General features: G+C 34.0%; 4 long non-coding RNA genes across 4 annotated transcripts; 3 read left to right on the top strand and 1 right to left on the bottom strand.

Annotated features, from left to right (window-relative positions):
- Window positions 1-25,580: 25,580 nt before the first annotated feature.
- On the bottom strand, window positions 25,581-26,198 carry LOC140178199 (uncharacterized). The gene is made up of 2 exons (XR_011870460.1): window positions 25,931-26,198; window positions 25,581-25,840 (listed from the first exon to the last, which is right to left on the bottom strand). It is a non-coding gene; the product is annotated as an uncharacterized lncRNA (long non-coding RNA).
- A 514-nt stretch (window positions 26,199-26,712) lies between these two features.
- LOC140178005 (uncharacterized) lies at window positions 26,713-32,432 on the top strand. The gene is made up of 2 exons (XR_011869955.1): window positions 26,713-28,158; window positions 31,791-32,432. It is a non-coding gene; the product is annotated as an uncharacterized lncRNA (long non-coding RNA).
- A 1,401-nt stretch (window positions 32,433-33,833) lies between these two features.
- On the top strand, window positions 33,834-36,763 carry LOC140178004 (uncharacterized). The gene is made up of 4 exons (XR_011869954.1): window positions 33,834-34,604; window positions 34,688-34,752; window positions 34,886-35,007; window positions 36,525-36,763. It is a non-coding gene; the product is annotated as an uncharacterized lncRNA (long non-coding RNA).
- A 4,410-nt stretch (window positions 36,764-41,173) lies between these two features.
- On the top strand, window positions 41,174-43,676 carry LOC140173187 (uncharacterized). The gene is made up of 4 exons (XR_011869953.1): window positions 41,174-41,381; window positions 41,465-41,529; window positions 41,663-41,784; window positions 43,302-43,676. It is a non-coding gene; the product is annotated as an uncharacterized lncRNA (long non-coding RNA).
- The last annotated feature ends 24,598 nt before the right edge of the window (window positions 43,677-68,274 follow it).

Raw genomic sequence — 68,274 nt, 5'->3', positions numbered from 1 at the left:
TCTCTCTATATATATATATATATAATGCTATGTGAATATAAATATTTTTGTGATTAAGTGATTAAAAGTAAAAACTATTTCGTTTTCTTAATTAAAGTTTCGGTTCGTATTCGCAAAGGCTCAATATTAAATAAAGATAGTATAGAATAAAAAGGTTTAGAGGTAAGTAACGCCTGAGCTTTTTGTACGATCATGAGGTGCTAAAAATTAGGGTGTTATAATAAAAATTGGACCGGACCTCTTTATACTGTATGCTCCCTTTGCCACTAAATTATATTATTCTTTGTTATTTTTTATGCTACTTATTAATTATATAGTAAAATCGTATAATAATTTTTTAAATATTATTTTAATTTTATATTCACTTATATTTAAATTAATTATATTTTTTATTATTTATAATCATTAATATAAATGTTATTAAACTTGTATAAAAAATTTTTTAAATATTTTTATTAATTAGAATATAATTATTTTTTATGATCATATGATATTTATTAGTATTATTTTTAATAAATACATACAATATATAATAATATAATAAATATAAAAATACTTTAATATAAAAATAAAATTAAAAAATATTTATTATAAAAAGATATTAGAATTTTATATACTTATTTAATAATAATGAGATTATAACTTGTTGATTATAATTTGTTGAAATTTGATTATTTTTAAAATATTAATAAAAAGATATGTATTTTAAATTTTAATTTTAAGTTTTTAATTATTTTTTATTTTTTATTTATATGGGTCCGGTTCTGTCATTTCAACTAATAACTTATCGGTTGAAGCAATAAATTAATAAACTAATAGTTTGACCGATTCGATCACCGATTCGGTTCTGACACTATGAGTTACCGATAATAAAAAAGGAAAAAATAAAATGCTGTAATTTATAACTTGCAGGAAAAGAAAGCAATGTAATAGTAAAATATAAAGGTTATGTGAGGAATAAAAAGAATTAAGGGACCTATCATCATGCATGAGAACCTATCATAGAAGAAAGGAGGAGAATGGTTAGAAGGTAGCCAAAAAATGCAGAAGAAGAATAAAGGAAGGAGAGAAAGAAAGGCCATAATATAATTTGTCAGAGAGGAGAAGGAGCAATACCAGTAATTCGTTGTCAAGCATAGTCTTGCAGCCTCCTATTTAACATTTTCTCTCTGTTGCTTTTCCTTGCACCTGAATTGCTTGGATCAACTGCCACGTGTCTCTTGTCTTCAACTGTTTTTTTCTCATTAGTTAATTCCTCATTATTTTCATTCTTGCCCTCAACAATCTCATTGGCAACAATTTTCTTCCTTACTACTATCTATAGAATTTTATTAGCTCTGACATTCTTAGTTCATTCTACAGAAATAAAAGTTTTTGTAAACTTTATCTGATACATATATTTAGCATAAAAAATGACATAAATTTGAAGAGTGAAACTGAGTTGAAACAGATATAAGAAAGCAACTTATGTCGCTGCCAAATTTTTACTTTAGAGTATTGAGGTCTAAGATTAATTTTATTGCCACTATAAAATCTTTTTGCCATTCCTCCGGTTGGTTTTGTTGTTTACTTGTTTAGATCATTCAACTTCTCTCACCCCCTACCAATCTCACATTATTACCTCCTCAACCTAGTAGATTTTTTGGGCATACCAATATGTTCATTCAATGCTTCGACGAATCAAAACCAATGGAAGATTAGGGACACTTACTGCTGTTCTAATATCTTATATGGTTAGTCTTACAAACATTTGCTTTTGAAATTTTGTTTGAAGTTTGACAATGCAGTATGCAAGCATATGTCATCGAGTGAACATAAATAAAACCTTTGACATTTCCATGACTAAAATCATATAAATTCATTATAATTAAAGTATTAGTATATGCTTAAATATGCTAACCATTATGCTATTTCTTCTTGTTTTCTTTCTTCTTCTTCCTTCCTCCCTCCCCCTTTCCCTCTTTTTCTTTTTCTTTTTTTTTTTTTTCGAAATCATTCAGAAATTATTTAGTACAAATTATACAAAGATTTCTGAATGAACCATTTCTTTGGTTACAAGATCAGTCACTTGATTTTTATGCAATGTATTGTTACTGGTACTCAAATCTTCTGCCATAATATAAAGATTTATCCATGCTATATGCTTATTTATTTATTTTCCTTAGTAATTATATTTTTAATAGCCACGAAGTATGATATCTATCTGGTGAATGATCCAAAGTTGAAAGTTGCTTAACTTTCTCTGTTCTATCTCCAATTCTAGATGCTTACTTTTTCTGTTTAGGGATGACAAAATTTCTCGAAATATAAAGATCTCTACAGGAAACTGTCTCGAAATATTTTCTATGGGGATGGGATGGGGGACGAAATTCCCTCGAGGCAAGCGTGGGAACCCGAGCGGAGATTCCGTCCCGTCCCTACTAATCCCCAAAATTCATAATTTACTTAATTGTCCTTAATAATTTATTTCTTATATATGTTTTTTAGTCATTTCATATATATATATATATATATATATATATATATATATATATATATATATATATATATATATATATATATATATATATAAACTCAAAATTTCTAATCTTCATTTGCACGACCCTTCTTCTACTCTGGCTCATCGTGGTGTCCCCTCACTGCGTCATTTCGAAAGAAGTCACCATCTTGTTGTTTAGACTTTTTATATAAAATCTTGCTGTTTTTGTATAGAATGAATACTTGCAGCCCTATTCTTATGAAAATTAATAATTAGTTAAAACTATCAGATAGATAGAGAATGGGTCCCGTGAAGAATGAAACCCTATAAAAAAATGAGAATAGAGAACAATATTCTTTCATGTAAAAATGGGAAGCAGGAGGCATTCCTCAATTCCGCTTCCACCCTATCCCATTGACATCCCTACCTCTGCTCATCATCTTGTTGTAAGTTAGGGACACATTGACCCCATTCATTTCATATTTTATGAAATTGACAATTCCATTCAGTGTTGTTGTAGATGTTAAATTAATGAAATAATCAACCTCTTGAAAGAAAAATATTTGTTATCAATGAGTAATGTGAATATTGCAATTGTCAGAAATCAAAGTAAGGAATCATCATCATCATTCATCTAATCGTAAAGATACAATAACACAGTAATTTCAGTGAAACTTAGATAACGTAAATTCATGATTACTCACAAAATTCAAGATCGTTTATAGTTAGCATAGCACTTCCCCATACATGCCAACATCTCCCAGATGTCACCTCTGTGCTTTCTCTGACATGAGTCCAGACACTTTTCTAGTTTTGTTTCATCATCATATGAAATATAATTAGATTTATCCGGGAATTCAGCAATGCCATAATAAAAAATCGCTCCTATCATTAACATTGTTGATAATGCATTTCTCACAATATTTCTACCCATGTTTCTAGCTTGATCCTTATACAGAGACTGGTTAGTTACCAATATATATAAACAAAAAAAGGAAAAATTCTCATAATAGCTTAAGTGTTAATTTAGAATAGTTTATTATTTCTTTTTTTTTTTTCGGTCATATACTCACACACATCTCCACTCTCTCACACACACTAATTTCAACTACAACCGAGCTTTTGTTGGATATCGATGTGGTAATTTAAGAGGCCAATACATCAGCCACTCTTACCCATGTCTCGGCCACGAATAGTTTATTATTTCGGTTAAGTTTAAATGTCTTTTGAATTTGATGAATATTTGTTATATAACGATTCTATTTAATTATATTTGTTGTCATATATAGTATTGAATATTAAATATAAGCCACTATTTACAAACAACTGAAAAGCTGCATACTTGATAGACAGAAGAACGTATGCAACATAAAATATAGTTAAGGCGAATTAATTAATTAATTAATTCAATTAAAGGCGATATCCAACTATATATCTTTTATGTCGTGTAACCTTAGATGCTTTTTTGTTTTTTTTCTTTATCGTATCAAATATTCATATATGATAATCAACTCTCATCTGCAGTATATAACATATAAAAATAATAAAAAAATTTTATAAAAATATTAAATATATAAAAATTAATAATATGAAAATATTAAATATTAAATAATCTTTATTTATTCATTATTAATATTAATATATTGATAAGTAATAATATAATTATTAATTTTTTTATAAATTAAAAATATATAATAATGATAATAATAAATGAAACTAATCGAGATATAAATAGATTATTATTTTTTAATCAATAATAAAAGTGAACCATATTTTTTTATGAAATATGTACGATAAATAGTATTTTAGAAAAAAATTATGCATCAAATTTTCATCATATCTTCATTATATATTTTATAGTTTATTTAATAATTATTTAATAAAAGAAAGACAAAAATTAATTTTAAATAATAATAATAATTGAGTTAGTTACTTAGATAGATAAAAATACAAAATACGTTAATGTTTTAATGTTTTAATTGATTTTTATTTTGATTTATGTTTGAGAACTAATTATTAAAATAGATATTCAATATAAAATTTTTCAATTTACTAGTAAATAATGCTACAATAATATTTTTTATTAAATTAATTTAATATATATTTTTATCTTATATTTTTAGATACAAATTAGAGTTTAATTTTAATGTATTAATAGTGTAAAATATTTTTATATAATTGTCCAATTACGTCTATTTATTTTGGATGATCATTTAGATGAATACAATCAATATAAAATGTAGTTATTTTTATGATATGATATTAACTAATTAGATACATGTGTAAAACTACTTTACACTAATAGTGTATCAAAATTTAATTCTAAAAATTTAAAAAAATATATATAAGATAAATATTTTGACACAATTAATATGTATTTTCTCAATGTGGAGGCAAATATAATTTTTCAATGGCATATATATTTATACATATATTTTTTATATTTTTTAAAAATTCTAGTGGGACATGCCTCCACAGCTTAACACATGCATTCATTCTTGTTAATATTTGTACACTAAAATTAATTATTAGTATAAAATATATATTAAAATATAAATATATTAAAAATAAATTAAATCATATATGTATAACTATAAATATATTAATAATTAATTTTAATATACAAATAATATTTATGAAAGAAAATATTAACTCAACAAGATTCACAACAATTTAAAACTATTAAGATATTTACCGTTACTAGTGAGCCTTATACTTAAGATTATGGCAATTCCGAATGTATGCCATCATCTTCAAAAAGTCGAGTTAAATCTTAAAATGGTCCTTGAGATTGGCGTAACTCTCAAAATAGTCTCTGAGATTGGCGTTATGCATTAAAATCGTCCATGAGATTTTAATTGCACCAATTACGTCCCTGAGATTGAAAAAAATGCACCATATTAATCCCTGACCCATTTTCCATTAACGACAAGATGACATGGCATGATAATGTGGACTGTAAGTGACATGTGTCACTTCATGATTTGTCCACGTGTAATGGTATGATGATGTGGTGACTAGTGACACGTGGCATGCTGACGTGGATGGTTGTGCCACGTGTCCATTTGTGCCATGTGTCGCAACAGTATTCGTCCACGTGTCATCCATTATGTCATCGTTCTATATGCACCAAATTAGTCCCTCACTTTGCATTAAGTGACTCATTTTAGTCCCTGAAATTAAATGTCGTGCACCAAACTAGTCCCTTCACCAGTTTTTTCTCATTTTTTTCTATAAATTCAAAATTCTTAATATTTTTGAATGCATTAATTTTAATTCTATTTTTTCACATGTTCTTCAAATAAAAGTGTTTTTATAAAATATTTTTTCTCTTACGAATACCCTAACCACCGACTTGGAGTTGACGTGAAGGCTTTTCAAGCACCTTCACTACCATCTCCGACCTCTTTCGGTACTTTTATAAAATATTTTTTTTCTTGCGGATACCCCTAATAACCGCCATCTTGGAGTTGACGTGAAGACATTTCAAGCTTCCCTCATTACCATCTCCGACCTCTTTCGTCTAGACTGCAGAGGTCAAAGATGGTAGTGAAGGTGCTTGAAGTGCTTTCAATCTAGCTCATTTACACATAACGAAAATTTATTTTTCATAAGAAAAAAATGTTTATTTTAATTATTAATTTCTTGTTAAAAACACATTTTTTTATGAAAAAAATGTGTCTAATCAATCATATAATTATTTTTTTTATAATAACATACTTATATATTACAAAATTTACCAATGTTAAATTATTAAAAAAATTATATAATTAAAACTAAAATCTTAAAAATTTTTATGAAAGCACTTGTATTTAAACGATATATGAAAAATAGAATTGAAATTAGTGTATCCAAGATATTAAAATTTTAAATTTAAAAAAAATGAGAAAAAATTTGTGAAGAGACTAGTTTGGTGCACGACATTCAATTTCAGGAACTAAAATGAGTTACTTAATGCAAAGTGAGGGACTAATTTGGTGCATATAGAACGATGATATAATAGATGACACGTGGACGAATACTGTTGCGACACGTGGCACAAACGGACACGTGGCCAAATAACATTGTGACACATGACACAACCATCCACGTCAGCATGCCACGTGTCACTGGTCACCACATCATCATACCATTATACGTGGCCAAATCATGAAGTGACACGTGTCACTTACAGTCCACGTCATCATGCCATGTCATCACGTCGTTAATAAAAAATAGGTCAAGGACTAATATGGTGCATTTTTTTCAATCTCAAGAATGTAATTGGTGCAATTGAAATATCAGGAACGATTTTAGTGCATAACGTCAATTTCAAAGATCATTTTGGGATTTAACTCTCAAAAAGTCATGGGCAAGCATTCTTTCGCATGAGCTGATACACTTTTTCAGCTTTCTCTGATTATTAATAGAAGATGCAATAATACTTTCAGGATTAGTGTTTGAGGATTCAGCCATGGTTGAATAAATAGCCACTTCAATCAATAATACTACTACACTTGTAAGTATAACGCCATTCTTAGTTAGGAGTGTCAAAAATTTCTAGAAGACAGGAATTCTCGTGGAGATCGCCCCGAATAGGGTATCAATAGTAGAAAATTTTTTTCGTTGGAATGGGGATAGAGAGCGAAATTTTCTCGAGATAGGCGCGAGGACCCGAGCGGGGATCCCCGTCCCATCTCCGATAATTTCCTAAATTTTTGAACTTACTTAATAATTTTTATTTTATTTTTAATATAGAAATTTTTTTAGTAATTTCATTCATTGAAAAACCCTAATCCTATTATTCAAGATTTTTATTTTATAGACTATGATTTGCTTTGTTATATTTCTGGACTTATAATATTGGATAAGATATATTTGTGTATTTGTAATAATATTTTGTAGTTTATTTTTTTATTTTCTTGATATTTTTTTATTATAATTTTCATATGAATGTTAAATATAGGGAGATGGAGAATGGGGCTCCGCAGAAAACGCAAAAAATGCAAAAAACGGAGATGAGGACAATTATTCCCCATGATGAGAAACGGAGTAGGGACGGAAATTAATTCTGGGAGTAAAGATGGGGAGCAGGAAGACATCCCTCTCCCGCCCCCCATTGACATCCCTGTTCTTAGCCATATCTATTTCTCTCTCTTTCTCACACACACGAGGTAATAATAGATTAAGTTTTATACAGATTTATAATCTTACTTAATATAATTTTATATGATTATAAATTAGAATATTTCTTACATAACTTGTGGCCTTTTTTCTTACACTAAGCGACACATTACAAATAAGAAAACAAAACACTTCTTATAACAAGATGATGTTTTAGGATACTTTACTATTTTGGTTAAGTTTTATTTCCTCTTGCATTCTATGGGTTTCGGAGAATATTCATATATAATAATGCTATTTAATTCGGTAAGAACTTATTTGATACATTGGTCTTAAATGGTGTTTGATAAATTTAGGATACAATAAGGAAGTGAAAAATTGCATACCTAAAATCATTGCAAACAAAATATGGAGGCAGAGTGCCATGTCTAATGGATACACATGTTTTGTTTATATCTTTGCTTGTTTATTTGTAATCGGGACATGTATATATCTATTTCGATTATAATGGCAAAAAGATAAGCAATAAGTGTACAAATATCAAAAACTTGCAAAATGCATGTAAATATAGAAAGAAATACTAGAAGATTAATATATTTTTTTTATCAATATTAGCTTAATATTTTGGGTTAATACTTTATTTTTATATTATTAAAATTTAGAATTTAAAATTTAATCTTTGGTATTTAAAATAATCAAGAATTAGTAAAAAAGAATAAATTTTATTAGTTATATAATATTATTTAAATATAAATATAAAATTTGAAATTCTTTTTTTAAAAATCCCCAATGAATTGAACAATATTCAAGGAAAAAACATGTCTTAATGCATCCGTCTCTCACTTTTAAATCATGTGCATAAATTCTGCAAATTTTATCACAATCCTCCATTTCAGATGAAAAATAACAAGTTTATAGAACAAATCATTATTTTCAATGGATATGAAATTTTTAATGGAAAAAGAACTGTTTTAATGATAGTTGAAATTAGTAAATTAGTTTTATGGAGCGCTATAATTTGTCAATTTAGCATTTGAGAAAGAGAAAAAGATAGTGTTGAAATTTGATAAATCAGACATTTTACTAACTCTTTTATGTAGGTTGTGCAGGCTAAAATATTCTCGGAGGACAATTTTATCGCTTTACTTGTTCCATTTGGAGGCGGTTGGTTCCACCAAAAGTGGAATTGTTCACCTGGTTTGTATTAGTTGACAGAGTCAATATTAAGAACAGATTAAGCAAATTTAGCATTGTTGGTCAAAATGATACTAATTGTGTGTTGTGTAAAAAAGATTCAAAGAATGTTTACCATTTATTCCTGGGTTGTGAGTTTACTTGACAGGTGTGGTGTGCTTGGTTGTTCGCTTATAAAAAAACTACGATTTGTTTCAGGAACAATTAAGCAATACTTCGAGAGTTAGACAGAGGCTCCTGCTAGGAAGGACGAATGCAATAAGTGGTTGATTGATTTTTGTGCTATCATCTGGAATACTTAGCTGGAAAGGAATGACAGAATATTCAGAAATCAAAAAGCAAGTGTTGCGAAGGTTATCAACAAGTCGATTAGGAGCTATAAAGAGTGGGTTGATTTTGATCCTTATAGTTATTGATGACAATATTAGAAATGACTACATTTTAATTTTTTATTTTGTTATTTAGTAACTTTGTATTTTTTAATTGTTCTATCTTATTGTATTATTGAGTTTTTTTTTTTTTAAAATAGAACAAATCATTACTCCAATCATCAATAATCCAATTACATGCGATCCACCATTTTTAGCCGCAAGGCTCTTCGTTTTTTTTTTCCGTCTTGCAAACATAAGACTGACAAGGCTAGCTTTACACGCAATATGATTATAAAATTTATTCCTTGCTTAGTTTGTGTATGCCCTCTTTTTATACCGAAAATTGTAAATTACCAATATAAAAAACGAAAACTTCTATGTTGATTCATGCTCTTTAGCTAATTTTGTAGTTATTCTTAATAAAAAATTAGATTAAGATTGTTAAATTAATTATATTATATGGTATAAATTTAAAAGTATTATATTATTTAAAGATTGAACTATCTATTTGTTTGTCGACACTTTTTAAAAAACGGTGTTCTTTGAGGTAATTTAATTTTGAACCTTTTTTTACCCTATAAAAAATTTATAGAATAGCAATTAATTTAGCGACCAACTTCAGTCGCTAATCGTTAGTGACTGATTTTCAACCAATACTATCAAATTAGTACCAAACGATATTGGTCACTAAATCGGTCGCTAATAAAATTGGTCATTAAATAGCGACCCATTTTTTGGTCACTAAATAGCGACTAATTTTCGGTCGCTAAATCAGTCAATAATGAAATCAGCTACTAAATCAGTTATTGGTGTTTAGTCTGAAAATCTAAAATCGGTCGCTAAATCAGTCGCTGTTACTAATTTTCTAATTATATATTTTTACTAATTTCACATATACCACTATTAAAACTTGATTTTCATAAATAATTTACCTATAATTTACCTAGTCAACTATTAATTTTTTATAAAAATACTAATTTATCCTTGTCTTTTCTTATAAAATTATAAATTTACCCACACTCTCTCCTATCATTACCTACCACCATTCCTCCATCCTTCACCCATGTCACTGCACATCCTCCCCCTACTTCCACTTCCGCTTCTAGCACCACCGTAACCAATCTCCAATTCTCCATTGCCTCAATCAAAATGAATAAAATATTAACCTAATAACCACCACCAAATTAACCAGAAAAATTCCAAATAGCAATGAACAAAACAAAGTCCCAAAAATTGATTTCATAATAATTAAATAATGGGTGATCAAATCTAATCCAATAATCAAATAGGAGAAAATTAAAACACAATAAACCCAATAGCAAAGAGTAGTGTGAGGTGTTGTGAAATTAGATATCTATAATTGCAAGCTAAGGAAAAACCAAGAATAGATATTGACCCGGAATTTCAATAGAGAATGATGAAGAATTCAAAGATGGGAAGATGAAGACAAAAAACAAGAAACAGAGGAAGAAATTCCTGATAAAAAAGAAAAATAAGATTGTTTTCTGGGTGGAATAGAAAATGAAAAAAGGTGTGGGTTTTGGAGAATTTGGTTTCAATCAAATTCACTTTACAACTTCCTCGAAACGAAAGTGGTAGATGATGAAGAAACACGGGGTGATAAAGAAGCACGACAAAGTAAAGCGAATCACGGCATAGAGAATGATGATTACAGAGAGGCGATAATGAGTCATGAGGTGAGGCTGGCAATGAAGTGGAGGTCCTCTTGTAGTACCGACCATGGCAACGACAGATGAAATGGATGTTCTTTTTCCAGTGGTTGTGGTTGGTCGTAGGAGAGAGAGAGAGAGAGAGAGAGAGAGAGAGAGAGAGAGAGAGAGAGAGAGAGAGAGGGGTCATGGCGATAGCGATGGGAGAAACAGAAGAAATGGGATTAGTAGCAGAACCTTTTCGCTTTGGAAAGATTAGTATTAGTGTTGAGTTGTTGATAGAAACTACTGCAATGGTGATATGGTGGAATAGTGATAGACTGACAGTGAAAAGAGAGAATTGAGGACAGATTAATAACTTTACAATAAGTTAACAGTTAACTGTTGGCTTAATGTTAGGGTTAATTTGCCAAACATAATATATATTATATATTTGTGAAGAGATTAGAGAAAACAGGGTTTTCTTGAGAGTAAAAGAAAACAAAAGAACTTGTATTTGAGAGAGATAATGTATACAAAAATATAGAGTGCTGGCTATGAGAATAAAATCTATTAGAACAGAAAATAGATTTTATCCCCAAAAACAGGAAGCTCAACAACAACTCTATGTAACAAATTAACTATTTTTGCTAACCAACTCTTTATTTTCCCTAACATCCTCCCTCAAACTGATTGCTGGTCGCTGAACAACTCTCAGTTTGCATCGAAGCTTGACAAAAGATGATGCAGACAGTGGTTTAGTTAGCACATCAACAATCTGCTCATTGCCTGGGACATGAACTACATGAAGCAGCTTCTGACACATCAGGTCTCTTACAAACTGGATATCAATCTGGAAGTGCTTGGTTTTTCCATGAAGAACTGGACTGGACGTGAGAAGTACTGTACTCAAATTTTCACAAAAAATTGTTAGAGAGGTTGTTAGCTCAACTCTAAGTTCAGAGGGCAAGTTCTTGAACCAGATGACCCCGGCTCCATAGTTTGCTAAATTCTGAAATTCTGCTTCAGTGAAAGACCTGCTAATCGTGCTCTCCTTCCTGCAAGACCATGAGAGAATATTAGTATCAAGAAACACACAGAACCCTGAGACAAACCTTCTACCTTCAAGATCCGATGCCTAATCTGCATCAGAAACACCATACAGCCTAAAATCCTGACACTTGTGAAGCATAAGACTCTGATCCTTGGTCCCTTGTAAATATCTAAGAATCTGTTTAACTGCTTTCCAGTGATCCAATTTAGGAGCATGCATGCATTGGTTGACTTTACAAACAGCAAATGACAAATTGGGTCTGGTAATTGTGGCATAATGGAGAGAGCCTACAACAGATTGATACAACTTGACATCTTCAAAATCTTTGGACCCAGTGCTTGTTAAATGCAAGGAGGATGACATAGGAGTTGGCAGAGGGTTAGCACAATGCATCCCTACTTTAGATAGAGAATCAGTCATATATTTGGTCTGATACAAATACATCCTACCTTTGCAGTCCTCAAAACTTCAATTTCCAAAAAATATTTCAAATTCCCACGTCTTTTAAAGAGAAAATGTTATGAAGTCGTTTGATCATTAAATCAATTTCAATTGCATCATTCTCTGTTATAATAATGTCATCAATATAGCAAAGAATATAGATTACAGAAGTAGTAATAGTTCTAATGAATAAATACATATTAGATTTAGAATTAGAGAAACAAAAAACTTGAAGAGTATTAGAGCTTAGTTTAAGAAACCACTCCCTTGGAGCTTGTTTTAGACCACAAAGAGATTTGTTAAGTTTGCAAACCTTTGATTCAGTATCTATTTCAAAACCAATTGGTTGAATCATATAGATTTTTTGATGCAAGTTTCCATTGAGAAAAGCATTGTTGAAATCAAATTGTCTCACCACCCAATATCTAGACAGAGCAATGCTAAGGATTAATCTCACTGTAGCTAGCCGAATTACAAGACTAAAAATTTAATCAAAATCAAAACCTTCACTTTGATATAAACGTTGAGCTACCAAACGAGCTTTATGTTTTTGAATCTATTAGTTTTTTGTATTTAGAGATAATTAAAGAAAATAATTAGAAAAAATGATTGAGAATGAAAATACAAAAAATATAGCATAAAGTTATAAATAAATTTTATTAATCATGATATATTGGAATGTCTAAACAGTAAGTAGATACTGTTATGCTAAAGTTGAACATGGTTAAAGATATTTTGAATAATTTATTTGAGATAATATATTATATTAGAAAGATAAAAGAGAGCAATAAAGAAATAATTTATGTCTATTCAAATTGTATAGAATGATACAATATAGGGTATTTATATGTGCTAAGAACATCGAAATAATAAAGACGTAATATCCTATAGTAAATATTCAAATATGCTAAATAATTTTAATATATTTTAATATCCCCTCCCAAACTCAAGTGAAAACTTAAGTTTGAAACTTATTTAAAATAGCGAAATAAAAAACTGCATAAACTGATGGAACAGGTACGTACAAAACTGCCGCAAGAAAGTGCAGACGGAACTTTCGAAAAGATAGTGAACTATCCAAAAGTTGCCGAAAAAGGGACTAACTGCAAAGAGCTGGTAAAATGATGGAGCATGACGAAAAATATTTGGTTTCTCCATGAGAATAGGTTAGTAGCGAATTGAATTGGTGTTTGATTCATTAGAGTCGGAAAGATACAAGACGGAGAGGATAGGATAATCAGTGAGGTGAAAAAGTATCAAAGGAGTGACAAAAGGCAAGGAAAATGGCATAAATAAAAAGTGTAAAAAATACGGTGATTACACTAGAAGAAAAATAACTTATTCTCCTCAAGGAGAATACCATAGCTCTGAGACCATGTTAGAAATGTAAGAGAGAGCAGTAGAGAAAAGGCTTGTGCCTATTCAAATTGTATGGAATGATACAATATAGAAGAATATTTATAGGTGGTAAGAGAATTGAAATAATAAAGATGTAATATCCTATAATAAATATGCAGATATGTTAAATAATTCTAATAAAACTAATTGATTTTAATATATTCTAACATATTAGATGGAGTAATAATAGCAACAATGTTACTAATAAACATGTTTAAGTAGACTAAATAGTATATATTTTGAGTATTTGTAACTCAAAATTGTTATTATTATAGTTTTAATATAGATGTTAATTATATATAATAGTTATTTTTTAATTTAATTGAGTAATAATAGATATTAAATTTAATTAATTAGCATGCTTAAAGTTTTATATTATTTTATATAGAATTCCATTATTTTTATATTACAAAATTGTTATCTATGCAAAATTATTAATTTGACACAATTATCAAGACATATGGTATATATATGATTCTATGCAATGAAAGTTTCAGAAATCGAAAGAGGAGCTTTAAGGTTAGTAATTAATTATAAGCCTTTAAATAAAGCCTTAAAATGGATAAGATATCCCTGACCAAATAAAAATGACTTAATTAAAAGACTAAGTAAAGCTACTATATTCTCTAAATTTGATTTAAAATCCGGATACTACCAAATCTCAGTAAAAGAAGAAGACCGATATAAAACAACTTTTATACTACCCCTTTGGACATTATGAATGGAATGTAATGTTTCAAGGATTAAAAAATGCACCAAGTGAATTTCAAGAAATTATGAATAATATTTTTTATGCATATGTAGATTTTACCATAGTCTACTTAGACGATGTTCTTGTATACTCTAAAGTCTAAAGGAATAAACCAGCATATTCAGCACCTAGAAAAATTTATTAATATTATAAAAGAAAATGGTCTTGTCCTATCTGAAAAAAAATGAACATATTTATAACAAAAGTAAGGTTCCTAAGATATGAAATTTTTCAAGGAACAATTACTCGGATTAAGAGTTCTGTTGAATTTGCAGAAAAATTTCCAAATGAAATTATCGACAAAAAATAATTACAAATATTTTTAGAATGTCTTAATTATGTAGCCGAATTTCTACCAGGAATAAAAACTTTATATGAACCTTTGTATAAAAGGCTAAGAAAACAACTTCCTCCTTAGACAGAAGACATGTCTAAAATAGTTCAAAAAATTAAATATTTAGTAAAAAAAATTCCTTGTTTGAGTATACCAGACCCTAAGACAAGTCTAATCGTAGAAACTGATGCTTCAGAATTAGGGTATGGATAAATACTTAAACAAGTCCTTCCAAACTCCTCAAAAGAACAAATAGTTAAATATCATTCGGGTATATGGAATTCAGCCCAGAAAAATTATGCTACCATTAAAAAAGAAATATTAGCCATTGTCTTATGTATTTCGCGTTTTTAGGAAGACTTGTTCAATAGAACCTTCTTAATCAGAACTGATTGCAAAGCAGCTCCTAGTGTACTAAAGAATAATGTTAAAAATCTAGTTTCTAAACAAATATTTGCTAGATGGAAAGCTATATTATCATGCTTTGATTTTTCTATTGAGCATATTAAAGGAGATTCAAATGCATTATCTGATTTTTTAACAAGAGAATTTTTGCAAGGTAAAAATGAGCAAAAAACAAGCAAGCAGTGAAGATTATGGTCAACCTCTTGACCAACCAGCAACTCCAATACAAGCTAAACAATTATCTATCAAACCCTTGACGATGTCACAGGTTGTTAAAAGTGAAAAATCATCAGCATCAACTAAAAGCTTATATGAGGTTCCTACAGTTAACAGATATACATTATTGCAGCCATAAGATTTATTTAAAACTAAACTATTATCTGAAGAACATCCTTATCATAAAAAATCAATACCTCTAAAAATAATGGCTTTAGAGAAAGAGTGGTTTAAGATGGATAGAAGAATCTTTTATAAAACAGTTTTTCCAAATACTTTTCACTACCCTCCAATAAACATCCAAAAAATCCGAACCTTTTACGAATTTATCTTAGTAGACATAGGATCAATTGAATTAACTCATAATAAAGACCCGACCACAAAAGATACAATATTCTCAAAATTAAGATTATGAAAATAATAACATTATGATAATGGGAAAACCCTCCTTTTCATTGTAAAAATTTTACTAGAAAATTTGAACCACATCACTACTCCTATTATGATTATATAGATGTCAGGTGGAACACCCTGTATCTTTCTCCAAATTCCTACTCTTGGTTCATATGGTTCCGAAAAGGAATTTCTCTACAGTTTTCCAAATGGTTCTAGATATGGTTTCAAGAGTTTGGACCAACGGAAGTAATTTTTCCAAAAGAAGCCAGTATGGCTTATGAATATTTTAAAAATAAAACATCATTTCTGGATGGATATAAGCTGATTTCCTTCATTCTCACTATGGGAATATGCTGGATAATGACCTGGGAATATGATTCCGCATGATATGAAGATACTCCAAGTGTATAATATTTAATTAGAAACATAAAAGTGAAATAGTGGAATAAATTTGACCTAAACCTAATTAGTAAAAGATCAATTGATAATTGGATGACTATATCCCAAAAAAGAGCAGAACCCCCAAGCCATAGTTCAGGGTTCGAAAAAATATCATTTGAAAAAGAAACTCGCTTTCTAGCCCCATAAAAAACAAATGATGGCGGCCCTTGCAGCGGCCATCTTAGAAGAAGAGATCCATAATTCTTTAAAAGCAATAAAAACAGAACTAACAGACGAAGATGAAGAAGTCCAGTCCAGCCCAAGACTGTACATACGAGATACCCAAGATCCACTTGAAGAGTAAAAAAAAAAAAGAGTCCTAAAATTAGATACTTGTACAAAGTTGAAAGAGAAGGTGTCAAGACGATCTCAAAAAACAACAAAAGCATCTCATGCAGAAAGGAACAAAAGTCATCAACAGGATTCTAACAGAATCACAGCAGAAAAAATAAAACCAGCTACCAATTTTCAAAAAATTAGAACAGAAGACATTAACTTGGAGATAGAACCTCTGAATCAGCCCACAGAAAGAGCAAACGGATTAGCAAAATCAGGGGTTAAAATGTAAAAGAATAAAGGGTTTAGCCCACTATAAAAGGGGGGGGGGGAGGGAGTTGTTGATCATCAGGAATTCTACACACATCCTCTCATACTCTGAAATACAAACACTTTTAAGCTTTCGTTGCAATCTTTGTATTTAAAAGTTTCATCCTTTGTATTTTGGTTCAAGCCTCTAAATTATAATACAAGTTCATATTACTCCATCATCAAGTGAATATTAATATTTAGTTCATTATTGGTTTATTAGATTTTATTATCCTATTGACAGTACTTTTTAGTACTCTATTTCTTATTAAATTTAATATTTTTATTATTAATATGGTACTCTCAATAGTTGGTATCAGAGCCAGGTGAAAGCCTGGTTCTGGTATCTTCTCATGAGACCACCATATAAACATAATATCATGAGAAGATCAATTAAACTCCGTCCTTATTGTTATCCATATGAAACGAACTATATTATCCAAGACGAGGAAATCCTTTATAATCAATTACTTGCGATTAAATTTTTAAGTTATTATACTAGACTTTATTACGATCTCTAAAGTTTGTTATATCTTACTTCTTTAATATATTCGTATCTTTATGCCTTTATTATTATTCTGAACTTTGTTAAACAACTAAAGACCTTGTAGAACTCCATTCCCTAATCTATTAAAGATAAGTGTAGCGATGAGAGCCGTCTATATGTTGGTCAACCCAGTGAGCATACCTGGTGATAAGTCCTCCTTGAAGGCAATAAAATTATTGGTAAGCTAGGGTGGTCCTGTAGCATAAGTCTTTAAATAGATAATGGCTGAAATTCTAAGATCTTTAGCTTAATTAAACAAAGGAAAGAACAATTCAATAATAATAAGGAATAATGATACTGAAGTCTCAAGTTCATCCTCAGAATTACAAGTAGTAAAATTAGAAGAAAAGTTTCATAATTGGTCTGTACTTCTTATAAGCAAAAACGAAATTTATAAAAGACAAGCATTTTGGGAACAAAAAGATAATGAAATACACATGTTAGAGTACAGTTACCCAGGAACAAGTAATAATCACATCATAAACATACTAGAGGAAGAAAAACTAAAAGAGTATCAACAAAAAGGTTATAATTTTATTCATATAGGACTTATCCAAGTAGTAGCTAAACCTAATTTTAGACTAGGAATTAACATACCTATCTTCATTGTATTACGGGAAACAAGGTTTAAAAAATTTAGAGACTCACTAATAGCTATATTAGAAAGTAATTGTCATGATAGCCCAGTATTTTTTAATTGTTATCCAAATTTTTCCGTGAACCTTAAAAATGAATACACCTCTGAAGTTCTCAAATTATATATTAAAACACCTAAAGACATCATTGATGAAAAATATGATCCTTTTGAAGTAATTTATAGAATATATTATAATATTACAAGGGTAAACTGTAACTTTAAGGCTAAAAGAGAATCATCAAAAGACGAAACTATTATTATTTATGCTAATTTACGAAGATCTTTTGTTCAAACACCTAAAAAACTTCAACATGAAGAACTAATGGGGAATATCCCTGAAGAATGGATTTTAGAAGATATAGTAGAAGAAAAAAAATAGAAAATACAGAAATTAGGGACATTATTAGAGAAGGTCCAAATATTAGACTAAGAATGAATAGGTCTCATTCAATTAGAATACCGAATTACCAGAATAAAGAAGAAATTTCACCAAGACATTCTATAGATAATTCTGTCATAAACGATGGAGTTATAGGAATAAATAACAACAAACCACATATAGCAACTCCTTTATATGGAATAGAAAATAATTATTCGCCAACTGCCTCTCAAATCCTAGGAGTTATAATGAAAGAAGAACCTTTTGAGATTGATAAAAATTGGATTAGTAAAGATTTTTATGCAGAATATAATACAGGATTAAGAAAATGGTATTTTGCTAGATATTCTGAAAAGAAAACTATAGAAATAAGGAAAGAATTTTATGATTACCTAATAAAAAATAAAATCAATTTATACTTCTTCTACTGGTTAAAAAATTACTTTCATGATTTCAAAAAAAAATGTTATCCTTTAACTAAGACAACCACTACTTGAAAAACGAGTACAGGACAAATCGTAGAACTATATATATATATATATATTGCCTTTTTTGTTGTGAGAAAATGGATTAAGGACCCAACATAACAAGAAAAAGAAAAATAGCTAAAACCTCTAAACAGAGGAACTGAGGCTACATCTGTTACAAGCAAATGAGTAATATCATTAGGGGCATGATCAAATATATGTAAATTAATGGAAATATGCTGTCTTTTTTTTTTTTTTTTTTGCTAAGTGGTCAGTCACAAAGTTCGCTTCACGTGGATCATGAGTCCATAACACATGAGAAATACAGTTCGCTTGTAGCTTTATGTATTCAATGATAGAGGAGTATGGGTGTCCAATTGGACAGTCTTGGATAATGAATTTCAAAACTGCTGTGGAATCAGATTGCACAATTATACAAAAGAAAATTCAGAGCAGTAGCAACCTAAAGACTATGACTAATTTTTCAAAGTTCTACATGTATGATAGAGCAACTTCCAAGGTTGTAGGAGAAACCTTTGACAAAACCTCCGAGGTAGTTTTTAACAATCCCACCGCAAGCAACATTATTGATGGGCGCCATGTAAGATCCGTCTACATTCAATTTGACATCTTTATTGGGGGTCTCCTGTAAAATCTGGTAAATTAATAAATAATAAATTAATAAATTAATTATGAGTAAAAAAATTATAAAATTAAATTTTATAATTTGAAGAAGTAAAAATAATTAAAATACGAATTAAAACACTAATTTTAAAGATTTTGGTCTGAAATTGGACCAATAGACTAAACCGGTTGAACTAAGTCCATGTTGGGCCAAGCCCAACCCTTAAACCATCACCCCTTTAGGCATTCATCCTTCTTCGCTTCCCTATTTTGTTCCATGGTGAGATTGAAGAAAAGAGAGCAAAAACTTAAAACCTTTTTCTCTTCCAAATTTCAATTGTTCATGATTTTCAATCCAGATCTCCGATCGTCGCACCATCTGCGGCCATGCGTTTACCTCGCTGAGCTCTTCAATTCTATCTGAACAAAGTGGTGAGGCACTTAAGTTTTTTGCACAGTTCCCTCTTCCATTCTGATTTCGTGATTTTGGTTGTGGGTATTGAGGATTTTCATAATTTTGATGGTTTAGGTGTACTCTAACATTGGGTAATTATTGGGTTTCATCCCAATTATCCGTGGATAAGATAAGAAAACTCTAACCCTTGTGGTTTATGGATAATTGTAAATCCTAGTATTGATTTTCGTATATTATGTGGAACTAGATTGAATTTCGTATTGAGTTGGTATTGAATTGGCGATTTGAGTATTTGTAACTAAGCTTCGGTGGCCGAAAATTGCTGAATTTGGGTTGGAGTTTTGGAAGTTGGTGAAAAAGAGGTTTGGTGGTGTCTTGAAGCTTGGGAGAAATTAGCCAAGGTATAGTTTCAGTTTCTTGTAGTTAATATATAATATTGTGTGAACCTTAGGCTAGTTGCCTTAAGATAGGTTTGAATCATATGAATTAGTTAGTTTGAGAGATTAGACAAGGTATGTACATGTAATGTGAATTGTTGATGTTTGATGTTGAAATTGGTGGAAATTATGAGTGGAATTTGTTGAATAGATTGAAGAATTTATGTGTTGATATGTTTTTGGGGAGATTGAGAAGTATGTGATAATGGTTAGGAGTAACTGGTATTGATTTGGTTGTGGTTTGATTGGTTATGAATTGAGAATTTTGAAAAACTAGAGGATTTGTAAGTTTTGGTAAAAACCAATTTTTTATCAACTTCGGCAGGAGATAACTTGGCTTTCGGACTCCCAAATCCTGTGAAACTTATCTTGAATAAAAATTGGGTTCGTGAAGTTTATAACGACTGAAGAACAGATTGAAAATTATTTTTAACGGAAAAGTTATATGCGTTTAAAGTTTGGTGTAAAAAAACTGATTTTCTGAACTTAACAGCTTTTTGAAAAATTAGGCACATGCGTACGCAGAAGGTTCCACGCGACACGAGTACTAGGCTCTGCCCAGTACTCCCGCATACACGGACGGATGCATGCATACACGGCACTGTTAGTTTTTCAAATCGCATGTATACGGGTGGCATGCATACACATGACCACTCTGTTTTGCCAAATCGCGCGTACGCGGGTAGCATGCGAACGCAGGACCACCCTGCTTTGCCAAAGTTATATTTTTGTGTTTTTAACCAATTCTCTAATTTTCTAAACCTCTGTAAACACTGTTTAAGATTTTCTAGCTAGTGATTAGGCTTTGGGACGAGCGAGAGAGTATTGGGTGAAATAAAATGGGTATTTTTGGTTATGAATTTAGAGCCGGTGACTTACGATTGTAGAGTATTGTGGATGGATTAGCTAGAATGTTTTGTGGAGTGTACTGAGTGTATTAAAGAAGCATATTTTGATTATGAAACTATATTTTGATTATGAAACTGAATTGGGCATGATTGTTTCATCTTGAGCACTCTCTCGAAAGTGCGACCCTATTGAGATGGTGGAAGGTGAGGATCCCCTTCTTTGTTCGTCCTGGTATTGTAAAATCGCCTCCAATGAGATGGTGGGAGGTTAGGATCTCCTCCCTTATTCCTCATGGATATATGAGAACATACCTTCTGGGTAAACGCAAGATGTGGTTTCGCCCCACTTGTTCTAGGTTGGTTGTTAAGGCTTCCCGGGTAGATGCAATGGAGTGGTTCACCTCACTTGCTCTGGGTTAAGATTATTTGAGCTTCCTAAGTATATGCAAGGGTGTAGTTCGCCCACTTGCTCCAAGTTGGTAATTATAATTTATCTGCATCTCCCTGGATAGACGCAGTGGCTCGCCCCCACTTGCTCCATATTAAGATTTGAGATTCCCTTGTCCCTGCATCGCAAGTGTGGCCGGACACTTATACCTTTCCGAAAGATCTCCCCCAATGAGATGATATATATATATATAGACCCTTGGGAATGCGCGCACATAGGGACTGTCCAGGGTTCGCTACCTGACATGTCGGGTTTGGCTGGATAACCGACAGATGAGACTAATCGGCCGTAGGACAGACATGCATCATGTGTATTTGTATGATTTGTTTGAGTATACATATTGTGTTTGAGTTTGCCTAATTATTTATCTATATTAATATGCTATGTGACTTAAATATTGTATCTGTTTTCTTAATTATGTATTACTTGTATGTCTTGTATATGTTTGCTTTGAGAGATCTCTCATGTTGGTAGAGGTGACGTTGAGGGTTGTTCCAAACTGGCAATTGGAAGGTTTGTAGAGAACTGGAATTGAAGAGATAGATTAAAATCCCCAAGTAGAATTACCATATTTCTGGTTAGTAAGAACTCTAGGCTTTGATTTAGGTTGTAGAAGTTTAGGATTGCCTTTGGCTTCCTGGAGCCTTATATCTTATCTATTGGGTACTATTACCGTACTGATAATTCCTGGTTCTCATTCCATACGTATGTTATTTTTCAAATGCAGGACTATATATATGTCTTTTCGATTTTTGTGTATAAGCCTTCTATCTTAACGTCTTTCGAGTGTGACGCGTTTTTGGTCTTGCTTTGTTTATCTTTTTCTTTCAAGGCTTCTAGATATACTATCTTTACTTTATACATATGTATATATGTATGTATGTATGTATTTTTGTTTTTAGAGGTCGTAGCGCCTCACCACCTTTAGTTTACGACCTAGGCGTAAAGTTCTGTGTGGTAGAATGTTACATCTCCAGCAAATGTTTCTATCAAGGTTCAATAAAGATATTTTAAGGCTCACTTTAGACTTTTGAATATCTAAGAAATTCATCACAACGAACTCGAATTTGAACAAGGGCCGAGGAAACTAATGTGGCACTTCCTTCAAAGATCAACCCATTCCGGAAGAACCACAGGAAGGACCTTACCACCCCAAAAATGCACTGTCAATTGCTAGAGTTGGAGAGATTGGAGTTAATCTATTCCTGCAAGTTACATCTGAAGAAACTTTGTCTTCACATTTGGGGTAGCAAAGCTTCCCAAATTTTGGAAGAAAAGTTGCAATCTCTTAGTACATGCAACACAGATTTGGTCTGATTGTTGCATTGGGGGCATACAGCATGATTTGACAGATGTCGTCGTTGCCTTTCTTTAATTTATTGGTTAGAAGTGCATCATCTGCCGCTAACCAAAAGAAAAATCTTATGTTTTTGGGTCCGTACCAATACGAGATTTAGTTGAAGGTTCCAATAAAGTTAGGAGGGGTGTCACACAAGACTAAATAAGTTTGTTTTAGATTGAAAGATCCATCAGCGATTCCTGCCACATAATTCGACATCTTCTAAGGGAATGAAGGGGAAATGATAGCAATTTCTTTAACCACATTTTCTAGTAATCATTGGTTGAGTTTATAGTATGCCTTTATAAATTTCAATATTTAAAGTTGGAAATCTAATTTTTGTTACGAACTACATTATCATTAAAATTAGACATACAACACATTTGGAAGTTTTTTGCATTCTTCAATCTTTATGTAATATATATAAAGTGTATGTGGAGTATGGTGATCCTTTTACTCTGTTTGTTGAGTGATAGATCTTATTATATCTTTTTTCGTTTCAATACTATTTAATTTAGGTGAATTTTATCCAATCTTTTTCATTTTAAAGGATAAGTTACTGTTTGTTATATGCCATAATATTATTGATTGAAATATGTTGATTTATCATAATTAAATTTAGGTAAATGCTATCCTATTCTCTCTAAAATAACATGTAAGTTACATTTTTTAATGTGTTATATTTTAATAGGTGTTTATTTATTTTAAATTTTTAGTAGAATTTGTTGAATGACTAATTTATCTAATAAAATAAAAAATAAGAAATTGATTTCGAATCATTAAAATTTGTTGAAAATTTAACAAAATATTTAAAAAATAATATTATATATTACTCTTTTATTTTTCTAACAAAAATTAAATAAAAATTCAGACCTTCATAAAAAATAATTGCAAACTAGCTACATTAATTTTTAAAAAACAAGATATAAAGTGTTTCAATTTCTTTCCCTTTTTTTCATCTAATTCGAAACCAAATTGTATAGAATAAATTTCTAAATTTAAAAATTTACTTGATACAATAAACTTTTCAAATTGAAAATTTTCACGGTGACACTAATTTGTCACATCAATATTTTAGTTTAGAATTTAGTTAATATAAGAAAATTTTTAAATTAATATTTTAATAAATATATAACAAATGTATTAAAATATATAATAAATATATTAGAATGTGACACATCAGAAAAAGCAACTTACATGTTACTTTAGAAAGGATAAGATAGCATTCACCTTAAATTTAACCATTCATCTAACTTAAATTTTGATAACTTAACTAATGAATTATAGTATAATTCTTTTTACAAATTATGAAAATCATTAAAATAGTTATATTTTGTAATTTTTTTCTCAAATCACATATTTATTAATCATTTTCAACTAAGAAAATCTCAAAAAATAAAATGAATAGATAAAAAAATTAAAAAATATAAAAAATTCTCATAATACTATCGGTTGATAATTTTATCTTACTTCTTTCGTATTTTTTTTTTTTTAAAATTACATTCTGCGTATAGAACTTTCTTCGTACAGAGACTAGACAATCTGGAAAAAAAAATAATTAAATTTGGGATTATTGATAGCAGGAGAAAAAAATGAAAGAGATAAAAAATTATGCACTCTACACGCAATTTGAAATTCAAATTCAATTGAATGAAATTAAGGGGGTTTATTTTATAAAATGTGTTATTATTTTAAATTTTTCTATGATTTTACGTGTTTATATATATCTCAGTTTATTTATTCAGTAAATTTATTCAACATACACAGCTCTAATTGAACTATAATTGAAAATAAATTTTAGGGTAAAGTATATTTTTTATCCTTAAAGTTTGGCAAAAGTCTTAAAAATATCCCTAAATTTTATTTTGTTTCAATTTTGTCCTAAAAGTTTTCGATTTGCATCAAATATACCCTCGAAAAATTTAAGATCAATCTAATAATAATGCATAAAAATTATACTTGATATGCTTGTGTTGAGGATTGCTCTTATGAAATTGTTGTTGAATCGATTTTAAATTTTTTGAAAAATTAGTCGTCAGGGATATATTTGATACAAATCGAAAACTTTTAAGACAAAATTAAAACAAAATAAAACTTAGGGCTATTTTTAAAATTTTTAATAAAATTTTAAAGATAAAAAATATATTTTACCCTAAACTTTATTAGAAGAAGGATTTTGTAGTAGCTACTAAATATACTATATATGAAGAAGTTTTTTGAAAAATGTGAAGGAATGAAGCAAGAGAGAATTATCAAGATACAGTGTTTCAGAAAATTTTAATGTCTCTTGAATTTTCTATAAATTTTTTTTTTTGAAAATGATTAATAAAAATGTGGATTGAGAAAAAATAAATTACAAAATGAGATTTTTTATAATAATTTTTATAAATTACAAAAAAAATTATATCATAGTTAATTAGTTAGGTTATCAAAAGTTAAAATTAAATAAAAGTTTAAATTTAATCATAATAAATTAATCTATTTTAATTAATAATATTGTGATATTTAACAAGTGATAATAATTTGTTTTTTAAAATAGAGAAGGTTAGGTAAAATTCACTTTTTATTTAATGTCAATTAGGATGAACATGTAATTAACAACTTCAAGTAACAATTATAGAGTTTCAAAAGTTGGATGATTATTTCATATCACAACACATATTTTACTACATTTGGTTGTAACTCAAGTAGTTATTATATATTGTCTTATAAAAAGTAAGATGAAGTTGTTGAAACTTAAAGATAACTGAAGCACAAAAAAAAAAAAACATAAATAAATGCATTAAATAAAACACCTAAAATCAGCCACATGGATCACTTCTTGATCTCAATAAAGATCTCAAATCTTCTTCAATTCATTGGAAGATTTATATGAACATTGTCTGGTAAAAAGAAAAAAAAAAAAGAGGTTTAAGTCTTAAAATACTACAAATTATATAAACTAAAATATTCGCAATAAATTAGATACATACGTTACTTGTTACTTAAGGAGGTAGTCGCCGATATTGTTCATAGCATTGTGCAATGCAAAATGCCTTACTTATTGACTCATGTGGAAACTGTCTTCGACATCGAGCGATGCATATATCCAACTCAAATGCAATATAATAAGACCTAGTCCAACGTTGTTTAGAAAGAGTATCATGTAAATCAGTAATGGCAGAACATATAACTACTCCTATAATAAACATTATTGTAATTGCATGTGACGCACAATTTTTAGCCATAGATAGATTCTTCTTTTTGGTTGTCGTTGAATCATAAAATTTATCTTTTATAGAGGTTTTAAAGTCTTCAATAATATTTTTATATGCAATATAATTCTAGAATTGTGTCCCTTCGTTGCACTAAGAGATACAAATTACCGTTAAACAAAGAAAAGGTTTTTATATAAATTATTCACTTTAAATTTTGCTCAAGTTAAAAATAATTTTTCAATACATTAACTTGAGTTAAAGTTAAATGAATAATTTATACGAATTTAAAAATAAATTTAATTCGATGCAATGCAAATTGTAATTGTTCAAATCGAATTGGATAAGATTATAAAATAAAATCAAAGCGATACAATCTGAATCGTATGGAATTATATTGATTTTACCTTTTAAATTGGCTAAAACTAAATTATAAATACTCATTCTTAGTTATTTAATAATTTTATCTCGTTATCATTGTAAAAAAAGATATGTATCTACATATATTATTTACTGTATAAATGAGCTAAATAAGTTACTAGAATGCTCTAAGAAAATTAAATTTGTGCTTTTTTCTCCTTGCCTTCAAGTCTTAGTCAAATGTCTTTTTGTATAGGTGATTGTTTTCAAAATTTGAAGTTGTCTTTGGTGACAATTTCTGCACCATAAGAACGAGAACGTGATAGCATTTCTCCTTCAGCAAATGAGTGCAGCAGCAGGGGTAATGGAGGTGCGAAATAGCAGAAAAACATTGTTGCATATGATAGAAGATTGTGGGTTGTTCTTGTTGTTCTTTTTTCTTCTGTGTTAGTAGCACATTGTCATTTGCTGTACTAATCAAATCAGCACCATTGATTTTCAACTTTGGCACAAAATTTTATCCTTTTCCCTCCATCAGTATAATGAATAGAAACAAGTTTTGCTTCTTAGCTTTTACCCAAATTGTGTGCAGCAGCTCCACATATCAACATGTTCTTTTTTTTTTTTTTTGTCTGACCCTGCAACTAACGAAGAAGATGAGACGGATGAAGAGCCATGGTGACCTCCAAATCCAATGCATGGTATCTGAAGCCACTGTCCGTAGCTCTTGCGGTTGCTGTCGTATCTCTCTTGAGATCATGGACGTTCAGTGATGATTCGTCTGAGCTTCCCCTTTGTTGTAGTTCGGCACAATTTTCCTGGGCTCATCGCCTTGTGTCGAGGAGCTGCCTCTGAAATCCGAGACAGAGTGAATAATCTCGAGAGAGGAAATCTCTATTGCTTCAATTTCAATTGCGAGTTGGCCTGTGGCTTAACTTTGGTTCTCCAGATGGATCTGCTGCTCCTGCCTTGTTTTATTTCTCTTAATTTGTTGCCTCGTGGAGCTTCCTCGACTGATTGAGGTTGGGTGGTCGAGGCCAAAATTGATGGTGCAACCCAAGTAAGTTTGTGTGCCATTTCCTCGAAGCCCTAATGTAAGCTGCTTTCCTCGATTTGTCTGCTAATAATCCGTGGTTGAAGCCTGCGCCAAAGAATTGATCCTATCCTGCTAGCTAGACGAGCCTCCTTTCCAAGTATGTCCTGTATCGGTTTTGGCGGATTCCCGGGCCAATTGCTATCCAACTTTCGATCAACTTCTATTGCTGCCGCCATGTGTGCCAGGTGGTTTTCCTCCCTGGGAGTCCAGGTGATCCACAATTCTCTCCTTCTTTCAACCAATCTAGAATATCTTTTAAAATGGATTCTACTTCGCCTCCTATGTTGTTTGATTTTAGAGCTTGTACCATGAGAAGACCATTCGATTCAATTAACACTTTTTTTAGGCTAAGGATCCTAGCTAGGATGACTGCATTTCTATTGCTATTGCCTCTGCTGTTAGGATTGAGCATGCCATGATTTTGTTCGTAGCACCCATCAGGAGTCTCCCCCTGTTGTCCCTGATTATGGTTGTTGTTGCTCCTCCTAAATTACGGCTGAAAGTTGCATCAACATTGGCTTTGATCTACTCCCCTGGTGGTGGCTTCCAGGTAACTGCTCTCCTTTTTCTTGCCATGTTATTATTTGTTGCTGTTTGTTCCTCTTTGGTTGCTACTCTAAATTCTTTCTCCATTGCGATGGCTCTTCTGATTGTGGTTTTAGGATATACTGCTAAATTCTGAAAATAAGCTCCATTTTTTGCTTTTCAATTCCCAACATAAATAAGCAAGTTTACTTATCATTACATCTTGATTCTTGTCATTGCTTTCTCTAATTTTCTCACATCCATAAGAAATCAATTCCTAAAAGTAGAGATAGTTTTTGTTGATTGACTGAGTTGGTATTGGGCCCCAAACCAGGCGGCCCTGGTCCAGGGACATAGCAAGAGAGTATGTTTTGTAGTTTCAACACTCTCATTGCAAATAACGCAGATGGAATTCCTTGTTAGTTTCCTTTTGAATAGGTTGGCCCCCACTGGTAAAATATTCAGAGCTGCCATCTACATAAACATTTTTATTTTCTATAGTACCTAAAGCTTCCAAATTTCTGCCCACACTTCCTTGTCTTTTCCACTTGTTGATGGTGCATTCAGATTTTATTCCTTTTCTTCCTTTCTAGCAATATGATAATCCGTCCTAACCGAGTAGCATCTATCAGACTTATATGGCCATTTTAGAGTGTCCTTTCTAGCTATATATTAAGCTTATCAAGGTTCTAAGAATCATGTTGGCTACATCACTTAGAAAATTCCTTTTGATCTTTACTTCGTCACAACCTTCTCCCCATTTTATCAGCTCTTCCTCTAAGTTTACCTCCTAATTTCTCTCTCTGAAAATCTTTTCCATGCTATATACCTAGGAATCCTCCCAAATATTGATAGTTCTGCCATTACCAACCATCCACCTTCTCTTTCTTCTCTTCCCTATATGATGCTTTTACATATCCAAGATGCACTTTCCTTTTCTCTCGCCTCCCAAAAGCTTTCACTTGGGAAATAAATGGCTTTGATTATTTTAACCTAAGTTGCTTCTAGTTCTTCTAAAATCCCCCAGGCCTGCTTTGCCATAAGTGCCATATTTTAGTGTTGAAAATCTTTAAAGCCTAAGCCCCCTCTTTTTCTTTCACAAATCTTTCTCCAACTTTTCCAATGGATGCTAGAGTCTTTATTATTAGAACTCCACCAAAATTTTGTAACTTTGGCACTTAGTTTTTTGCAAAATCATTTAGGAAATAAAACCACATTCATGGCATAGGCCAGAATGGCTTGAACCACTGATGATGGTTTCTTTCCCAGCTTGATTGAGTAAATTTTCTTTCCATCCTTTCAGTTTGCTTATTACCCTCTCTTTTATCCAAGCTAAGACTTTTCCCTTCGACCTCCCCCAATGCGCCAGAAAACCCAAATATTTTCCTGAGTTGTCCCATGTTCTCATGCCCATAATTTTCTCTATGTCCACTCTAACTTGTAAGGCCACTTGCTTACCAAACGTGTTACCTGATTTTTGGAGGTTTATTTTCTATTCTGATGCCTCGGTATATTGGTTGAGGATAGAAATAATCTGGTATGCCTCATTGATCTTTGCTTCAACCAAAATAATACAATCCTCTGCAAAAAGTAGGTGTGTGAGTGTGGGTGTCAATGGCGATGTCTTGAATCCTTTGATCCTTCCTTGCTCTTGTGCTTCACTCATCAAAATAGTGAGAACTTCTACCGCTATGATGAATAAGTAAGGAGATAACGGGTCACCCTATCTGAGCCCTCTACTAGGAATTATTTTTCTTGATAGAGCCCCATTCACTTTAAACCGGTAGGATGTCGAGGTGATGCACTCCATAACGAGCTTGACCCAGTTCGGATGAAATCCAAAGGCTTTCAGTACCGCTTCAATAAAATTCCACTCCATTCGGTTTTAAGCTTTATTCATGTTGAGCGTAATCGCCATATTCTCTGACCCACCGCTTCTTTTTTCCAACCTATGATACACCTCTTGTACGATTAGTATGTTATCTCAGTTTTTAGCCATTTCCTTCCATAGAAGCCTTATTTGAGTGAATTTCGGACTACCATATATAAATTTATATTTCCATTTGTTGCATTTCCTTTCATCAATATCAGTAGCAATAATATTATGGGACCAAGAGTAAACATCAAGATCAACACTTTCATTCCAAAAAAAAAAAAAAATAGAGGCCTCCAGACAAGCTTTGGGGTTCCATATTAAAGTAGTTAGTAAACTTGAGTTTCTTCTTAATGCTCCTAATACATTTCTCCTTAGCTTTAATTTCCATTAAAAACACAATGGTCGGCTATATCTGTTTGCACATATTTCTTAGTTCAAAGACTGTCGCGGGCGCCGCCAACCCACGACAGTTCCAGCTTAAAATGGTTATGGATGAGGGTGGGGGCATGGTAAAGCCTGTTTCCTCAGCCATCATTTGGTTGCCTGCGTTCCCTGCAATGCTTCTGTATGTTGTATCATTCTATTCTCTGCTCCCATGGCTCCATCCATTAGTGTTCTTCCTTTCTGGTAGTAGCTCATTTCTTCTTCTTCTATTGCAACTCTCTAGTTACCATTTTCTATCAGCATTTGGTCTTCTTCCTCTCTCTTCCTTTTGAACTTTAGTCTAGCCTTGGTGTTCTTTGCTAGTTCCAGTTCCCAAGCCTCTGTCATGTTCTTCTTCTCGTAGTCTTCTTCTTTTTCATCTCCCTCCTCCTCAGGTAATTCAACGAAGTACATCTCGCCTGTTATAGAGTTATAGATATGGGTTTCTATTTTACTGCAGCCTTTTAGATTCTTTTCCTGCATTTCTCTAAATTTCCAGCTACCCTTATTTTTTCCAACATCTTATGTCATCCTTCTGCTTTCCTATTCAGGCACTTCTTTTCCTTTTTTCCATCTTGCTAATAAAATTTGATGTATAGTAGGGGACTTAGATTGACATTCATCACTTGCTTCCTTTTCTATCATGCTCAATCTCTTGTTACAGAGGCCCACCGTGTTGATGTTTTGATCCATCTTGGGACTTTCTGGTTTGTGGTTTGGAATATCCCCTTAGGTGTCCAAATTTCCTTTTCATGGCCAGGCCCATATAGTTTCCTTCTCTCTTTCCTGCATATTCAGACTCTTTTTGTTTTGGGCCAGTTTCATGTTGGCCCATGTGCTTGGCCCTTCGTTTTTCAAATAGGTTATATAGAATTTTCCAAGTTCCTCTATGATGTCTTTTCCTCTGTCAATAGCTTTTCCTCCTTCTCTATTATGATTTTCCACGATTTCTTCTCCCTTTTCTTTCACCGTATATTCAGGGATTCCGCCGCCATTCTCCTCTCTTCCTAGCACTTTCAGTCTTTCAGCCTCTTTTTCTCCCGCAAATCCATCCATTTCTGACTCTTGTTGTTTACTTTTGGATTCACCGACTTTCTTGCTTTCTGTATGCCTATTTTCACTCTTCATATTGTGATCGTGTTCTCCACGTGCTTCTTCTTCCACCTCTTTCCCTTTTGAATTTTCTTCTCTATTCATCCTTGTCCCTTGATGAGCGGATAATTTATACCCTTTTGGCATTGTTTTTACATAGTTTTTAGTATGTTTTAATTACTTTTTATTATATTTTTATTAGTTTTTATTCAAAAATCACATTTCTGGACTTTACTATGAGTTTGAGTATTTTTCTGTGATTTCAGGTATTTTCTGGCTGAAATTGAGGGACCTGAGCAAAAATCTGATTCAGAAGCTGAAAAAGAACTGTAGATGCTGTTGGATTCTGACCTCTCTGCACTCGAAGTGGATTTTCTGGAGCTACAAAAGCCCAATTGGCGCGCTCTCAATTGCATTGGAAAGTAGACATTCTTCACCTTCCATCAATATATAATAGTCCATACTTTGTCCGAGAATTGATGGCCCAAACTGGCGTTCAAAGTCAACCTAAAATATCTTGGCGTAAAATGCCCAAACTGGCACCAGAATTGGAGTTAAACACCCAAACTGGCACCAAAGCTGGCGTTTAACTCCAGGAACACCTATGCACGAAAAAGCTTCAATGCTCAGCCCAAGCACACACCAAGTGGCCCCGGAAGTAGATTTCTGCACTTAGTTACTCATTTTCTGTAACCTTAGGCTACTAGTTTATTAAAAAAACTACTTTTAAAGATTTATTCTAGAGCTTTTTGCCATATTTTACGTTTGGAGAGGCTGGCCTCATGGCCATGCCTAGACCTTTCACTTATGTATTTTCTACAGTGGAGTTTCTACACCCCATAGATTAAGGTGTGGAGCTCTGCTGTTCCTCATGAATTAATGCAAAGTACTATTGTTCTTCTATTCAATTCAAGCTTATTCTTATTCTAAGATATTCACTCGCACTTCAACCTGATGAATGTGATGATCCGTGACACTCATCATCATTCTTACTTATGAACGCGAGCCTGACAACCACTTCCGTTCTATCTGCAATAGCTTGAGTGTGTATCTCTTGGCCTCCTGGTTCACGATGCAGGATTGCTCTCCTAACAACAGAGCATTCCATTCTGTGAGATCAGAGTCTTCGTGGTATAGGCTAGAACCATTGACAGCATTCCTGAGATCCGGAAAGTCTAAACCTTGTCTGTGGTATTCCGAGTAAGATCTGGGAAGGGATGACTGTGACGAGCTTCAAACTTGCGAATGTTGGGCGCAGTGACAGTGTGCAAAAGGACAATGGTCCTATTCCGACGCTAGCGGGAACCGACAGATGATTAGCCGTGCGGTGACAGCGCATATGGATTTGTTTTCATCCGAGAGGATCATACAGCTTGCCATGGAAGGAGGTAACGCATGGTTGGAAGAAGGCAGTAGGAAAGCAGAAGTTCAGAAGCAACAAAGCATCTCCAGATGCTTATCTGAAATCTCCACCAATGAATTACATAAGTATCTCTATCTTATTTTATATTTTATTTATAGTTTAATAATCAAAACCTCATAACCATTTGAATTTTCCTGACTGAGATTTACAAGGATGACCATAGCTTGCTTCAAGCCGACAATCTCCGTGGGATCGACCCTTACTCACGTAAGGTATTACTTGGACAACCCAGTGCACTTGCTGGTCAGTTACACAGAATTGTGAAGAAGTCTTGAAATCACGTTCTCCCACACCAAGTTTTTGGCACTATAACCAGGGAACTAATAATCACGATTTTGCGTACCAAGTTTTTGGAGCTGTTGCCGGGGATTGTTCGAGTTTGGACAACTGACGGTTTGTAAGACCCATGATTTTCAAAAAATATTATCATAAGTTAATTTTAATTTATTTATTCATTAAAGACTTTATTTTCAGAAAATATTTTATTAAAAATAATTAAATTAAATTTTGAAAATTAAATTAAAAATTTTACTTAATATTATAATTATTGAATAATTTTCTATATTTAAATTAGGCAGCTTAACAGTTGTAAAAGAATAAAGATTTTATATAATTTAGTTAAATAATAGAGATTCTATAATTTAATACTTTAATTTTATAAATAAAGAAAATTAATTATATTAAATCTAATTTTAAATTAATAATCAAATAACATTTTCAAATAATTCTAAAGGATTAAATTAGATTTTTAATTAATATTCTATACCCCTAATTTTATTAAAATTACCTAAACTACCCTAATCTTAACTTTAATTAAATCAAACCCGAACCCCCTAACTTAACCCTACTGTCATTCACTTTCCTATTTCTTAATCTAACCTACGGGAGAAAGGGGAAATAAGAAAAGAAAGGGAAAATAAGGAAGGCAGGGGGGAACTTGAGAAGTGGGGAACTGAGAAAGGAGGAAAGGGAAAGCGAGTGACGAGAGAAAGAGAAGCGGAGAGGGAGAAGAAGAAGAAAAGTGAGTTGAGAGGAAGAAATCGCCGCCACTGCGGTACGCGTTCACGTCGTCGTCGTAGCGCCGCCATCCTTGCGCCAGTCGCTGCCGCTGTCGGCGATGAAGCCCGTCGCCGCCATTCGCGCCTCTATCGCCGCCAGAACTACACGCCGTCGCTGGAGTCTGAACGCCGCTGCAACCACCACGTGTTATCATCTTCAGATCCGCCGCTGTTTGAGTCGCGAACAGGGGAACACGCGCGAAGGAAACTGTCGCGGAGCTGTCGTCGCCGCCGCGTTGATGGGCTCGCCGTCGTTCTGCTCGCGTGGCTGCTGCGTTGCCGGAGCTCCTCGTCGCTGCTGGCGCCGGAAAGTGCCTTTCAAGCCTGTATCTATTGGTAAGCCCAAACCCTGCTTCAGCTTCTTCATCCCTTAAGTTTACCTTTATTGTGAGAAGTTGTTGCTGCTGTTGGGTTCGCCGCAGGGAGGAGTCCGAGCAAGAAAAGGAAGAAGGTGGCGATGGATACCTCTACTGCTGCTGCTGTTACTATCGGTGTTCCGGAGCTTGCAGTTACTGCCATGTTTGGGTGATGAACCTGGTTGTGTCCTGGCTGCTGATTGATTGTAGTGAGAGACGTTGTAGCCACTACTTTTCATCTTGGTAAGTTCATGGGTAAGATAGCTTTGATTCTTCTTTGTGCCATTTTATTTACGCAGCTAGTTCTGATCCGTTTAATTTACCAGAGTCACTATTGTCATATCTCGGTGCTGCCGCCCTTGTTTGGAACTACTGAATGTTGTTGTCTCCGGTAGCACTATTCTTCCCATTTTAATTTCAACTCCTTTAATTCTAAAATTTATAATGTTTCTGCCTTTATCCTACTGCTATTTGGTTTCTTGTGCCATCCTTACTCTAATTACAGAAATATGTTTCCATTCTAGCCACTGTCGATTTATCTATTGCAAATTCATAATTGATAATGGAGCTGCTAAGATCGCTGCTGTTGCCATGAACTGGGGATAAAGGGGATTATTGAGTTAAATTGTGCGATTGAGACATCGAGGTAGGGGTTTTCTTAAAATTTATTTTATCTTACAGAGTTGTTATAAATAGATATTAATGTGAGAAACATATGTCTGTGATTATGATTGTCTTATAAATGTGGTTGTTTGCTGAACTGAATGGCTGATTGCTTGATTGCTTGGGTAGTCTGTGATTGCTGAAAGGAAATTAGTTTAAAAGGTTATTTATTTGTTTATTATGAAAAGTGGATTTCTTGGTTTTGAAGCTGTGTTTGAGAATATAAACGAATCGGCTTTGGAAATGATTTGAAATATGAAAATGAATTAATTTTGGAAATGGTTTGATTTTGAGTTAGTCTGAATTTATAAATGATTTAGTATTTGAGCTAGTTTGATTTTAAAAAGAGATTTATTATTGCCATTGATTCGCTTTGAAAATAATTTGATATTAGAATTGGTTTAATTTTGAAAAATGATTGAGGTTTGGAAATGGTTGAGAAAAGGTTTGAGAAATGTTTGGATGGGACCCGAAAGGGTGGTAGAATCCGAGTTTTAGAGAAGATGCTGCCGAAATTTTATAAAATTAGAAGTAGTTATTTTAAAAGGTTTAATTTTAAGCATTATATGATTTAAGATTACTTTAATTATCAAAGGAAGAGTTATGTTTTGGATTGGGAATTGTTAGTGAATTGAATGGAAAGAAGGACAATGAGGATTTTCTTTGAAACATGATTTTGAATGAATTTGGAAATGAGATATGGATTGATGAATGATGATGATGTTGAGAATGACTTAAACATTGATGAATGTTGAATGAATTATTTATATGGCTTATGAAATTGAATTATCTGAGATACGAGGTTCCCTGGATAAAGTACCATGGCTTGCCACCACGTGTACCAGGTTGAAAACTCGATACTCTGTTGACCCTACGATGTAAGTGTGACCGGGCACTATATAAATTCCCGGGAATGTTACCCCCATTGAGCAATATTGATTATTTGAGAAAAAGCTATGCATAGACTCTTGGGGATGCACGTCGGGGGACAGTCTAAGGACAATTCAGACTTGTCGGGTTGGCTGGATAACCGACAGATGAGCCTCATCAGCCATAGGACAGGCATGCATCATATGCATTTGTATGCTTTGTTTGGGTTTGAACTTGTTTTGGTTTGCTTAAATGCTAAACTGTCCTTAACTGCTATTTGAACTATTTGCTGTAACTGCTACCTACTTGTGTTTTCCTTGTCTGTCTTGCCTGTGTTTGTCCTGGCGTGCTACATTTGAGAATGAATTTTGGTACTGAATTAATGATTGTGTTGTTTGATTGCGTGGTTGGTTTCTGATTGAGATTTTCTTATAAGAAAGGAAAGGTTTCGGAATTCTGAAAGATTATTGTTTCTTAAAGTTTTGAACGATCACCTATTGGCTTTTTAAAAGATTCATAAAGCAATGATAATCACTGAGCTTGAAAACAGTTTTCTTATTAAATATCTTCTTATGACAACTTTGAAACTCTGTGGTGAGACCATGTGGTTAGGTTCTCACCCCCCTACAGTTGTACCTTTTCAGGAACCGGATGAAGCATTATGAAGAGTTATACTGCATTTGGTTTATATGTTGTATTAATTAGATTATTTTCTTCCCTCGTCTTTCTTAGTACAAGTTTGTAAGAGGGATAGGTGTTGTATGTTTTATATGTATATTATATTATAAATTGTTATGTAAGGAGTCTTGTATATGATTCTATGCCTGCTTGTATTTTTTCTTAAGATAAAGTATTTATTTTCGGTTTTCAAAGAAATCAGCGATACAGTGTCGAGTCACAGGCTCCTATTTTAGTATTTAGTATGTAAAGTAGTCATAATACTTCTTTCTATCAGAGTAGCGCAGCCGGAAGCGTGACTTCTGATAGTGAGAGTGTTACATTATGGTATCAGAGCGGTCTTTCCTGTAGAGCCTTGGGAATGGACTGATTATGCTTCAATTGCATACTCTGAGAGTTTGTCATGTAATAGGTCTTGTTTGAATAACGAGAATTATAGCTTTATGCACATGACGGTCTATTGATTAATGCCATTAGTCTTGCATTGCATAATTCCTGGTATTAAGTTTTGCCAGCTTAACACTAGTGAATTATGTATATGGAAGCACCAATGGGTTATCATAGACAACATGCAAGTCATAGGTAATGTGAATCGCGGGTTTTGGGAACATTAGGAGTTAATTCTTGAGGTTACTCGGTTAGGTGTCTTGAACTTTGCGAATATCACGTATCTTATTCCTGCTTGGTATGATCTAAGGTTCTTGTCTGCGATACTTTTCTTGGAAAGTGAACATATTATCTTTCAATCCTACTCTCTTGTTCACGTACGCTCTTGTTTGATCCTAACTGCATATGTCTGTTTAAAACCCTTGGTGTATTTACCTTCTTTATTTAGGCACTTCCTTTTGAATCATGTATTTTTTTTGATATACATCTGAATCTGTTTTGATGTAGAATCCCTTTTTAAGTTCATATTTTGAGTCTTTTGTAAACAAATTGTAATTTAGTTTTTCTCTTATTCGATGATAATTACAGCCATTCTTTAAATCTTAACAAAACCGTTTTTTTTAATCTTAACAAAACCGTTTTTGATTTGAAATATACAACCACTTTTAATTTGATAGATACTTCTTTATATAAATATTGAAAGTTTCTTATACAGTTTAAAACTAGTGGTTTCCAATACGTCTCCTGCTTCTTCACTGATTTATGGAAATGCATATATACTTTAAATACAATTTGATTTTCTTACAATCTTATTACAGTTTTTACGAATATCCTTATTTAACTATATATTTAAATATTTTTTCAAAGAAAGGTTTTTGTCTCTTTTCAGTTGGTTTTGTTTGGTAAGCTTCACCTAATTTATTATTTTTTTTTTTATTAAAATTTGGTTTAGCATACTATATTATTTATGCAATTGTTGTTCTTACAAAAAAAATATATATGTTGGACTCATGTCTTAATTCTCATGAATGGACCAATTTCTTCCTGAAACTTTTTATTTCTATGGATGTCATATTTGATTCTGTTTTTAATTACTCTTTTATTATTTTTTTGAACGTCACCATTAGTCTTAGTTTTCTATTTCTTGTGAATCTCATTCTCATCCGAGTCAACTTGAATTCGTTTCCATCTAATGCACCATTGTCCTTTTATTTGTCTTTCTTTAGTCAAAGGTTCTTTCTTGAGAATTTTCTATTGATTGAGTTGTCTTCCTGGTGCGTTTTGTATTCCTTTAGACCAATTGGAAACTCATTTGATAATCCACACCCAATGAGTTCTTGTTTGAATTCTCTTAACTTAAAGATCCTTTCTTCCATGGGCTGATTTCGTTCTAAGCACATCGTGATCATCTTAAATGATACTTGCGAGGTGGTTATTTCAAGTATACTTTCAGAATTTTGTTTTGAACCATTTTTGAAAAGGTTTTGAATTCTTTTGAAGAAATTTAAGTTTTGAATCAACTTTTTAAGTTGCTAAGTTTCTTCTTAAGCTTTTCGTTTCTATGAGTGACATGCTTTATGAATTCTAATTGAAATACTTTAATTTAAGTTTCTTTCTTAAAATGAGTTAGTTTCCTTTTTAGCACATCTTAATATTATTGAACATCCTTATAAAGTTGTGACTTCAAGTATATTATTAAAGTTTTGTTTTAAATTTTTTTTTAAACAAGTTTTGATTTATTTTTATGCAAAGTTGTCCCTGACTTGAATTGCTTTACTTGAGCAGTGCCTCTCTTTGGTGTGATTTGAACTTGTTTTGGGGCGATATAACCGTCTATTGAAGTTTTAATAAAATCACTTTCAATTCAGTCTACACTCTTTTACCTTATACTTTGAAAATTTCTATATGTGATTTAAACATGTTCGATTGTAATGCATCATCTTTTCTTTTATGAGTAAAACTTTATCTCAGATTTTCTTCCAACAAGATTGTAGTTTTCATACATGCTTGAAAAAGAAGAGAAAATACAATTTTGCTCTTAGCCAAATTAATCTTTCCATTTACAAAGTTTGTGTAATCTATTTCCACTTGAATTTATATTGAAATAATGCCACATTTACGCTTTTATTACTCTTTTGAAGAATGTTTGTTACCCATTTTCTCTTTCAGAACATGAAATGATTTTCCCTTAAGTTTCCATTCTTTACGAACAATGCATTCGAAAATATTTTTTTTACCATACTCTTGAGTTCTATAAACTTTGTCTTTGATTTGGATATTCTTCTTTTGCAAACCTCATATTTACTTGACTCAGCTTGAATTCGTTTCAAAATACTGCATTGTTTTTCATCTTATTGGTCTTATCAAATTCCTTCGATTCAAGAGTTACCCATAAAGTTATTAGTTGACTCTTTTTCCAGCACTCTTTATTACTCGTTCATCCTTGTCTACTTGTGATTTCAGCAATTCTTTCAAATTCTCGCGAACACGGTCCTTGTCGCTGTTCTTCCTTTTCTATAGTCTACTATCCTTCTGAATATACTCGAGATTAGTTTTGGCATTTTGTGCGACCATTAGACTTAGTAAACGACACATTAGTCCTTTAGGACACGTCTGGTGAATGCAAAAGGTGAAACTTATAAGTGTACGACATCTTAGGGAGTTGTGAAACCTTGTTTTATGTGAAAGAATTTTGTTGATGTGGGACTTATAACCAGTAGTAAAGATTGCAAAGTGTTTAACAAAGTTGAGAACCTTTCGGATGAGTTGCTCAATGAAGTACGGTTAAGAATAGTGGAGATAAGTTATGTTGAAGTTTGAATAATTAAATCTCTGAAGTTGATATAAGATCAGTATGCGGACGTTAAGCACATCATTTTAACCCCAGCTTGTTTTATAGCCTTTTGCCGCCTTGCTTTACCATCACACGTATGAAACATATTATTTTGTGCATCAAGCCTATCTTGTAACCTTGTTTCACATCACACTTATATCCTTTATATTTTTATTCCATATGAAAATCCTGGCATTTGAAACTATATGTATATATATATAATGAGGACTTTTTGCTTCTTTAAATAAGTTCAAGAGTGAAGTAATAAGAAATCTCCTTTATTTTATATTAATTTTCGAGGACGAAAATTTGTATAAGGTGGGTAGGATGTAAGACCCATGATTTTCAAAAAATATTATCATAAGTTAATTTTAATTTATTTATTCATTAAAGACTTTATTTTCAGAAAATATTTTATTAAAAATAATTAAATTAAATTTTGAAAATTAAATTAAAAATTTTACTTAATATTATAATTATTGAATAATTTTCTATATTTAAATTAGGCAGCTTAACAGTTGTAAAAGAATAAAGATTTTATATAATTTAGTTAAATAATAGAGATTCTATAATTTAATACTTTAATTTTATAAATAAAGAAAATTAATTATATTAAATCTAATTTTAAATTAATAATCAAATAACATTTTCAAATAATTCTAAAGGATTAAATTAGATTTTTAATTAATATTCTATACCCCTAATTTTATTAAAATTACCTAAACTACCCTAATCTTAACTTTAATTAAATCAAACCCGAACCCCCTAACTTAACCCTACTGTCATTCACTTTCCTATTTCTTAATCTAACCTACGGGAGAAAGGGGAAATAAGAAAAGAAAGGGAAAATAAGGAAGGCAGGGGGGAACTTGAGAAGTGGGGAACTGAGAAAGGAGGAAAGGGAAAGCGAGTGACGAGAGAAAGAGAAGCGGAGAGGGAGAAGAAGAAGAAAAGTGAGTTGAGAGGAAGAAATCGCCGCCACTGCGGTACGCGTTCACGTCGTCGTCGTAGCGCCGCCATCCTTGCGCCAGTCGCTGCCGCTGTCGGCGATGAAGCCCGTCGCCGCCATTCGCGCCTCTATCGCCGCCAGAACTACACGCCGTCGCTGGAGTCTGAACGCCGCTGCAACCACCACGTGTTATCATCTTCAGATCCGCCGCTGTTTGAGTCGCGAACAGGGGAACACGCGCGAAGGAAACTGTCGCGGAGCTGTCGTCGCCGCCGCGTTGATGGGCTCGCCGTCATTCTGCTCGCGTGGCTGCTGCGTTGCCGGAGCTCCTCGTCGCTGCTGGCGCCGGAAAGTGCCTTTCAAGCCTGTATCTATTGGTAAGCCCAAACCCTGCTTCAGCTTCTTCATCCCTTAAGTTTACCTTTATTGTGAGAAGTTGTTGCTGCTGTTGGGTTCGCCGCAGGGAGGAGTCCGAGCAAGAAAAGGAAGAAGGTGGCGATGGATACCTCTACTGCTGCTGCTGTTACTATCGGTGTTCCGGAGCTTGCAGTTACTGCCATGTTTGGGTGATGAACCTGGTTGTGTCCTGGCTGCTGATTGATTGTAGTGAGAGACGTTGTAGCCACTACTTTTCATCTTGGTAAGTTCATGGGTAAGATAGCTTTGATTCTTCTTTGTGCCATTTTATTTACGCAGCTAGTTCTGATCCGTTTAATTTACCAGAGTCACTATTGTCATATCTCGGTGCTGCCGCCCTTGTTTGGAACTACTGAATGTTGTTGTCTCCGGTAGCACTATTCTTCCCATTTTAATTTCAACTCCTTTAATTCTAAAATTTATAATGTTTCTGCCTTTATCCTACTGCTATTTGGTTTCTTGTGCCATCCTTACTCTAATTACAGAAATATGTTTCCATTCTAGCCACTGTCGATTTATCTATTGCAAATTCATAATTGATAATGGAGCTGCTAAGATCGCTGCTGCTGCCATGAACTGGGGATAAAGGGGATTATTGAGTTAAATTGTGCGATTGAGACATCGAGGTAGGGGTTTTCTTAAAATTTATTTTATCTTACAGAGTTGTTATAAATAGATATTAATGTGAGAAACATATGTCTGTGATTATGATTGTCTTATAAATGTGGTTGTTTGCTGAACTGAATGGCTGATTGCTTGATTGCTTGGGTAGTCTGTGATTGCTGAAAGGAAATTAGTTTAAAAGGTTATTTATTTGTTTATTATGAAAAGTGGATTTCTTGGTTTTGAAGCTGTGTTTGAGAATATAAACGAATCGGCTTTGGAAATGATTTGAAATATGAAAATGAATTAATTTTGGAAATGGTTTGATTTTGAGTTAGTCTGAATTTATAAATGATTTAGTATTTGAGCTAGTTTGATTTTAAAAGGAGATTTATTATTGCCATTGATTCGCTTTGAAAATAATTTGATATTAGAATTGGTTTAATTTTGAAAAATGATTGAGGTTTGGAAATGGTTGAGAAAAGGTTTGAGAAATGTTTGGATGGGACCCGAAAGGGTGGTAGAATCCGAGTTTTAGAGAAGATGCTGCCGAAATTTTATAAAATTAGAAGTAGTTATTTTAAAAGGTTTAATTTTAAGCATTATATGATTTAAGATTACTTTAATTATCAAAGGAAGAGTTATGTTTTGGATTGGGAATTGTTGGTGAATTGAATGGAAAGAAGGACAATGAGGATTTTCTTTGAAACATGATTTTGAATGAATTTGGAAATGAGATATGGATTGATGAATGATGATGATGTTGAGAATGACTTAAACATTGATGAATGTTGAATGAATTATTTATATGGCTTATGAAATTGAATTATCTGAGATACGAGGTTCCCTGGATAAAGTACCATGGCTTGCCACCACGTGTACCAGGTTGAAAACTCGATACTCTGTTGACCCTACGACGTAAGTGTGACCGGGCACTATATAAATTCCCGGGAATGTTACCCCCATTGAGCAATATTGATTATTTGAGAAAAAGCTATGCATAGACTCTTGGGGATGCACGTCGGGGGACAGTCTAAGGACAATTCAGACTTGTCGGGTTGGCTGGATAACCGACAGATGAGCCTCATCAGCCATAGGACAGGCATGCATCATATGCATTTGTATGCTTTGTTTGGGTTTGAACTTGTTTTGGTTTGCTTAAATGCTAAACTGTCCTTAACTGCTATTTGAACTATTTGCTGTAACTGCTACCTACTTGTGTTTTCCTTGTCTGTCTTGCCTGTGTTTGTCCTGGCGTGCTACATTTGAGAATGAATTTTGGTACTGAATTAATGATTGTGTTGTTTGATTGCGTGGTTGGTTTCTGATTGAGATTTTCTTATAAGAAAGGAAAGGTTTCGGAATTCTGAAAGATTATTGTTTCTTAAAGTTTTGAACGATCACCTATTGGCTTTTTAAAAGATTCATAAAGCAATGATAATCACTGAGCTTGAAAACAGTTTTCTTATTAAATATCTTCTTATGACAACTTTGAAACTCTGTGGTGAGACCATGTGGTTAGGTTCTCACCCCCCTACAGTTGTACCTTTTCAGGAACCGGATGAAGCATTATGAAGAGTTATACTGCATTTGGTTTATATGTTGTATTAATTAGATTATTTTCTTCCCTCGTCTTTCTTAGTACAAGTTTGTAAGAGGGATAGGTGTTGTATGTTTTATATGTATATTATATTATAAATTGTTATGTAAGGAGTCTTGTATATGATTCTATGCCTGCTTGTATTTTTTCTTAAGATAAAGTATTTATTTTCGGTTTTCAAAGAAATCAGCGATACAGTGTCGAGTCACAGGCTCCTATTTTAGTATTTAGTATGTAAAGTAGTCATAATACTTCTTTCTATCAGAGTAGCGCAGCCGGAAGCGTGACTTCTGATAGTGAGAGTGTTACACGGTTCATCTTGTTGCTCAGATTAGGTAATTTTATTTTAATTTTAAGCTTTTTAATTTTTATTTAATTTCAAAAAAAATAAATACAAAAAATTAAAATATTTTGTTCTTCAGAATTCTTAAGAATGAATTTTAGAGTTTCATCATGATCTGTTGAAGCCTGGCTGGCTGTCAAGCCATGTCTAAATTCTTTTGGACCGAGGCTTCCACTTATCATTGCAGAAGCTTTTTGATTCCCATAAATTTGGCTGTTGTATGTAATGCTCTGCTGAAGCTTGGCTGGCCATTGGCCATGTCTAATCTTTTGGAACGAAGCTTTCACATAAAGCTTGGCTGGCTATTAAGCCATGTCTAAATTTTTGGACCGAAGCTTTAGACTAACATTGCATGATTCCTGGAATTCTTATTAAAAAATTTAAATTTCTTTATTTTCTTTTCCTAATTAATTTTCAAAAAATCCAAATAAATTTTAATAAAATCATAAAAACTAAAAATTTCATATTTGAGTCTTGTGTCAAATTTTAAGTTTGGTGTCAATTGCATCTTTTTAATCTTTCTTTAAATTTTCGAAAAATTCATGCATGTGTTCTTCATGATCTTCAAATTGCTCTTGATGACTGTCTTTGTTTGATCTTGTGTTTTTCTTGTTTTATGTCTTTTCTTGTTTTTCATATGCATTTTTGAATTCTTATTGTCTAAAGTTTAAAAATTTTTAAATTTGGTGTCTTGCATGTGTTTCTTTTCTTAAAAATTTTTCAAAAATAAGTTCCTAGTATTCATCTTGACATTCAAAAGTGTTCTTGGTGTTCATCTTGACATTCAAAGTGTTCTTGCATGCATATTTTGTTTTGATCTTCAATTTTAATGTTTTGTTTCATTTTTGTGTTTTTCTCTCTCATCATTAAAATCTCAAAAATAAAAAAAAATATCTTTTCCTTATTTTGCTCATAATTTTCGAAATTCTAGATTGATTTAGTCATAAAGTTTTAAAATTTAGTTGTTTCTTTTTAGTCAAGTCAAAATTTCAATTTAAAATTTCTATCTTTTTCAAATTTTTTTCAAAAATCAAATATTTTTTATTTTTTTAATATTTTCGAAAATTTTCAAAATCTTTTTCTTATTTTATAATTAATGCTAACAATTAATATTTAGATTCAAAAATTTCAAGTTGTTACTTGCCTATTAAGAAAGGATCAATCTTTAAATTCTAGAATCATATCTTTTAGTTTCTTGTTAGTCAAGTAATCAACTTTAATTTAAAAAAAATCAAATCCTTTTAATTTCCTTTTCAAATCTTTTTCAAAATAGATTTCAATCATATCTTTTTCAAAATTTAATTTCAAAATCCTTTTCTAACTTCTTATCTTTTTAAAATTGATTTTCAAATCTTCTTCAATTAACTACTTAACTTTTTGTTTGATTTTAAAAGTTTACTATTTCAATCATATATTTTTCAAAACCACCTAACTACTTTTCTCTCTCCAATTTTTGAAAATCACTAACCACTTTTTCAAAAATCTTTTTAATTAATTAATTTATTTAGTTTTCAATTTTTATTTTATTTCTTCCCTTAATTTTCGAATTCTAACCAATAATTAATACAAAAATAAAAATATTTTTCTTTTATTTTAATTTAAAATTTGAATCCTCTCTCTCTCATCTCTTTCTATTTATCTATTTATTTACTAACACTTCTTTTCTTCTTATAATTCGAACCATTTCTCCCTCTCTGTGTTTGAATTCTTCATCTTCTCTCTTCTTCATTCTACTTTTCTATTCTTCTACTCACATAAAGGAATCTCTATACTGTGACATAGAGGATTCCTATTCTTTTCTGTTCTCTTCTTTTTCATATGAGCAGGAGCAAGGATAAGAAAATTCTTGTTGAAGCTGATCCAGAACTTGAAAGGACTCTAAAGAGAAAGCTAAGAGAAGCTAAAGCACAACACTCTGGAGAGGACCTGATAGAATTTTTCGAAAAAGAAGAAGAGATGGCCGAACCCAACAACAATGGTGGAGATGCAAGGAAGATGCTTGGTGACTTTATTGCACCCTCTTCTGACTTCTGTGGAAGGAGCATCTCAATTCCTACAATTGGAGCAAACAACTTTGAGTTTAAGCCTCAATTAGTTTCTCTGATGCAGCAGAATTGCAAGTTTTATGGACTTCCATTAGAAGATCCTCATCCGTTTTTAGCTGAATTCTTGCAAATCTGTGACATTGTTAAGACCAATGGGGTTAATCCTGAGGTCTACAGACTTATGCTTTTCCCCTTTGCTGTAAGAGACAGAGCTAGGACATGGTTGGACTCACAACCTAAAGATAGCCTGAACTCTTGGAAAAAGTTGGTCAATGCTTTCTTGGCCAAATTCTTTCCACCTCAAAAGTTGAGCAAGCTTAGAGTGGAAGTCCAAACCTTCAGACAGAAGGAAGGTAAATCCCTCTATGAAGCTTGGGAAAGATACAAGCAATTGATCAGAAGGTGTCCTTCTGACATGTTTTCAGAATGGAGCATCATATGTATATTCTATTATGGTCTGTTTGAATTGTCCAAGATATCATTGGACCACTTTGCTGGAGGATCTCTTCATCTGAAGAAGATGCCTGCAGAAGCCCAGGAACTCATTGAAATGGTTACAAATAACCAGTTCATGTACACTTCTGAAAGGAATCCTGTGAATAACGGGACAACTCAGAAGAAAGGAGTTCTTGAGATTGATACTCTGAATGCAATATTGGCTTAGAATAAAATATTGACTCAGCAAGTCAATATGATTTCTCAGAGTCTGTCTGGAATACAAGTTGCAACAGGCAGAACTAAGGAAGCTTCCTTTGAAGAAGAAGCCTATGACCCTGAGAATCCTGTAATGGAAGAGGTGAATTACATGGGAGAATCCTATGAAAACACCTACAATCCTTCATGGAGGAATCATCCTAATCTCTCATGGAAGAATCAATAGAAGCCTAATCAAGGCTTCAATAATAATAATGGTAGGAGAGCACGGTTTGGCAATAGCAAACCTTTTCCATCATCTTCTCAGCAACAGACAGAGAATTCTAAGCAGAGCCATTCTGACTTAGCAACTGTAGTCTCTGATCTATCTAAGACCACTCTCAGTTTCATGACTGAAGCAAGGTCCTCCATTAGAAATTTGGAGGCACAAGTGGGTCAGTTGAGTAAAAGAGTTACTGAACTCCCTCCTAGTACTCTCCCAAGCAATACAGAAGAGAATCCAAAAAGAGAGTGCAAGGCCATAAATATAACCAACATGGCCGAACCTAGTGAGGAAGAAAAGGCAGTGATTTCCACTGAAGAAGACCTCAATGGACGTCCACTGGCTACCAAGGAGTTCCCTAATGAGGAACCAAAGAAATTTGAGGCTCATATAGAGACCATAGAGATTCCACTGAACTTACTGCTGCCATTCATGAGCTCTGATGAGTATTCTTCCTCTGAAGTAGATGAAGATATTATTGAAGAGCAAGTTGCTCAATATCTAGGAGTAATCATGAAGCTAAATGCCAAATTATTTGGTAATGAGACTTGGGAGGATGAACCCCCATTGCTCATCAATGAACTAAATGATCTGGTTCAATTGAAATTACCTCAAAAGAAATAGGATCCTGGAAAGTTCTTAATATCTTGTACCATAGGCACCATGACCTTTGAAAAGGCTTTGTGTGACCTGGGGTCAGGGATAAACCTCATGCCCCTCTCTGTAATGGAGAAACTAGGGATCTTTGAGGTGCAAGCTGCAAGAATCTCACTAGAGATGGAAGACAATTCAAGGAAACAGGCTTATGGACTTGTAGAGGATGTCTTGGTGAAGGTTGAAGGCCTGCACATCCCTGCTGATTTCATAATCCTAGATACTGGAAAAGAAGAGGATGAATCCATCATCCTTGGAAGACCCTTCCTAGCCACAGCAAGAGCTGTGATTGATGTGGACAGAGGAGAGTTAGTCCTTCAATTGAATGAGGACTACCTTGTGTTTAAAGCTCAAGGATCTTCTTCTGTAACCATGGAGAGGAAGCATGAAAAGCTTCTCTCAACACAGAGTCAATTAGAGCTCCCACACTCAACTTCTAATTTTGGTGTTGGGAGGCCAACATCAAGCTCTGAGTCTCTGTGAAGTTATTGACATCAAAGAAACGCTTGTTGGGAGGCAACCCAATGTTATTTAATTATATTTATTTATTTTCCATTGTTATTTTATGTTTTCTTTAGGTTGATGATCATGTGAAGTCACAAAAACAAATAAAAAATCAAAAACAGAATGAAAAACAGCATTAAAAATAGCACACCCTGGAGGACAGGCTTACTGGCATTTAAACGCCAGTAAGGATTGCAGAATAGGCGTTTAACGCCCAGCCTGGCAGTATTCTGGGCATTAAACGCCAGAATGGACAGCACTCTGGGCATTTAACACCAGAAAGGGCTGTCTGGCATCTGGCTGGCGTTTAACACCAGAAATGGGCAGCAGAGTGGCGTTTAACGCCAGGAAAGATAGCAAAGCTGGCGTTAAACGCCAGAATTAGCACAGAATGGGCGTTTGAACGCCAGAATGGTGCAGGGACTCAAATTCCTTGATACCTCAGGATCTGTGGGCCCCACAGGATCCCCACTTACCCCCACCTCTTCTTCTCTCCTCTTCACACCTTTCCATAACACTCTTCCCTAAACACCCTTGACCAATCCCATCAAAACCTCTTCCCCAAACACCCCTCACCTATCAAATCCTACCCTCTTCCCCATATTCTCTTCACCACTCACATCCATCCATCATTAAATCCCACCTACCTCACCATTCAAATTCAAACCATTTCCCTCCCAAACCCACCCACACATGGCCGAATTCCCTCTCTCCCTTACCCTATAAATACCCCTCCTTACCACCTTCAATTTCACACATCATACACATTACACCCCACTTGGCCGAACCTTTTCCTCACCTCCATCTCCTCCACTTCTTCTTCTTCTACTCATTTCTTTCTCCTTTTGCTCGAGGACGAGCAAATCTTCTAAGTTTGGTGTGGGAAAAGCTAAAGCTTTTTGTTTTCCATAACCACTAATGGCACCTAAGGCCAGAAAAATCTCTAGAAAGAGGAAAGAGAAGACAATTGCTTCCACCTCTGAGTCATGGGAGATGGAGAGATTCATCTCAAAGGTCCATCAAGACCACTTCTATGAAGTTGTGGCCAAGAAAAAGGTGATCCCTGAGGTCCCCTTCAAGCTCAAAAAGAGTGAATATCCGGAGATCTGACATGAAGTTCGAAGAAGATGTTGGGAAATCCTCACCAACCCTATTCAACAAGTCAGGATCTTAATGGTTCAGGAGTTCTATGCCAATGCATGGATCACTAGGAACCATGACCAAAGTATGAACCCGAACCCAAAGAATTGGCTCACAATGGTTCGGGGGAATTACTTGGATTTTAGTCCAGAAAATATGAGGTTGGCATTCAACTTGCCTATAATGCAAGGAGATCCTCACCCTTTCACTAGAAGGGTCAACTTTGATCAAAGGTTGGACCAAGTCCTTAGGGAAATTTGTGTGGAAGGCGCTCAATAGAAGAGAGATTCAAGAGGCAAGTCAGTTCAACTAAGAAGGCTTGACCTCAAACCCGTGGCTAGGGGTGGTTGGAGTTCATCCAACGCTCTATCATTCCTACTAGCAACCGGTCTGAAGTTACAATAGACCGGGCTATCATGATCCATAGTATCATGAATGGAGAGGAAGTAGAAGTTCATGAGATCATATCCCTAGAACTCTACAAGGTGGCGGACAAGCCCTCTACTTTGGCAAGGTTAGCCTTCCCTCATCTCATCTGTACCCTATGCAATTCAGCTGGAATTGTCATAGAGGGAGACATCCTCATTGAAGAGGACAAGCCCATCACTAAGAGAAGGATGGAGCAAACAAGAGATTCCACTCATGGACCTCAACAAAAGCATGAGGAAATTCCTCATCATGAAATCCCTGAGATGCCTCAAGGGATGCATTTTCCTCCACAAAACTATTGGGAGTAAATCAACACCTCCCTAGGAGAATTAAGTTCCAACATGAGACAACTAAGGATGGAGCACCAAGAGCATTCCATCCTCCTCCATGAAATTAGAGAAGACCAAAGAGCTATGAGGGAGGAGCAACAAAGGCAAGGAAGAGACATAGAGGAGCTCAAGCACTCCATAAGATCTTCAAGAGGAAGAACTAGCCGCCATCACTAAGGTGGACCCGTTCTTTAATTTTCTTGTTTTTATTTTTCTATTTTTCGAAAATTATGCTTTATGTTTTGTCTATGTTTGTGTCTTTATTACATGATCATTAGTGTCTAGTGTCTATGTCTTAAAGCTATGAATGTCCTATGAATCCATCACCTTTCTTAAACGAAAAAAATGTTTTAATTGCAAAAGAACAAGAAGTACATGGTTTCGAATTCTATCTTGAAATTAGTTTAATTATTTTGATGTGGTGGCAATACCTTTTGTTTTCTGAATGAATGATTGAACAGTGCATATTTTTTATATTGTTGTTTATGAATGTTAAATTTGTTGGCTCTTGAAAGAATAATGAAAAAGGAGAAATGTTATTGATAATCTGAAAAATCATAAAATTGATTCTTGAAGTAAGAAAAAACAGTGAATAGAAAAAGCTTGCGAAAAAAAAAAGAAAGAAAAAGAAAAAGCAAGCAGAAAAAGCCAGTAACCCTTTAAACCAAAAGGCAAGGGTAGAAAAAGGATCCAAGGCTTTGAGCATTGATGGATAGGAGGGCCCATAGGAATAAAATCCTGGCCTAAGCGGCTAAACCAAGCTGTCTCTAATCATGTGCTTGTGGCATGAAGGTGTCAAGTGAAAAGCTTGAGACTGAGCGGTTAAAGTTGTGGTCCAAAGCAAAAAGAATGTGCTTAAGAGCTATGGACACCTCTAACTGGGGACTCTAGCAAAGCTGAGTCACAATTTGAAAAGGTTCACCCAGTTATGTGTCTGTGGCATTTATGTATCCGGTGATAATACTAGAAAACAAAGTGCTTAGGGTCACGGCCAAGACTCATAAAGTAGCTGTGTTCAAGAATCAACATACTGAACTATGAGAATCAATAACACTATCTAAATTCTAAGTTTCTATAGATGCCAACCATTCTGAACTTCAAAGGATAAAGTGAGATGCCAAAACTGTTCAGAAGCAAAAAGGCTACAAGTCCCGCTCATCTAATTGAAGCTAATTTTCATTGATAAGTTTGGAATTCATTGTATATTCTCTTCTTTTTATCCTATTTTGTTTTTAGTTGCTTGGGGACAAGTGACAATCGGTTTTTTTATCGGTAAAGAAATGCAAAAATATGATCGCATTGTAAGTATAGCTTCTAAACCAACAGAAAATCCTTTCGTACAAACGTTTTGGTTGTCACAAGTAACAAACCCCTTTAAAATTGATAACCGAAGTATTTAAACATCGGGTCGTCTTCTCAAGGAACTGCAGGGAGGTATGTTCTTATTATTGGTTATGAGTTTTGTAAATTGGAGTTTTGAAAGTAAGGGACAAGTGATTTAAATGACAAATAAAATAAATAAATAACTGTAAAATAATCTCTTGGCAAGGTATGAAAATTTGGAAGTCCTATCCTAGTTACACCTATGAGAATGGAAGTTAATCCCACTTAGTTAACCTTTATGAAAGCAAGGGAAAGTCAAGTGAACTAATTAGTTAGATTCCCAAGTCCTAGCCAACTCCTAAGGAAAGACAAGAGTTAGTGGAATACCAGTCAATTTAGCCGACATAACAACCAATCACGGATAGTTGATAACTCAAGAGCTTCCAGTTAATCAATTAAAGCCAATAACATAAAAAAGCTAAATAAGAATCAATGATCTGAAATACCTCAATTGCATTAAATAAGAGAAAATCAATCTAAACATAAAGAATTCATAAGCCAATCTGGCAACATAAGTAATTAAAGGATAGTATTAAAATATCTAAAAGTAAAAGAGAAATATTGAACCTGATGAAGAGTTGAAATTCTAAATCCTTTAAGAGGAATCCTAATCCTAAATCCTAAGAGAGAGGAGAGAACCTCTCTCTCTAAAAACTACATCTAAATTATTAAAAGTAAATAATGGGCTTATGATTGTGAATGGATGCATTCTCCCACTTTATAGCCTCTAATCTGTGTTTTCTGGGCCGAGAACTGGGTCAGAAACAACCCAGAATTCGCTGGTTTCGAATTCAAATACGCTGGTTTTTTCGCCATTGCGATGCATCCGCGTAGATCACGCGTTCGTATCACTTATCATCAGGGAAACTATGGCAAATTATAGATCAAATCGAAGTTCCGGACGTTATCTTTCCAACGCAACTGAAACCGCATCATTTGGATCTCTGTAGCTATAGTTATAGCCGTTTGAGTGCGAAGAGGTCAGGCTGGACAGCTTAGCAATTTCTCCAACTTCTTGTATTCCTTCCACTTTTGCATGCTTCCTTTCCATCCTCTGAGCCATTCCTTCCCTGTAATCTCTGAAATCACTTAACACACATAGCAAGGCATCTAATGGTAATAAGAGAGGATTAAACATAAGGAACTTAAGGCCAAAGAAGCATGTTTTCAATCAAAGCACATAATTAGGAAGGCAAATGTAAAACTATGCAAATAGTATGAATAAGTTGGTAAAGAGTTGATAAAAACCACTCAATTGAGCATAAAATAAACCATGAAATAGTGGTTTATCAACCTCCCCACACTTAAACATTAGCATGTCCTCATGCTAAGCTCAAGAGAAGCTATAAGAGAGTGAAGATGAATGGTAGAAAGTATGAAATGCAACCTATCTATATGAATGCAACTACATGCTAAGATGTTTCTATCTACTTGGTTAAAAGTAAATAAGCTCTTCAAGACAAACATAAATCAGATTTCACTAATTCAAATCTTACAATAAAAGACAAGTAAACTTGTAAGAAGATAGCTCATGAAAGCAGGGAACATAGAATCAAGCATTGAACCCTCACTGGTAGTGTATATCACTCTAGTCTCTCAAGTGTATAGGGTAATTCACTCTACTCTTCTCTAATCATACTTTCTAAACTTTGTTCTTCATCTAACCAATCAACAAAAATTTAATGTACCAATGCAAACATCATGAGGTCTTTTCAAGGTTGTAATGGGGCTAAGGTAAGAGTGAAGGTATATATATATATGGCTAAGTGAGCTATAAATTGAATCTTTAATTAACATAAACTTTTACCTAACATACATATACTCTATATAATTCTAATTCATGCCTAACTACCCGAAATTCCCACTTTTGCATCACATACTCATGTATCAACTTTTCTTTTTAATTTATCACATGTGCATTGATCTTTCATTATTAAACTTAGCATTGGGGTAATTTTGTCCCCTTATTTATTTACTTATTTATTGATTTTTTTTTTGGATTTTTTTTTGAACATGAAAATAAACATAGCTTATCAATGCACATGGAAATTTGATTTTTTTATAGTTTCACATGAGTAGGTGCACAAATTCCCATTATTTTATCATGGTAGAAACATAACACATTCCCTTATTAACCCATGTTCCCACAGTTTCTCCACAATTAATTGTTACACAATTCCTATCTTAAGCTAACCAAAGATTCAATTTGGATATTTAATTATTTTTCTGCTTAAGGCTAGTGATGTGGTAAAATATAGAATAAATGGGGGTTTATAAGGCTCAAAGTGGTGACAAGGATGATTTAAAGGGTAGGCTTATTTGGGATAAGTGAGCTAAACAAGTAATGGCCTCAATCATATGCAAGCATATAAATACACCAAATATTGGACATATAGAATGGAACAAAGCAAAGATTGCAATCATAGAGAAGAAAACACACAAGAATAAAAATTTATGGTTAAATAATGTAACCATGTAAATAAGCTCAAAATCTCACAGGTTGTGTGTTCTTTGTCTCAAAAACCATGTTCCAGATACAACTTTAAACAAATTTAACACATAGAAAATTTTAAATTTTTTTTTAATTTAAATTAGTGAAATTTTTCAAAAATAGGATCTTAAAAAGAAACTTATTATTTTTCAACTAAGTAGTACTTAAATGCAAACAATCAACTACACATGCAATCTATTATGCAATGCAACAATAAAACAATGGTGTTGGGAAGAAGAAAATAGCTAACACATGGAGATCGGTATCGACCTCCCCACACTTAAAGATTGCACCGTCCTCGGTGCATGCTAAGATGTACAAGTGGATGGGTTGCTTTAACTGATACTTTCCAAAGATTGTGCAGGTGGACTTGTTTGTCTTTCCATTAAGAAGCTTTTCCTCTCCCTTCGTGGTGGCCATCCTGAAAGAAGAGGGAAAAGAAGAAAAGTAACCCAAAAATAAAAATAGAAAACAAATAAAATATGGGTGTTAATGCCAGATAATAAGGGTCCCAATTACATGGTAGCTACAACATGCAAGTGAGAAAACAGTAGAAGTACATGGCAAATCAAGAGTGCAAAAATTTGTAACAATGGGGAAGAGAGTGCAAGACAATATAAATTAATGTCAATACAAAATTAATACAAATATCATAAAAGATTAGTATTGACTTAAATAATATTATCCAACAGTAGAAAACAAGTCACTGAGCACCAAAATAATACCAGAAAAGACACAACAGTTGAATATGAACAAGTGACACCAATGGAAAAATAATAAATTTAGAAAAGAAAAGAAAAATATGCATAAAATTAAAATACAATGAATGAAATATGCAAATAAATTAAGTAAAATAGAATGAAGGTGAAAAAGAATGAGAAGTGAAAGAAATAAAGTAAGAAAGAAAGAAGAAAAAAGAAAAGATAGAAGAGATTAGGATTAGAAAAGAAAAGACAAGATAATTGGCCTTGATCTGGATAAGTTGTGCGGCGCAGGCAACGCAGACGTGCGGGGTATGCATTCGTGCGAATTACGCTTATAGGAATCGACGCGGATGCGTCAGTCACGCGGACGCGTGACTTGTTCTGTGCTACTGGCGCGAGGGCAGCCTTGCGCCCGCACAACTCTCTGTTCAAAACTCATTGTTGCCAATTTTCGAGGTGACGCGTTCGCATGGTGGACGCGATCGCGTGAATGGCCAAGATTGGAGGATGACGCGGACGCGTGGGGCACGCGTTCGCGTGGTAAGGCTTGTGCGTCTAGCACCAGTCCAGCCCCACTCCAGCACAACTTTTGGCCATGCACCCCTTTTACGTCGATTTGTTGGAGCACGCGTTTGCGTGGGTGACGCGGATGCGTGGGAGGCTATTTTTCCAAATGACGCAGCCGCGTGGGTCACGCGGACGCGTGGGCATGTTTGTGCCTAAAGCGCGCCTCCAGCCACACTTTCGCGTGACTTTTTGTTTACTTTCTTTTCTTCACAACGCACTAGTGACGCGGACGCGTCAGCGACGCTGCCGCGTTGCGTGCGTGTTTTTTTTTTTAGTAATGCAGTATGCAGAATGCAATGCTAATATGAATGTTATGCAAAACTCCAGGTTCAATACAATAAAATAAAATAAAACTCGAAAACAAATAAAACTAAATAAAAAATGAAAAAGGAACGATCATACCATGGTGGGTTGTCTCCCACCTAGCACTTTTAGTTAAAGTCCTTAAGTTGGACATTTGGTGAGCTCCTTGTCATGGCGGCTTGTGCTTGAACTCATCCTGAAACTTCCACCAATGCTTGAACTTCCAATAAGCTCTATCAATACCAAGTAAATTCCTCAAGCTTTGATGGAGTTCTTCACAAGCTTTGAGCTCCCAAAATTGATCCTCATATATTCCTGGATCCCAAATCTTGTTTCTACACCCGTCTTCAAGTTGATTATCATGATTCCATCCCGGTGGTTTAGCCTTAGAATTCTCACTGAAGCGTCCAAACAACTTCCCAGATCCATTCAATTGAGCTCTACACCAACCTTTGCGTTTAAACTTAAAGCTTCCAACCATAATGAACCTTGCAGGACAATTCTTACCACTGACCATCTTCTTCTTACTCTTAATGCCACAAAGAGCTCTAAGTTGACCATCCGTCTCCAGTAGCCCATATTCAAGTGGGAAGGTAAAGGTAAACGATAAGAATTTTACCCACTTGAACGTTGTGTTGGACGGTAATGGCCTTGGGAGAGGTGTTTCTAATGAACTTGCAAGCTCCACTCCCTTGTGCTCTCCTCTAACAGCTTCCACCTCCTTGTAAGCTTTTTCAATTTCAACCGCTTCCTCTTGGTAGCTTTCTTCCAATTTAATTTCTTCTTCATTGTTCACCAAGGGCATGGGAGGTTGTGCTTCTTCTTCTTTAATTTCCATGTCAAGTCCAATGGGAGAGGATTCAATTGTAGATAAGAATTCATCAATGATTGAATCCATCTCTTGATCATCCCCTTCAAAGTCTTCAACCATGATATGCCTTGGAGGTTGTACACCCTCCTCAACATCTATTTCAAACGTCTTTGAAGGAGGCTCTTTGACTGGATTTTCCCATGGAGGTTCTGCATCTCCTAAGTCTTCAACCAATTCTTCTTCTTCGATAATTTCGGCTTCCTCCACTTGTTCCAGTACAAAGTCATACTCCGTACTGTCCACTGGAGTTTCTAATATCCCCTTCATGCTACGTTCTTTATTAGATTGTCTACATGAATCCATGGGGGTTCCTTGAGTGTCCGAACGTCGGGAAGGTAATCGATTTATCGCTTGATTCAATTGGTGAAGGGTTGTATGAAATGTATCCACTGTTTCCTTGAGACGATCCTTTGATTCTTGTCCAGCTTGAATAACATGATTATGATCATAGTGCTCTTGAATTGATGGATGTAGACATGGTGTATATGGAGGTGGTGGTTCTTGGGAGTAATTGGGTTAGAATTGGGGTGGTTCTAGATATGGTTCATATGGCTCATAAGGTGGTTGATTTGGTGGATAAGGGTTAGGATCATGTGATGGTGTTTGGTAGTAGGGGGCTTGTGAGTATGGTAGTCCAAAGCTATTTTAAGGAGGTGGTTCATTGGCATATGATGAAACTTGCTGGTAACTACAAGGGGGTCCACCATATCTATTGTCTTGGCATGCATTGTAGGATGGTCGTTGTCCATGGTATCTTGGAAGGTGATGTTGTCGAAAGGGTTGATCAGATCCTCGTGGCTCCTTCCATCTCTGATTGTTTTGACCTTGATGCATGTTCCTGTTATAATTTCCATTCCTTGCAACAGCATTGGGACCAAACTCAAAGCGATGGGGATGAGAACTCATAATAGAAAATAAAAATTAAAAATGAAAATAAAAACAAATTTAAATTAAAAGGTTATTGAAATTTAAATTTTGAAAATTAAATTTTGAATTTTAAATTTTGAAATTTGAAATTTGAAATTTGAATTTTGAAAAAGTCAACTATATAAGATAAAAATTTGAAAAAGATTTAAATTTTGAAAAGGTTTGATTTTTAAAATTTTAAATTTTAAATTTGATTTTGAAATAAGATAAGATAAGATTTTGAAAAAGATATGATTTTTGAAAAAGATTTGAATTTTGAAATTTAAAACTAAGATAAGATAAGATAAAAAATTTTAAAATCAAAATCTGAATTTTTTTTATGGAAATTTCAAAAATTCAATAAAAATAAAGAGAAAATATATTTTTGAATTAAATGAGGAAAGAGAAAAACAATAAAATGACACCAAACTTAAAATTTTTAGATCAAAACGAAGAAAACAACTAAGAACAACTTGAATGTCAAGATGAACATGAAGAACAACTTGAAGATCAAGATGAACACCAAGAACAAATTTTTGAAAAATTTTTAATAACTAAATAAAAACCAATAACCTCTTAATTTACGAAAAAGCAAAAAAATAAAAATAAAAATAAAAACAAATAAACAAGCAAAAGAAAATATTTACATTAACCAATAATAAGGCACACGTTTGCAATTCTCCAGCAACGGCGCCATTTTGACGATCGGTTTTTCTATCGGTAAAGAAATGCAAAAATATGATCGCGTTGTAAGTATAGCTTCTAAACCAACAGAAAATCCTTTCGTACAAATATTTTGGTTGTCACAAGTAACAAACCCCTTTAAAATTGATAACCGAAGTATTTAAACCTCGGGTCGTCTTCTCAAGGAACTGCAGGGAGGTATGTTCTTATTATTGGTTATGAGTTTTGTAAATTGGGGTTTTGAAAGTAAGGAACAAGTGATTTAAATGACAAATAAAATAAATAAATAACTGTAAAATAATCTCTTGTCAAGGTATGAAAATTTGGAAGTCCTATCCTAGTTACTCCTATGAGAATGGAAGTTAATCCCACTTAGTTAACCCTTATGAAAGCAAGGGAAAGTCAAGTGAACTAATTAGTTAGATTCCCAAGTCCTAGCCAACTCCTAAGGAAAGACTAGAGTTAGTGGAATACCAGTCAATTTAGCCGACATAACAACCAATCACGGATAGTTGATAACTCAAGAGCTTCCAGTTAATCAATTAAAGACAATAACATAAAAAAGCTAAATAAGAATCAATGATCTGAAATACCTCAATTGCATTAAATAAGAGAAAATCAATCTAAACATAAAGAATTCATAAGCCAATTTGGCAACATAAGTAATTAAAGGATAGCATTAAAGTATCTAAAAGTAAAAGAGAAATATAAAGTAAAAGAAATATTGAACCTGATGAAGAGTTGAAATTCTAAATCCTTTAAGAGGAATCCTAATCCTAAATCCTAAGAGAGAGGAGAGAACCTCTCTCTCTAAAAACTACATCTAAATTATTAAAAGTAAATAATGGGCTTATGATTGTGAATGGATGCATTCTCCCACTTTATAGCCTCTAATCTGTGTTTTCTGGGTCGAGAACTGGGTCAGAAACAACCCAGAATTCGCTGGTTTCAAATTCAAACACGCTAGTTTTTTCGCCACTGCGACGCGTCCGTGTAGATCACGCGTTCACGTCACTTATCGTCAGGAAAACTACAGCAAATTATATATCAAATCAAAGCTCCAGACGTTATCTTTCCAACGCAACTGAAACCGCATTATTTGGACCTCTGTAGCTAAAGTTATAGCCGTTTGAGTGCGAAGAGGTCAGGCTGGACAGCCTAGCAATTTCTCCAACTTCTTGTATTCCTTCCACTTTTGCATGCTTCCTTTACATCCTCTGAGCCATTCCTGTCCTGTAATCTCTGAAATCACTTAATACACATATCAAGCCATCTAATGGTAATAAGAGAGGATTAAACATAGGGAACTTAAGGCCAAAGAAGCATGTTTTCAATCAAAGCACATAATTAGGAAGGCAAATGTAAAACTATGCAAATTGTATGAATAAGTGGGTAGAGTTAATAAAAACCACTCAATTAAGCACAAGATAAAACATGAAATAGTAGTTTATCAACAGGTAACAATTTAAGTTTGGTGTTGTGATGAGCGGATAATTTATACCTTTTTTGGCATAGTTTTTACATAGTTTTTAGTATGTTTTAATTACTTTTTATTATATTTTTATTATTTTTTATTCAAAAATCACATTTCTGGACTTTACTATGAGTTTGTATGTTTTTCCATGATTTTAGATATTTTCTGGCTGAAATTGAGGGACCTGAGCAAAAATCTGATTCAGAAGCTGAAAAAGGACTGCAGATGCTGTTGGATTCTGACCTTCCTGCACTCGAAGTGGACTTTCTGGAGCTATAGAAGCCCAATTGATGCGCTCTCAAATGAATTGGAAAGTAGACATTCTGGGCTTTCCAGCAGTATATAATAGTCTATACTTTGTCCGAGAATTGATGGCTCAAACTGGCGTTCAAAGTCAGCCTAAAATATCTTGACGTAAAATGCCCAAACTGGCACCAGAATTGGAGTTAAATGCCCAAACTGGCACCAAAGCTGGCGTTTAACTCCAGGAACACCTATGCACGAAAAAGCTTCAATGCTCAGCCCAAGTACACACCAAGTGGGCCCTGGAAGTGGATTTCTGCACTATCTGCACTTAGTTACTCATTTTCTGTATCCTTAGGCTACTAGTTTATTATAAAAACTACTTTTAGAGATTTATTCTACACTTAGTTACCCTGGAGAGGCTGGCCTCACGGTCATGCCTAGACCTTTCACTTATGTATTTTCTACGGGAGTTTCTACACCCCATAGATTAAGGTGTGGAGCTCTGCTGTTCCTCATGAATTAATGCAAAGTACTACTGTTCTTCTATTCAATTCAAGCTTATTCTTATTCTAAGATATTCACTCGCACTTCAACATGATGAATGATGATCCGTGACACTCATCATCATTCTCACTTATGAACGCGTGCCTGACAACCACTTTCGCTCTATCTGCAATAGCTTGAGTGTGTATCTCTTGGCCTCCTGGTTCACGATGCAGGATTGCTTTCCTGACAACAGAGCATTCCATTCCGTGAGATCAGAGTCTTCGTGGTATAGGCTAGAACCATTGGCAGCATTCCTGAGATCCGGAAAGTCTAAACCTTGTATATGGTATTCCGAGTAAGATCTGGGAAGGGATGACTATGACGAGCTTCAAACTTGCGAATGTTGGGCGCAGTGACAGTGTGCAAAAGGACAATGGTCCTATTTCGACGCTAGCGAGAACCGACAGATGATTAGCCATGCGGTGACAGCGCATATGGATTTGTTTTCATTCGAGAGGATCATACAGCTTGCCATGGAAGGAGGTAACGCATGGTTGGAAGAAGGCAGTAGGAAAGCAGAAGTTCAAAAGCAACAAAGCATCTCCAGACGCTTATCTGAAATCTCCACCAATGAATTACATAAGTATCTCTATCTTATTTTATATTTTATTTATATTTTAATAATCAAAACCTCATAACCATTTGAATCCGCCTGACTGAGATTTACAAGGATGACCATAGCTTGCTTCAAGCCGACAATCTCTGTGGGATCGACCCTTACTCACGTAAGGTATTACTTGGACGACCTAGTGCACTTGCTGGTCAGTTACACGGAATTATGAAGATGTCTTGAAATCACGTTCTCCCACACCAAGTTTTTTGCACTATAGCCAGGGAACTAATAATCACGATTTCGCGTACCATCCCTCTGTTGAAAACTGCCTAACTGGGCTCACTCCCAACCCTAGTTCAAATCTTGGTCTCAAAGGATCCCAGCTAGACATTACTAGCTAAATTTTATATTCTTTTTTTTTTCATGTCCTATGATACCACATCTCAAGCAGTAGCAATCTTGGAGTCTTTCATACTTGAACTCTATCCATATTTTTTGTCGTTGTTCTCAAATCATCCAGAAACTCGTAGGAAGGGGTTTTGAAATTTTTATGGCCACTCTAACTCTTAGGAAGGTTTTGACAAAGACGTTTCCCCTTTTCGGATCCTCCACTTCAACCACTATTCCTAGCATATTGCCAATGGTTTTTGTAATATCTCTTTCCATGTATTTGTATTCAAAACTCCATAAGCTCGTGACTAAATTTATAAATGGCCGCATTTTACCCCCATAACTGCAAGTTAAGGAGGTGGCCTTTGACACACCAAGGCCCCCTTGAGAATTTGCAACCCTCTTTTCTGGTCCCTGAGGCTAACCAGTAGTTTGTTCTTCCCTACTTCAGAAATGAAGATATCCTTCAGGTTTCTCCAGATGCCCAAAAGTGCATTCTTGCTTCCCTTGAAGCTGATTTCTATATCTACTACTATTTTACCCACTAGGTTGATGCAGTCTTTTCTACATTCTTTCTTCCCATTCTTGTTAATTGTGATGGTCATTCTCTCAATCCGTTATAGTCCATATATTGTCTTTGCTATGATTCCATGTTGGCTCGTTAACCTTTCTTCGTGATGTTGCAGGTTACTGTGGGATTCCTGACGATTGGATTTTTGTGTGGCTTAGAATTCACAATTGAAATCTCGTTGTAAAGTATAGCTTCTAAACCAACAATAATCCTTTCATACAAAATTTTTTTTGTCACAAGTAACAAACCCCTAAATTCTATAAACCGAAGTATTTAAACCTCGGGTCGTTCTCCCTAGGAATTACAATGAAGTGTCTTGTTATTGGTTATGGATTGTATTTTGGGGTTTTGGGATAAGAGACATGAAATGTAAATGACAATGAAAATAAGCTAACAACTAAAAAGCACTTGGCAAGGTTGTGAGAATTAGAAGTCCTATCCTAGTTATCCTCCTCAATTGTGACCACAATTGTCCATTGCTACCACTTAGTTAACCTCTAATAATGGAGGAAAGTTAAGTGGATGAATCAACTTGATTCCACAAGTCCTAGCCAACTCCCAAGGGAAAGACTAGCTTTAGTGGTATCTAAATCAATTAGCAACTTCTAATTATCAATCAACAAAGACATTAGATAACTCAAGCGTCACTAATTACTCTACCATAGCCAAGAGGAACAAAATCTATACTAAAATCCAACCAAGCATTTCATCAAACACTTGGAAGGCATAAAAGAAAAGCAAAGTAAATTGATAACAAAAATAGAATCTAACAACAATTATGGCAAGGAATTAACAACAACAATCAAAAGGAACACAATTATTATGAATTACCTCTAATTGAATTGAAAGAAAATAGAAGGAGCAAAAGTAGATCTACAACAAAGTATAAGAACAACATAAAGGAAATTACAACAAAGGAATAGAAGAAGATTGAATGTAGCAACAAAGAATTGAGAGATAGAAGTGGAAGAAAGCAAAGATTAAAACCTAGATCTAAAAACTAAACCTAATTCTAATCCTAATTCTAGAGAGAAGAGAGAGCTTCTCTCTCTAGAAACTAACTCTCACTACTAAACTCAGCTAATGATTAAAAAGTATCTTGATTCCTCTTCAATCCTTGGCTTAAATAACATCAGAAATGAGTTGGATTGGGCCCACAAGGCTTCTAAAATCGCTGGCCACGTTTTGCTTTAAGTGAACCAGGTGGCAGCAACGGCGCGTGCGCGTACTATGCGCGTGCGCGCCACCATACGCGGTTCAACCATAGCAAATCTTATATCGTTTCGAAGCCCCGGATGTTAGCTTTCCAACCCAACTGGAACCGCATCATTTGGACCTCTGTAGCTCAAGTTATGGCCGATTAAATGCGAAGAGGTCGGCTTGACAGCTTTCCGGTTCTTCCATTTCTTCATGAGTTCTCCAACTTTTCATGCTTTCTTTCTTCATTCCCTTGATCCAATCTTTGCCTCCTAAACCTTAAATCACTTAACAAACATATCAAGGCATCTAATAGAATCAAGGTGAACTAAATTTAGCTATTTTGAGTCCTAAAAAGCATGTTTTCACATTCAAGCACAATTAAAGGAGAATATACAAAACCATGCTATTTCTTGAATAAATATGGGTAAAAGGTGATAAAATCCCCAAAAATCAATACAAGATAAACCCTACAAATGGGGTTTGTCAACCTCCCCACACTTAAACCAAGCATGTCCTCATGCTTAAACCAAGAATGAAGTAAGGGTATGGCATTTATTCAATGAAAATTAACTAAATGCAATCTACCTATATGCAACTATCTAAATGAATGCAAGTGCTTGGTCAAAATAAATCAATTCCCAAGAAACATATATGCACAAGGGCTAAGGACTAGCAAGTCTAATCCACAATTGAATTGAGTTATTAAATATTTTAACAAACTTGCATGAAGAATGATGATCATAGGTGAAAACATGTAATTGAGCATCAAACCCTCACCGGATGTGTTTGCACTCTATTCGCTCAAGTGTTTAGGGTTGATTCACTCAATTCTCCTCTATTTCATGCTTTCCAAGATTTGTTTTTCTTCTAACAATCAACATTTATTTCATGCATGCATACAAGTATCATGAGGTCTTTTCATTGGTTGTAATGGGGCTAGGGTCAAGGTAGGATGCATATTTGGTCAAGTGAGCTTGAAATTTGAATCTTTGATAAGCTTAAACTTCCCACCTAACCTATGACATCCTATACAATTAAATTCTAATCTAGCTACCCATTCTTCACTTTTTCACATACTCATGCATTTTCTTTTTCATTTCACAACACTTATGCATTGATTTTATTGAGCTTCGCTTTGGGGTATTTTGTCCCCTTTTTATTATTTTTTTTTCTTCTTTTTTTTTTCTTTTCTTTCTTTTTCTATTTTATAAATTTTTTTTTCCATATTGTTTTTCTTTTCTTTTTCTTTTGTTTTCTCATTTTTTTCTTTCTATATACAAGAGCATCAATGCATAAGGTTTTACATTTGATCAATACATAAGTATGTACCCAATTCCCAATATTTTCAATAACAATACAAAATACCCTTTTATTCACCCAATGTCCCAAGGTTCCCACACTTGAATGATACTCACACACACTAGTCTAAGCTAATCAAAGATCCAAATAAGGACAATTATTGTTTTTCGCTTTAGGCTTGTAATGTGCTAAAATAAGAACAAGTGGGTTAAGCGTAGGCTCAAATTTGGCTAACAAAGGAAGATAAAAGGTAAGGCTATTTGGGTAACTGAGCTAATAAAATGATGGCCTCAATCATATAAATGCATGAATACACAAAATAATGGACATAAAGAATCAAACAAATCAAAGATTACAATCATAGAAAGAGAATAATGCACACAAGAAGGAAAAATAAGTGCTTGTAAGATGTAACCACACCGTTAGGCTCAAATCTCACAAGCTTGTGTTCTTAGCTCAAAACATGTTCCACAATATATATAATTCAAGCAAGTTCTATGAAAAGTTTTCACTCAAATCAATTGAAGTGCCTTATAGATAATTTTCTCGAAAAATTTCATTATTTTGACTAAGCTTATTGTGTATATGTATGCAAAAATAAGAAAATGCAAGTGAAAATCCTAAAAACCTAAAATGAAATGCAAAAGTGTTGGGATTAGAAATTTGTCACCCAAAATTGCCGATCGGTCGGACGACCTCCCCACACTTAAAAGTTTGCACCGTCCTCGGTGCACTCAAAGATGAGCAAGGGGGTACGGCGACTCTCCGGATTGCTATGTGTTCTTTCTTCCGCTTCCATGGTTGCTTGTGGTGCATTCGTTATGAAAAACAAAAATATAACACCATAAGATGAGAAGATATAAAAGCAAGGAAGCATACATTGTTGGAATGAGGTAAATCACTAGAATGAGGTGAGTGAATTAGTGTGACATTAAGAAATATTAGGTGTGTGAATTCTAAATTGCGCGGTTTAGAATACACATTAGCATAAAAGCTATGTCACAAAAGAAGCATGCACTTCACTCATCCTAGTGTGCTTGAGATGCTTTAAGTAAGCTTGTAAGGTAAGACAAGCATTAGAGAAGCGTGAAAGCATTCAAGTCAAACATATGGATGGATATAATCATGAAATACAATGCATTAAGGTAAATGCTCAACATTATCCATCAAGAGATTGCCTAATCAAAGAATACGGTTCAAATCACATGGTGGCTAGCTACAACATGCAATTCAAAAGAGTTATAAGCTCGAAGACAATTCTCATCACTTGGTATTTTTCAAAAGGTAAGCATGAAGAACCCAAAACCAAGTAACAAAATATAACCTCAATCATAGAATCCAACAAAGATTATCTAAAAACATTCATGCTAAAATAGCATTTAGGCAATAAGGGATATAGCAATGTATAGTGAACAAAGTCAATACTCCAACACTTATGATGAAAAGAGAGAAAATAAAATGAAAACTAAACTAAAACTAACTAATCAACTAACTAACTAACAACCAACTAAAATAAATGGTTATCGATGGTGTTTGGAAGTGTTGGATGAGGGGTAGGAGAAGGGGAGAAGAAAGGAGAAGGAAAGAATTGGAAATAGGAGAAGAAAAGAAAAGTGGATGGGAGAAAGAAATCCGCGCGTACGCACACATGGCGCGTGCGCGTCGTTGGCTTATTTCGAGAGTGGCGCGTACGCGTCATGTGCGCGCGTGCGCAAGTGGGGTTTGTGCCAGAGGCACAACGTTGGCGCGGCGCAGGCACAACTCTCTGGAAAATGTATGGAGGTTGGAACTTCTCAATCCACACGTGCGCACGCATGGCGCGCGCGCGTGGATGGTCGAAAAATGCTGTAAGTGCGCGTACGCGCCATGTACGCGTACGCGTGGATGGTGCTCTGTTTTTCAAAATTTTTTCTATGTTTTTGCACCAATCCAAGCATTCCAAACCTCCAAACAGCTACCAAAACACCATAAAACCTTATTTAGCATACTTAAACTACCAAACATACTCAACTAACTAAACAAAACATGAAATTAAGCTAATTCTACCAATATATACAAAAGAGAAAATGAAAGGATTTTACCATGGTGGGTTGTCTCCCACCTAGCACTTTTGTTTATTGTCCTTAAGTTGGACTTATGGGGAGCTCCTCATCAAGGTGGCTTGTGCTTGTATTCATCTTGGAACTCCCACCAATGCTTGGTTCTCCATTGTGCCCCAAGATTCTTCATGGATTGAGCCAAGTCTTGATGGAGTTCTTCACAAGCTTGGGGCTCCCAAAGTTGATCCTCTTCTTGTAATCCGGGATCCCACACTTTGTTTTCACACCCGTCTTGAAGTTGATCATCATTATTAATCCATCCGGGTGGTGAACAAGATGAATTCTCTATGAAATGCCCAACAATCCTCCTAGACCTATCTATTTGAGCACTATTCCCACCTTTGTATTCAACTCTTGAAGTATCAACTAAAATGAGCCTTGATTTGCAACGCCCACCACAAAACCTTTTTCGTTTACGCTTCATCCCACAAAGCTCCCTAAGTTGGCCATCCGTTTCAAGCAAACCATATTCAAGTGGGATAATAAAGCTAATAGAAATAAATTTCACCCACTCAAATGAAGGGGTAGATGGCAACCTAGGCAAAGACAACTCCACGAGTTTTGATAAAGCGTATTCAATTTCCATCCTCCTTTTTCTAAGGATTTCCACCTCTTCACAAGACTTCTCAATTATAATCCTTTGTTCAGCAATTTTATATAAACCTTTTCTCCTACTCAAGTCATAAATGGGAGGGTAAGAAAAATTTACCTCCACATTGCTTTCCATCTTGTTGGGAGAAGGTTCTTCATGCTCAAAGGATTCTTCACCACTAAGGTTTGATGCTTGATCTTCATCACCAAGGGAACTCACTTCTTGCTCTATCCCATCCAAATCTTCATATGGAATATGTCTTGGAAGGTGTGCACTTTTCTTCCTAGCATCAATTTCAATCATCTTGGAGGGGTTTTCTTCAACTCTATGTTCCCATGGAAGCTCCGCATCTCCTAAGTCTTCAACCAATTCTTCCTCTTCTTCAACAATTATAGCTTCCTCCAATTATTCCAATACAAAGCAACTTCCCTCGTTCTCCACCAATCTCTCCTTCATGTTATGCTCTTCATTTGTTTCTCCACATGTAGCCATGGGAGTTCCTTGAGAGTTCAAGCATTGGGATGCTAACCGGTTTACCACCTCATCCAAGGCGGCCGTGAATTGTTGCACATCCCTTTTCATTTCCTCTTGTCCTTGAACAAGAACATCAAGGATGTCATCCATTGGAGGTTGGGGTGGATGGAAGGGTTCATCAATTTGGGGGAAGGGTTCATAGTAGAAAGGTGGTTCTTCTTGGTAGAGTTGTGGTGGTTCAATAATTTTCACTCTTTCCACTTGTTGCACAACACGCTCCATGGTTGCTTGAAGTTGATCCAATGTTTCCTTGAGATGATCCCTTGACTCTTGTTCTTCTTGGATAATATGATTAGGATCATATGGCTCTTGGATTGATGGACATGAATATTCTTCCATGGGAGGTTGTGGTGGAAAGTGGTATTCATCTTGTGGTTGAAAATTTTCATACATTTGTGGTTGAAAATTTTCATACATTTGAGGAGGTTCATCTTGGTAATAACATGGAGGGGGTGGCTCTTGGAAGTGGTGATGTTGAGATGGTGGTGGCTCTATATGTGGTTCATATGGCTCATACGGTTGTTGTAATGGTAGATATGGATGAGGGTCATATGAAGGTGGTTGGTGAAAAGTGGCTTTTGAGTATGGTTGAGGGTTATGTTGAGGGTATGGCTCATAGGCATATGGTGGTGGTTCTTGAAAGTCACAAGGGAGTTCACCATAGCCATTAGATTGATATGCATCAAAGAATGGCTCTTCTTCATAATGTATTGGTGGAGGTTGTTGCCATGAAGATTGATCATGTGCATGTGGCTCTTCCCACCTTTGGTTATCCCATTCTTGATACACATATTCATTGTAGCCCCCATTACCTACAACATAGTTGTAATCACACTCATAGCCAAAGTGAGAATTCATGATAGCAAGAGAAAATAAAAATAAAATCAAATAAGAAGCAAGAAAATTAAATCCTAAAAACTAGTAAGAACTAACAAAGAAGCAAAACGCAAACATATTCACAATATTCACATATATACAATAACCAATAACATAACACCATTGCAATTCCCCGACAACGGCGCCATTTTGACGATTGGATTTTTGTGTGGCTTAGAATTCACAATTGAAATCTCGTTGTAAAGTATAGCTTCTAAACCAACAATAATCCTTTCATACAAAAATTTGTTTGTCACAAGTAAC

This window comes from Arachis hypogaea, chromosome 13 (assembly GCF_003086295.3).
Source record: "Arachis hypogaea cultivar Tifrunner chromosome 13, arahy.Tifrunner.gnm2.J5K5, whole genome shotgun sequence".
In the NCBI taxonomy this organism is placed as follows: domain Eukaryota; kingdom Viridiplantae; phylum Streptophyta; class Magnoliopsida; order Fabales; family Fabaceae; genus Arachis; species Arachis hypogaea.
The sequence above is the reverse complement of the archived record's forward strand: the minus strand, read 5'-3'. Positions and strand labels throughout refer to the sequence as shown.